Below are 60948 nucleotides of genomic sequence, written 5' to 3' on the forward strand. Positions count from 1 at the left end.
GGAAAATGTAACAATTAAAAAAAAAATTGTACCCCACAACACGTGGCATTAGCTACACACACGTTTAATAATTAATTCCACATTCAGCGTTACAATATTTGGGTAGGAGCTACAAGAAATCCAATTGTTTTCCCAGCCGGGGAAATACAAACAGTTATTTAGACGTGGACTCCAACAAAGCTCAGCCTTTTAGAAACCGTAAGACGCGCACAGAATAAAACAAAACGTCACCTCGATGCCAGCACGATCCAATCTCGTTCTAAGAATACATCCGACATATGAGTCAGCATTTCATATATTCAGAGGCATAGTTCTTTTTTATTTTTTTCATGTTTCCCACAAATGAGTTGCTCATGCCGAGTTCCTTTATGTCATTTCTATGGCAACCCACAAACGCAATTAGTTTTATTTATTTTTTTATTTATTTAACCTATAAAAGATTTGGAGTAAATGGGTGCAGTTTGTTTTGTCTGAATAGAATGTTGATCTAATTAATTGTTTTTTTTATTTTTTATTTTTATTAACAGTTTTACTCAGTTTTCAACTGTGTAGTGCTTTTATTGGCAGAGCTTAATTTCTGGGGAACATCATTAGAACATTTTTTGGACCTTGTAGGTTTTTTTTTTAATTCTCCAGAAATTAAGTTCTGTTTTTTAGGGGGGGCGGGGGGGTCAGATATGGTAAAATTTCCAAACATCCCAAAAAGCTCCACATTCTAACTAATTTACTCCAGTAAACAGTGTTTCCAATAGCCTTCTGCTTGTATGTTTGAAGATCCCAAACTGAATGGAGAAGTGGCAAAGGCGGCGTTGGCAAACGAAGACTGCCCTCACATAGACCAGACTATAACGCCCGATGAGGGCCTATCCTTTACGCAGTCTAACACTCGGGAGAAAGGCGGCCCCTACTTTCTCCTTTCACCCGAGGAATACCCAAGTCCATCTGATGGAGGAATAAGAAAGGGTATGTAGATGAGGTTTCAACTAGACCGACATATACATATCGGTGGTTAGCCCTACCAAAACTACTCCATTAGACCAGGACAATGGGGGCAGATGAACTAAACCGTGTCAAATCTACGGGTTTCCATTCCGACGGGAAGTTCCTGACTCTACGTGTCTTGAATCTTCTTCCCACCATAATGGAAGCTCTTCGGTTTATCACGGATTTGAACATTTCCCCCTCGTTGTCTTTTTTCTTCTATAATTCTGTGCTCGATAGCAAAGTTCCAGAATAACGCTTATAAAGAATCATAGAATGTAAGGAAGCTTTTTATGCATGCTAATGTACAATAATATTGATTTTTTTAGTCTTCCATTGATCCAGTGACCCAAAAAATGTCATCCACAAAGAGATCTTGGAATCACTCACAGCCCCCGTCCACCCGTCGGGATCATAAAGGATTTTCTAGAGGCTACAATAACCACTTAATGCTGTACTGGGATAGCGCTTTTTTATATATATAGTTCTGTAATGTCTGATCTTGTGAACTTTCCAATGCACGTCCTTAAGACTACCGACTGTTACAACGATAATCGCTTAGAATTAAGCTTAAGCCTTTTTTTTTTTTTTTTTTAATTAAAAAAAATTTCAATAGAATTTAACAACTTTAATTATAACATTTAAAAAAATACAAGTTACATAAACTAATTTTGACCTTTTATAGACTAGAATTTTTATAGGAAAAATAGAATTCAGCATTTTATTTTGACGTTCCCTCAGAGCAATTGTTTGAGAATACTTTGTCAAAGAACCCTGTTTCATCTAAGAAAGGTAGCAGGAAGTGTTCCCTCTAAGGTGAGTGGCATAGAATAAAAATAAAAAGAAAACTCATGAAAAATACATTGTGTAGAGCTGATGAGTGAGTCCTTTCTTAATTCTAATTATTAATTAAATTTCTTCATTATTATTATTAACAATACGTTATTGATAATTAATAAACACAATTAATAAATAAAAATTAATACATTAATAAATAAAAATTAATAAATAGAAGTATTTATTGATATATATGCTTCCATGCTGCAGTATTCACCCTAGCACTGCTAGCAAGTTATATATATGTTTTGAAAATATTTAAATATTATTAATTGCCGTTATTTTTTCGATACAACCTCATGAAGCCTCTTTATTCGCTACTAACATATAAGTCCCCTTTAATCACCCCTTAAAATAGGTTTATTTTCCATTTAGCCTTGGCTATGCAAATCCTCCTTACATTTTGGTAGAAGATTTTTTTTGTTCTTCCTATGATGAGCTGCCCCAAGAATTAATGTCTGTGGAAATCAGTATGTGTCGGGTCATCAAATGTATGTTAAAATGTATGTTAAAACATTGTTAATGTGGTTCCAATTGAGTTCCATCGTCTGCGGCTGTGTGAATTTTCTGCATGTCTGGAAGCAGGAAAATGACTGCATGCTACGTTTTCAGCTCAAAACAATCGGGTGGTATCACTATGGCAACAGCAATCATGAATCCGAGCGGTGTTTAGACAACGTGCCAAATGATATTGGAAGCAGACTTTGGGTCCATCGCTACAAACGTATCTGAACCGGCATTAGGATATTTATTTGTTACATTAACCCCTTAAGGACAATGGGCGGTCCCTAAACCCATTGAAAACAATGCATTTTGAGCCCGTACGAGCCTTGCCATTAAGGGGTTAAACCTAAACATATTTAATTCAATTAATCAAATATTCATTGCAAACATTGAGTTTTCTACCCAATTTCAGAATTTCTCTTGTACGCGGTGTATAAGATCTTTAACATCTAGCGATCAAAAATTCAGATTTACATGATATATATAAAACTCCAGCACTAAAAAGAAGCCTATTTCTGTAAAATTAGATCATATAGTTGTTGCTTTCCTAGTAGATTTTGCTAAACAAAAAAAAAAACATAGAAAATAATAATAATAATAGATATTCTTGAAATAAAATGATTATATTCAACCAAATTATTATTGGCAAATATTAAAATGTAAAATAAAAATATATTTTAATAATTATTTAAAAACAAGAATTAAGGGTATACATTTAGTTACATTTTATTCCAATAACATTCCAAAAAGAAAAATAATAAATGTTACAAGAATAAGGCGTCGTACAAGCGACACGTTGGATACATTTGTATCATATGGAACATTTAGGTATCCTTCTTGATGCTCGGTCTATGATGTCTCTGTAGTTTTTCGTAGCCGATCCGGTGGATAACGTTGCCAAGTGATACGACTCTGCATGACTCTGCATGGGAAACCTCGGCTGGCTGAAAAGGCTACTCTGTTGCCTCCATTCTTAGTCCATTCCCTCGTCTGATCCACTGCCGCTCTACGCATTCCATCTTTCCCAACAAAATCGTTGACGAATAGCTATGAGAAATGGAAATTGCCATAGGAACCCCCCCCCGCACTTTAACGCCTTCACGCGGTGGTCTTCAGTCCATCGTCTCGTCCATCTTATCGCATGGATCAGTAACAGAGAACGGCGTATGAAATAAAAAGCTGTAACTAATCGGTTGATATATTCTAGGCGACTGATTTTCGAAGTCGTCGTATCTAACGGTAGCATCTTAACGAGTACGGTGCTATTTAACGGGTGACAAAAAAAAAAAAAAAAGACTCAGTAGAGATGACTTTAAAAAAACTAAAAATGGGCATTATATTATTATTATATATTTATACTGGCGGGCCATATGCTGCATGATCTTGGTGAATAGGAGTAAGGGTAAGCCTCGTTCTTAAAATACAATGTATCGCGGTAGGAGAATGCGGTTATCTCGGCTGATATTGGATCCGCTGGCTGTTCCGAAATGGGTTCGCCATTTTTGGTGGAATCATTGGAAGAAAAAAAAATGGAAGATTCGCTAATTCTCAGGATATATATATATTTTTTGAGCCATAGGAACAATGCAAGAGTCTCCGCAAGCGCAGTAAGATGAAAAGTTTTGTTGCATGGGAGCCTATTAAAAGTAGAAAGCAATATTCAGGTGCGATGATATCCGAGTTCTGGCTGACTGCATGGAAATTTAACAAAAAAAAAGATCTAACAATACTCCATTGGAGAAGAACATGGCTGCCTCTGCATGTATCTTTCTTTATTTTTATTTTTTTCTTTCTTTTCTCTCTTTAACATAAAAAAAAAACTCTGAACGTGGAAGAATGTTAAGTATTAATTGTATTCTTTTTAGGCATGTTTTTACAAAGGGCGTCTTGTCATTGCTAAATATATGCAAACAGAGGCAGTCACGGTGAATGAATGAGAATGCTGGACACGCCAACGACGGGCCACGTTCACCCTGACGGAAACCTGTGAGGACCCTGTGTACATGCACAAGAAACGCTGCTCCGCGCCGGTGTGATGGACAAAGTCAAGTGAGGTTTTTTTTGGGGGGGGGGTTGTGGATACCAGTTCTATAAGAAGATAGAGGCTTTTTTTTACTACGGCCAAAATGTAACAAAACTGTAGAAGATTTTTTTTCTTCTTAAATGACCTTATTTTGTATTCATTTTGGGGTCCGCATGGATTGCATGATGGTAGAAAAAGAAACAAAAACAAAAAAAAGACAAAAAAGGAGAAAAAAAAGACAAAAAAGGAGAAAAAAAAGGAATTGTATGATTTCCTCGAGAACTTTAGATATATATTTTATTTTACATACATTATGTAGCAAAAATGTAAACATTTAAAACTGTATATTTATTTGCTATGGGTGGCTTTTTTTTGTATACAGATTAATAACACTCATCGGTCATATTGACCATGCCTACATATTGTATATCATCGTTACATGGACATCAAGGACTTCTGTGTACGTTTGACGAACTTTTCCGTTAACCCGTTTCTGTTGGCATGCTTGTGAAACAAAAAAGGGGACCTACGTTGGACCCGAGAACAGCCGGTCTAGGATACTTTACCCTCATCGAGGTCCTAATTGTAATTTATCGGTGTATAGCTCCAATATCCTTCATAAATTATTGTTCTTATTAAATACTCAAGATGGATTTAAAAAAAAAAAAAAAAAAAAAAAAAAAAGGAAAAATAATGTGTTAATTTAATGCTGAGACTTGAAGTATTAAAAAAATAAATAATAATAATAATAAATAATAATCAGGAAATAACTTTGTTTAAATGAGAACCAAGAACAGCACTGTATGCAATTTAATAATTCTTGAGAAAAGAATGCATGCATAATGTTATGCAAAAATAATTTAGCATGAAATAAATTTTATATCATGGTTTTCACTGCCTGCTGTATATGGTGCATAAAAAGGTTATCAACGAACAAGAGAAAAAAAATAATATAAAAAAAAAAAAAAGGAAAAATAAATCAAACCTGGAAATGTGAAACGCGTTGGCGTCTATAGGGACAATTACCAATGTCTGGAGGAGTGGATCGGTCTTAAAGGAACGTAGACAACCAGCAGATTGAAAGATGCTTTCTAGCGTAGAATGTCCACCTTTATAGCTCAATGGCCACTAACCGTCGGCCTGGCGGGTAACCCATACCTTATAGTGCCTTGTAAGGTCATTCGTCGCTTGGATGTGGCCCCTAGCTTTCAAAGCCTCTGTAATTGCTCATGAGAAATAAGATTACATATTTTTACCCTGCCTGCATAATCGAATGAATCCGGGAGGCATAATCATTCACTCGCCCTCTCTTCACACTAACCTTGTTTACTGGTAACGATGTAACTATCGAAACGTTACGCTATAAACACGGCTCTTACCTTCTAAGCATTTACGCTTTCTACCAACTATATCGTTGCGATGAGGAAATATCAGTAACCATCCTCTGCCTTTTGATTTAATTCTAGATGATAGAGTGGAATAAAAAAGATAATACAGAATATCGCAATATTGTGAAAAACACACAAAATAATATGTTTTAAACCGGAGGAGAGCCTTTCAATCTCAGAATATCGAGGCACCTCTATTCGTGGTTCATATGTTCGCCTGGAATGCTTAACTGTCATGTGACACAAAGCCATGCACTGATAGGCTTTTGCCATAGACTAAAAAGTTTTTATTATTTTAAGTGTAATGAATGTTCTTTTTTAAGTGGAAATTAAGAAACATTCCCCATAAAAATAGCAAGCTCCGTGTTCTTCTTCTCAAATGCTCTGCAGGCTGCTGCCGTGATTTAAGGCGCTCATGAATTTGCCCCGATCAATAGGGTATTTAATGCCCCGTCGGCATAGATTTATTTTCGCAGCTGTTCTGCCCGGCTATTTTTACAGCGCATTTTGACCTACGTGCCATGAAACTCGTTCTTCAAGTCATGTGTCTAATTACTGCGAATCCTGCTCTGTGCGAAGACCTTCTCCCAAGAGCCCAAAACCATTTACGAAACAAGTTGCACAAAAGTAAAAAAAAAAAATATTTATATTTATATATATATATATATATAAAAACATCACCCCAGACGGAGGATAACTGCCTGGCGAGTTCTGGTTATATATCAAGGAATGAGAATGTATTGTGTTATTAAAAATATTCAAATGCTTTACTTAGAAGGTGGTAGATAAGTGGAACAGCCTCCCAGCGGAAGTGGTAGAGGGTAATACAGTGAGGGTATTAAACATGCATGGGATAGACATACGGCTCCTGAATCTAATACGAGACCAACGACTGATTAAGGTTTGAGTCTTTACAGCAGGAGAAACGGGCGACTCGATGGGGGCCGGATGGGGCCAATCCGCAGGGAAATTCTATATTTCTATGTTGAATAAGCAAAAAAAAGTTATGCTGTGTATACACATTTATTATACTGTCCTGTTTATATTTAACATGGTTATTTTGTTGGTCATGCCGATCGCATCATCGTCTTATTATTGTAATTATTAAGTCATGGAAAATGCTTGGTTGCCGCGTAACACGAAAGCAGCTTCCTAAAGGTTTCTTTAAAGTGCCATCGATTATTTAACGATACATTATACAGGGCCAGCTCAGCCCTTCCCGCAGGAGAAGCTCCCCAGGGTCAATGCTTTATAATGAAGAATGAAGATTTAGGCACATGGAACGTTCAGCTCTAATCCCTGTTTAGTGAATAAGCCCCACTCTCCTTTCTCTACCTGCAGTGATGAGATGGAGCTGCTTTGTAACGCAGTCAGGTAAGCGTCTGAAACAGCTGTCAAAACACGTGAGTAATCTGATTGTGTTAGTGGAACTTTGCCAAATCGTTAATCATATCGTCTGCCTGTATGGGGGGGGGGGGCAGCAACATTTTTAGCAACATGAATGTGTGTAACGTGCAAAGCAGAGTCCTAAGTAACCGCAAACGAGCAACCGAATAATAATGACTAAAAACGCCGTGGTTCTTCTCGGCTGTGAGAGCGCACGGCTCGGGTTTAATCCAATCTCAGGTTGGGGACACGGAATACCGGCTTCTAGGTTTGTATCTTGACCAACGACGTGGCCACCACACGGAGAAACGATCGCATTGAATGCATGGAGCTGGAAATATTATTTTTGGAAACCACGGGAATTTAGTAATAGTTCACATCCAAGAACAGGATTACTGAATAGCGTGATTTACGTATAAAGAGCGAGTCTTGGTGTAGCCACCAATGGAATGTTTCGGATTGCGACGCATAATTAGTCTTTATACGTAACACCCAAGAGTTCCTCGTACTTTGCCAAAAGAGACAAAGTGAGGATAACTGGTCTCCATTCTATTGATACATGGGGGTTAAACACCTCTTCCTACTTCATCTCACTCTCTATAGCGCTCTGATTTTAACATTATCTCTCACAAATCCACACTAACACTTTTGAAGACATCTGCCCAAGCTCCACCATAACGTGTCCAGGTTCCACCATGGACCACATGGACTTATATCACTGATCAGCTATCGTAATGTTGGACTTGAGGACTCGGGGCTCCAATGATATGGTGACTGTATATCCCAACCATATTTTAAACCGTAATCCTTAACAGACACTCGAGAAGTTCAAAAGGTCTAAAGCAATATGTCGGGTTAAGTCTGTTTATTGCATTGTTGGGATGTGATACATGACACCATTGGAATGAGTTGTGGACAGTTCGTTCCCGACGTTCTTCTTTACCCGAGCAGCCCCTGGACATATAATTTCATATAATCTGACCTGAGGTTCTACCAAGAGTCATGGAGTGTCCGGCTCCGCATCCAATCAGCTTGATATCCAGAGACACCGGGAGGCGGATCGCCGTCGGAACCGATACGTCGGTCTCCGATCCGTTACCGCACATCCCGTGCTCATTCCATCCCCACGAATATACCTTTTTCCCTTAAAGAAAGAAAAAAATAGGAAATGTGTTAAAAAGCTGCGAATATCTTGTGTTATCGTTCTTGAGGGTCGTAGGGCGAGTGGGTCAAGCAAGACCCACAGTCATTCCGGCCTGTGGGTGATCGGAGTTGTAATTCGATGGTAGTTATGAGGACTCGGGTTACGTAGGGACCCAAAAAATGTACACAGGTCGACAGATTGGGCCGTTCTTGGGGGGGTTGGAAGCGTGTGTCGAAGCCTGTGTTCCGACCGCCGCCGAACTGCTGTTGGAAGCAAAACTGAAATGACACGAATAGCATCCGACAGGCTGGACGGGAATTCTATTTTTGTAGCCGACTGTATGAATACGGATAATGCTCGCTGATTCCGCGCTCGCCAACGAAGGCTTTCGGAAGGATATTTCCCATAAAAACGGAAAAATACTTGATACTAATTGATACAAATAACATACGGTGCGTTCCGAGACAATAAACCTTCCCTAACCACCTAGAATTACAATTCCAACTTACCGGCAGGCGTTGAAGGACCCGGGTTGATTACCGTTGGCCGTTAATTGGGTTAATTCATTAAACCAGTATTTACAGGAGAGCTGAACCTTTCGCTATCCGTTATGAGCTGGCCCTGCATGATGTATAGTTAATACGGGGAGGTTCCTCCAGGTCATTTTAAGAGGCTCGTTTGGGTCAGCCCTTTATAACTCCCCCAAAACCAGATCTTTAATTACCCCTCATTAAAGTGCAGAGCCGGATTTAAATGAATTTGGATCGATGGCGTCATGGCTACCCTCGCCATGTATGTAAATAATCCCGTTTATTATTAATTTGCCCCCAAATCTTGCACGTTCCTCTTTGATGGGGTTCGAAGTCCGATTTAAATCCCGATGACAGACGGTTACGTCCAAATTGAATGCTCTCCCCGAGAAAGGAAGGAGCACATCGCTGGAAGCCACTCCGGTCTCTGAAAAACGCAGATAACCCTCTTCGCTGAGCGCAGGCTTTTTACGAGAGATCGAATCGTAGCCCAAGCGCTCTCCGTATAACGTGAGTCCAAAGGCTTTCATCGTTACTGCAACAGCCGATAAAGACCATTAACCTATATATTCCATTAAACAAAGGCAAAGCTACAAAAAACGTGTCTTTTTCTCTCCCCGCTAACACCAGCAGCGTTTCAGTGCATTCAGGTAGAAAGATAGAATAGATCGGCCCCCATTCGGCCCCCGTCTAGTCGCCGTTTCTCCTGCTGTAAAGACTCAAACGTTAATCAGTCGTTGGTCTCGTCTTAGATTCAGGAGCCGTATGTCTATCCCATGCATGATTAATACCCTCGCTGTATTACCCTCTACCACTTCTGCTGGGAGGCTGTTCCACTTATGTACTGCCCCCTCAGTAAGCTGGGTATTCTGCATACAAGGTTCATGCTCCACTCCTGATCCTGGCGGATGGGTTGAGCCAAGAGATTCTGGAGCACATGAAGGCCAGCGGGTCTTTTGACAGCAAATCTCATATAAAAAATGACCTCAAAAGGCTTTAAAGGGCAGAGAATGAGGTCAAGATTTTTATGCCGTCGACGGCAACCACTGAGGTTAATAGAACTGAGATCTATTTTTACCCTGGGTGCCTTAAAAAGGGCTCCTGAGCTCTGATGATTTGGGGTAATTAATTATTCCTCTAGGCCGACGAGGAGGCTATACCTCTAACAACCCTCCTGGGGGGGATCCCGTGGCCTCTGTGTCTTTAACATTAAAACTGGAGCGGGTCCATCTAAAATGTCATCAACCCCCGAGATATATTTTAAAGAAGCGGGGCGAATGCCTTTGGTTACAACTTTTGGGCATCAGAAGAAGAAGAATTTGCCCCGGTTAAGTGTCATTAAAAATACATGCAAATTATGCAAATTATGGAACACGGCGCACCTGCCTTCAGCGAAACAGCCACTGATTTTAATGTATTTATTTTCTGATCAGGAAGGGTAATTTGGGTTAGAAACAGGCAGTTTCATTCCACGTTGCAGCTGTCTGATTTGCTCGTCTCTAACTAGCGGCATTGCCGATGCACTCAAAGGATGCTAATTATATGATTATTTAGAGATGATTTTTCATGAGGATTTTTTTTTCTGATAACTTACCCGTTGTTTTTTTTGTAAGAATTAGCATTTTAAAAAAAGGAGCCAAAGCATTCATAAAAGATACAAAAAAAAATGAGATATAAAAAAAATACCAGGTGAACACCATCATCCGAGAAACCTTATTGGCCAAAAAGATGCTAAAAGATCGCTGTACACACATCTAATCACGCTAACACTGCCATAAAGGTAATGGCGGCGTTAAATGCCTTTAAGGAGCTAAAAAGTCTTAGGGTTAGTAAGTACTGACCACTTAAAGGCCTGAGGTCCTATACCCCACCTTCGTAGTCTTGTGTGCCCATAACCTTCTCATATTTTGGGACAGGGCACTACTAAAAAAAAATATAATAATAAGGTTTTGGGGGAAAATAATAAAAAATTGTGCCGAGGCTACATATCAAGAAAAGAAAATGGGGTGACTTTGCTGTTAAGGTCTTCCTCGACTATCCCGATACATTGTGAGAACAGGTTCTATGAGCCGCTACTCCGAAACGTCGGGAGAAAGGGTTAACGCGTCCCGCGGTTTTCCAAGTCAGTAAGCACGTGGCTTATCACTCAGTCAGGCTACAGGGAGCAGCGGAGCGGCATAATTCAATCTGCGGCACCGACCCAAGCGAAAGTATTTTTAGTAATGAATAGGCGAAGGATGCAGAATGGCAGAGCGATGAATGAACAGCCATCTCCTTCACACAGGGGACGGGTTTCACAAAGCCCCATCTTCTAGGTAGAGGTTTCGGAGGGCCGCCGCGTTGTAAATCACGTGGTTGGGAACACACTGAATTTGTCACTTGTATCCCCTCTGGCTTCTCTAGAAATAAACCTTCGCTAAATGCGTTGTCAGTAGGATTTCTCCACCCAACCCGCTGCTTCCTCCAGATGGGACCTGATGCCTTCAGGACCACGTCGGGCATCCGGTCTTCCCACAGCCCTTAGCTTGCAGAACGTCGAGCAAAGGCTATTATTTAATAATAATAAATAAAATTCACACTAAGCTTAGTTACTTTCTAAATTCCATTTGTGTTTAGGATACAATGTTTCTAAACGCATCACTGCCATTCCTTGATACAACTGACCAAAGTTTGACTTTCCATATATCTCCATTTTATATTGGCTTATAATATCATATTTCATTTTTTTATTCAAATTTTCTCTTCTTTTTTCAGCTTTTTTTTTGGAATGCACCAGTTTGTATCAAAATAAATAATAAGTAAATATAAAATAATATCTGATTTATGTATCATGTAAACCAGAGACATTTAAAGGCCAGATTTCAAATATCGGGGTAGAACAAAGTGGGTTTGGTTGAATGGGAGCCCCATCCAATTTCTTCTATACCCTTTCCAGTTATGCCATTGCCTACTCACAATGTTTTATCTGTTTATTTTGTATTATTATTATTATTATTTTGTATTTTTTTATTATTATTTTTTATAATTTTTTTTGTTATTTTTTATTATTATTTTTATTTTTTTATTATTTAAAAAAAAATAAAAAATTAAGGAACGCTTAGGAAGACGTGTCAAATTATCTATACGGAGGTTACAGAGGCAAAGCATAAAAGGGTTAAAGTATTTCTAGAAATCTAAGCTTTCTATCACAAGATCTTTCAGCAGATGTGCGATCGATACCGATTCTCTGGACACTTTGCCATCTGACCTTGAGACTGCGCTGTGATTTCTCGACTGTGCCAGATTCTCATACACTAAATTACATGCGCGGATTTACAGCTGTGACGGGGCTCGGCTGGCTCCTCTCATTCCGCGCGGTTACAATTAAACCTCTGAATGCTTCGTTTTTGAATGTGCTCATTCACGTTTCTTTCCTTAACTGCGCAGCATGCTACAAATATTGATTGCATTATTAGTTTTCCTCTTTTTGGGGGTTTTGCATCAAAAACGCTGGTTTGAACGCAAAACAAAACAAAGGAATAAAGATTTTGGTGAAAAGTAATACTTTCCTTGTTGACGTTATCAGCTTCGATGCTTTGATAACGTTTAATGCTGGGATAATTACGATCATTGCGTATGGATAATATACGCGAAATGCAAAGTTAACCCGGCATCTGGCAGAAACCAGAGTTAGATGGAAAGTATAAAGCTGAATTAAACAGCTGGTCTGACGTCAATGACTTCGACTGAACCAGAATGCGAGATTCCAGAACGCGGACGCTGTGCGGACCACCAGGCAGGGGCCGCTCGGTTATAGAAATGGCTTAGACAATGGGTAACATTAAACTATACATTATGCGGATAGAATTCCTGGGAATTGCGTAGCTACCGAGGGAAAAATATAGTCTTCTAGCCCAAAATGTAACACGCATCCTCTGGCACGATGAGAAAACTAGTAGACGAGCTGTTTTATTACTTGCAGTGTCTGAGGGTCTGCTATTCCCTCCATGACGGTGGATTAAAAAATAAATTGTTTAAAGATCTTGGGTGAACGGGGCAGCTTTGAAGCACGGGGTCTGCATGGACTATAGGCAACTGCTGTTAAGAAAAGGGGGAAACGGCTGGAAATGTGGGACCTCGGACAGTTATAACGCTCTCCATCATGAAACTGTAGACGGCGTTTAAAGAGTAGTGGAGGTCCCCAGTTGAGGCGTTAAAGCCGTCAAGACAAATATTGGTGAAGGACTGGTAACAGAAGTAAGGACTGGCTTGCTTTTTTGTTGTGGATATGTAGATGTCATAGAATGAGAAGATCAGGGCCATGTCTTCCAGAAACCTGGCACCTGCCCAAAGTCCCCGGCATTTAGCTGCCGCTTGGCGCAGGAGGGGCTGTCGGATCAGCAGGGTTATCTCTTTGGCCCTTTCGGATCACCCATTAGGTTCCTTTAGGGAATGAGATATCTCAACAGAAAGTAGATGGCACGGTACGGATCAAATGATACTTTCACGTCCCTAAATATTAACCTTTCGGCAAACCAGAAAGGAGCGGAGAAATGTATGGTGTACCCTCTCCTCCTCTGGCTCTCAAAGTGTTAAGCAGTCCTGAAGGCCAGTAACTCCATATATCGATACATTATGTATTCAATTCCGACTGCTTTCAACGACGGGTCCCATTGCAGTGAATGAAAGTCAGTCTTCGCAATTCCCGTTGCTATGGTATTAATCAATATTAAAGTCTATTACATTCTGAATACTTTTTGAGTTAATCACTGCTCGCCAAAAATCTTCGCATTCTCTTTTCGCGTCCACTTTTTACACTCTATACAAAAAAACAACGACGGCAACATCTCTGCTTTGTAACAGCTTAAAAGAAGCCAATTTCTGGTCTAAAATTTATTTAATTATATAAAAAAAAAGTATTTAAAAAAAAAAATGTTCTTGTCCCCAACACTTGTCTCGATGTCTACTGAATCCACCAACCTGTGAATTCCGAATCTTTACTGCTCTTACTGTTAACTATGTTACAAATGTTCAGTTTAATAAAGACATGGAAAATATGACCAGATATCATTGTGAAAATTGGAGGAACGTACTGATCTAAAACCAAATTCTCTATAAATGATGTTTTTCTTTACATTAAGAGTTAAAATCTTTTATTTAATAACACTGCCCCTTTAAAGCTGTTTCTTTAACGAAGCTCGTTCCCTTTGATGAAGGTGAATTCTCCTTTCTTCGCTCTCCAGGGATGACTGTGTCTCCTCCGTATAGCCCGGTTGATGAATATGTCCCCGGAGAGATAATTGTATTGACATTGAATATATTAGCGTGAAAGTTGTCACATTTTATCGTAGGTGACACCTTCCTGGGACAAACAAAGGACTTTTAATGAAGATACTTTGTAAAAATACATTGTGTCAACAAAGATGGTGACTCAAGAGAACAAATTCAGTATTTTTCTACAAAGAGGTAGAGTAGATGCTTTCACGTACGGAAGGTTTGAGGGTCCTGCGGAAATAAAATTAAGGTCACTTAACCTCAGACCGGAGGACTTTATCAGGGTCTAGGGACTGATCCCCAGAGAAGACGAAGCCCAAGTCTGGGAAAGATTGTGGGGTGGCCTTTTGTGATGCCATGTCATGCAACCACATCGGTCATGGCGCTGGTGACCACTCCTAAAACTGTCCTGACCAAATTGGATCAGTTGGCAATGCCCCACCTGGACCTGGCACATTGGTCGTCCTATTGCCTCCTCTGCTGCCCCCCCCTTAACTGTTTGATTGTCCACAGAGGAGGCAACAAATTGTGTTAAAATGTCACAAACGTCTTGGAAATATTGTGGCAAAGAGTGACAGCTATCAAAGGCAGGATGCTCTTTCTTAAGAGGGGAGAGTATTTTCCTTGTGTGATGTCACCTACAATGTAAGAATTTTATGGAAGAATGGTGTTTAGGGGATTATCCTGTGTCCCGGGGGGGGGGTCACTGGAGTCATCTACCATGGATTGTTGTCTTTATTACCACTAGACTCAAAAGCCACAAGCCGTCTGTGGCTTCCTAAAAGTAAAAGGCTATGGGGATGGGATTTAAGGGACATGTTTCACGGGCGAGGTACTGTGTCAACCGTTTATGGGTGACCTCATATGTGCTACCTGTACCTGTTTATATACAAAAGGAAACTACATAGAACAAGGACACAATGTTTTATTTGTATGCTTTTATCTTGCCTTTAATAAACTAAAGAGCTACAAAATATATTATTATCACTTAGAGAAGGAACGAGTTCAGTGTATACTTTGTATCATTACACAGCTTTATGTTCTGTCCTTTCCTATACAGACTAACCCTATTTAAATATTTCCACCCCGGTGAGAAAGCCATGATGTAGGACACGTCTCTGCTATGGCCCTGCCACGTCTCGCAGCGCTGGATAATCCGGGGGAGACAAAATAAGAGAAGGGAAAAAATTCCCTCGGCCCCAGCAGGATCTTTCATGTATAATTAATGAGGAAATAGATTACCAATAAGAGGCTCTGTGCTTGTCACCTGTACGGGCAGCACGGCGTATATCAGAGCGTCGTCAACACAATAAGAGCGTCATAAAAAAACGAGAGACGTGCTTTATGGCTTCCTCCTTGAAAAAGACAGCTGAGCAGGCGAGGAGGGGACCGGGGGATACGATCAGCCGTCATCGCGTTCCCAAAAGAGAGAGAGAGAGATCTGAGTTCTAGAGCCTCGCGCTCGTCTGTGATCGGGGTCACGGAGACACGGCGTGGACATTCGGTGGCAGTAAATGCCAAAAAGCAAAATCTCTTCTAATCGCAATCCGCAAAACGCAGACGCAAAGCTGGATCTTTTGGGGCTTAGCCCGTTTTTTTTTGGGTCATAATGGTCGGTGATGTCATGATGGTCGGTGATGTCATGGACGGTACAGAATGACAGTACAGAAGAAGAGTTGAGACAGGGGCATGCGACTCCTGTGTCCGCCACTATCCGCTGGGGCCTGACTTCACGGGGAACTGACGGGTGCCGGCCAGAGTCATGTGATCGCTGTGATCACCAATTACAGCTCTTCCATCGCTAGGGTACAAAGTACCTTCTACTGACATTTGATAACGGAGTCGTAGTCTTAATCCTTAACTAATAATGAGCCTTAATGCTCTGTTTTATGCCCCCTGTAGGGCAATTTACCCCCCCCCACACACACACACTCTCTGTAGATTGTCAGCTCTTTTGTGCCAGGCTCTCCCCGCCTTTTGTTTCCATAAATCCAAATTGCCACGTGATGCACTACTTGTTATGTCCTCATTGTACAGCGCTGTGGAATATGATGGCGCTACACATAAATAATAATACTGCAAGTTCTCGATAGAATGAACGGCCGCATAGAGAAGAAACCAATCTAGAACACCGGCTTTCGCCTCTCCCACATCCAGGCCGCACAAGGACGCCGTCGGGTTAAAGATAAATTGTATCAACGCTCCAGAGATGTCAGAAAACAAAGAGGCTTTTAATGACATGGGGAGGAAAAAGAGAAATGAATATGCTTTCAAATGAGCTATTAAAATAGGTCATTTTGCTTTCCTGATGAAGGTGTTGGTGGCCTCTGCTCACCACGGGGCTCAGCCTTCAACCCTTCGGCATCTCCTATGTATTTACAGCTAATCAGGCCGTATATATTGTTACCGGGATTCATGTATAATAAATGGGTTATCCTTAAACCACAACGACGTGCTACATGTTTGAGACAGAGTTAAATTAGAAAGAAGAAGCCAAAAGACTCACCGCATAAGGCTAAATTATGTTCAGATCCACAAGCGATCTACGGGAAAAAAAATAGAATGTATGTAAATGTTTACAGAAATGTAACATTCCGCCAATAAGTTACCATATCATACGACAAAAAATGAAACATCAAAAGAATCACTTCTCTTTCTCCGCGATTCGTCTGCAATATTCTGGCCTCTTAAAGTACTTCCGCAAAAGGGCAGAGCCACCATGGGGACAGCCTCTCCTTTCGTTCCTCCAATCAGGGGAGAGGCTGTGCGCGGATGCTCCGCCCTTTCGCGGAGGTACCTGGATAAGAGAGCTGATATCAGAGAGAAACGGATGAAGATAGAAGACAGAAGAACAAAAAGAGGCAATAGAAGTAGAGCAGCGGAAAAGAAGACAGGGATACGGAAGCGGTAGGCGGAGAAGGTAGGGAGACAGAAAGTGTGAGAGAGAGTGAATGAGAGTGTGAAAGAGAGCAAGATCAGCAACTTCACAAAAGGGGAGGAATAACTTAATGGGGAGAAATATTCATGTGGATCCCGAGAACATGAGGTTAATATAGTTGCTCCCAAATTTGATTTTGATTCAAATAAGTTGATAAGTGAAGTGAAGCTCAACTGAGTTTTGGGGGAAATTACTGGAACAGCCTTATACTGAGACACAGTGGTACAGTCTTATAGTAAGGACTCTGGCCTCCCCCTGTACAGACACATATTGGTACAGCCTTATTATGGTCTCCACCATTATACTTCCAACTTATACCACAGTCAAAGCTGGGAAGCTGTTCCATGTATCCACTGCCTTTTCTGTACCTTTAACATTTCCTAATTTAGAAAACCATTTTACAGATTACCAAAGACTAATGTGTCCTGCGTTAGTTAGGGAACCCGGCCCCCTTTTGCATCCTTCTTTCCATTTTGCAGAGCCTTGCCTCTTTCCCTCACGCAGAGTCTTTGGTTGCCTCACCCCAGCATCCAGGCAATGCAAGTACAACTCCCAGTGAAGTCATGAGCTTTATGCTTTATCTAACCCTTAGAAAAGAGCGCTAATTCCTTCCTGCTGAAGAGCTGTGAGCAGTTTACTTCGTCTCTGCCTCCAATCTCTTGCAAGGAGCCTTGCATTGCTTCCCTTCTCTTCGCAGAGCCTTGCGCTGACTCCCTTCTCCTAGCAGAGCCTTGCACTGCTTCCCTTCTCGTAGAGCCTTGCACTGCTTCCCTTCTCGTAGAGTCTTGCACTGCTTCCCTTCTCGTAGAGCCTTGCACTGCTTCCCTTCTCCTCGCAGAGCCTTCTGCCGCTTCCCTTCTCCTCGCAGAGCATTATGCTTTTCACCCTCCATTAGTGTTAATTTGGAATCACCTGTCTGATTATAGTTACTGAGATAACTGCAGTCTATTCTGACCCCACTGTCACGTGATGAGAGGGGAGTACGTTCCCCGCAGAGCACAACGCTGCGCACGAGACCCCCGACCTCAACAGGGAAATACACGGACGTAGCCGAGAGAACATGGAGTCTTTAATCGGAAGGGATACCTTTTACCGGGCCACCAATAAAAACATGTAGAGTCTCACGAGGTGCGATCTGATGACCCGAGTCTCCTAATTAGTTAATCTCACCCTATAAAGGACGACACGAATACAATGTAACAAAGAGCGTGATAATAAACCCAGCGCACCCAGCCCCACCGCGCCTGCGGCTAACGTCAGACTACACTGTAGCCATCGGGAACAGACAGAGCGTTGGAGAATCAGCTCTGACAATAAGGAAAGAATTCCGTGCGCTCCGTTCGCGGTTCCCGGCACTCCTGCGAGGACATCGCGGCCTCCTTTAATATCAACACTTGTTTCGAGTGCTGCCGTTTTAAAATGCAGAGCGCACAGCCGCGGCGCCCGCTCCCCTCTGGTGGCGGGGGGGCATCGGGAGCCATTTTCAAGCTGCACGGATTGGGGGGAAACAAGGGTTTAAAGGTCGCTTCCATGACAACACAGGAAAAAAAAGGGGGGGGGGTCTAGAGACTGAGAAACGCATGGAGGTCTCCGAGGCTTGAAAGCAACTGCAAAATGGGAACGAGGGGAGGGAGAAGCAGGAATAATGATCCTGGAAGTGGAGCACGGGCAGGGGGCAGAGAGCTGCCGAGCCGAGGGGTCTACTTAACCCTATGAGTGCATGCTCCTTCGGGGTCAGGGGGCTCAAAGCTCTCTTGGATTAAAATAGGCCGGGTGGATTTGGGATGGCCTGGATTCCAAAAGACGTCAGGAGAAGCAGATCAGCTCTTCTGCTGTTTTATCATTAAATGGCAGCTTTTTACTGCGGATATCACATAAGTGTGCAGACATACAGAAAGCGTAGGAGCTGTCAGACAGCCTGTGGTAAGGGCATCCCGGGGGTATAACCAAAGCACGCACCCCACTAACTTAATTAGCCATCTCACTGGCCTGGATCCAAGACAAGAACGAGAACTGATAGATAAGTGGAACAGCCTCCCGGCAGAAGTGGTAGAAGTGAATACAGCGAGGGAATTTAAAGACTTGATGAAGCCGACCTGCCGGGAGGTTTTAGGTTTCTCTGCCCTACAGCGGGCAGAATTTTAAGGTGTGGATCCTTCAAGTGCGCCTCCGAGACACGCAAGGATCATACATTTTGCTCCCCAAGTCACATGTAGACTCTTACGTGCCTTACGTGAGACATTTAAACACGGCAGACTGGAACATGTTACAGATCATGACCGCAACCTGTGATCGGGTCTGAAACAGGGGCATGAGATAAGAGTGAATTGTCGTAGACAGCCTGGGGCGGGACTGTTTATTTATTTATTTTTATTATTTTATTTATTTATTATTTTATTTTTAATTTATTATTATTTTATTTATTTTTTATAGCGCCAACAATTCCCGCGGCGCTTCTTACACTCCGTACATTTAAAGGGTTCTGTCAAAACTAGAGCTGACCGACTAAGGCGAACCGATACATTAAGTAAAGAGGGCTCGGCTCCTAAGCTTACAATCTAGAGGGTCTGTGGGTGTATAAGAGACTGACCTTTAAATTAATACATGAGACCTGGAATACTAGTATGTAGTAAATGAAGCCCCCCCCCCCACATCAGCGGGTAAACATCTCAGCCTTTATCAACTCAACTCTATAAAATCTTCCTATTTTAGCCGCACGCAATAACCAGAAGCGGATTTAAGCATTTTTTTTTTATTTTATATATAAAACAGATTTATTTTATGGCCTGTGGGCTAATGTGACCTTTAGAAAATAAAAAATATATATAAAATTCTATATTTGGAACATGCTTTACAGCTCAAGCCCTGAAGGAAGTCTTCAATAAAACCAAGTCATCTGTAAAGAAACCGCTGGAAATAAATGTAGCGTCCGCGTGAAAACACCTGATTCCTAACAGACATACACTGCAGATGGGGAAAAAACAAACATTTATTTTCAGTGGGAAAACTGAATTAAATCCCGTATGAATTGAAATGGTCAGGAAGAGCGTGTAACATAAGAGGTTTTACTTTACTGAGAGGGTGGTAGATAAGTGGGACAGCCTCCCAGCAGAAGTGGTAGAGGTTAATATAGTGAAGGAGTTTAACCATGATCGGGATAGACATACGGCTCCTGAATCTGAGTTTTCTATTTAAAGCTAGGGCGCGTGTATTTAACCCATGTGTAGACAAACTGTACATTTTCCATAGTTCTGAAGTTTGGGGTCACTGAGCTGTTTTCATGGAAAACAAGAGAATTTCTGGCTGTAACATAATTACAAATTTAAAATTAGCTTTTAAACTTAAACTTGGATTAGCGAACACAACATGCCATTGGAACACAGGAGTGATAAAGGGCCATTGGAACACAGGAGTGATAAAGGGCCATTGGAACACAGGAGTGATGGGAGTGATAAAGGGCCATTGGGACACAGGAGTGATGGGAGTGATAAAGGGCCATTGGAACACAGGAGTGATAAAGGGCCATTGGAACACAGGAGTGATGGGAGTGATAAAGGGCCATTGGAGCACAGGAGTGATGGGAGTGATAAAGGGCCATTGGGACACAGGAGTGATAAAGGGCCATTGGGACACAGGAGTGATGGGAGTGATAAAGGGCCATTGGAACACAGGAGTGATGGGAGTGATAAAGGGCCATTGGAACACAGGAGTGATGGGAGTGATAAAGGCCATTGGAACACAGGAGTGATGGGAGTGATAAAGGGCCTCTGTACGCCTATAAAGTACAACATGCGCAGAGGAATTGTGGGAAATGAAGTGAAATTTGCATAAAATAGTTCTCCTGAAAACAAAATTTAAAATCTGCCGCCTGACGTTTAGTGCCGCTGATTGGCTGCTTCCCGCAGGCAATCAGCAGCAGGAAAGGACTCCTATGGAAATAATTGGGGGCGCTTGCTGCTTGCCAGGTGATTGCCGGGAAGTATATCACATGGCATGATTGGCCAATAGCTGGGGGGACCCCACGGACATTTAAAGGGACTACTCATTAGCATTGAAGCGCATGTGATGGCTGGAGGGTCCCTTTAAAGACAGAAGAACCTATCAGTTATGCTTTTTTCTCTTCTAACATAGTTTGGCAGCCACGGGGTGTATCCTGAAGCCCCCCGCCGGTGATTTATTACAGGGTCTCAGTTTATGAAATGTAACCGTTTAATCGAACCGTATCAACGACGCAGTAATAAGGAGTAAAAAAAAAAAGAAAAATAATAAAAACACTTAATATTCAAAAAATGCAACCCTTTCTTCAGAGTCTGCGCTCACAAACGAGGTTAATGCGATTGTGAAGCTGGGACTGTCGGAGGGGCGGCGTGACTCACGGCTGGCGCTAAAACGCCTTTACAACCCCGTTATTAATCCAAAAATAATACGACTTTATCGCCTCGTGAATCATGTTTCAAAAATAGCGACGGGGAATACCTGTCCATGGAGCAGAATACAGATTACCCGCTCCGCGTCTCGTCCCCGACACTGGGGGGGGGGGGGTATTTTTATCTGGTTAGCATATCTTCTTATTCCTCCCCGCCAACACCCTGGTATTTAAAGTTTTTTTTTTTCATTTTAAGCTGACGGTGGTGACGTCAGCCCGTTACAGCCTGGTAATTAGTATAACGAGACAGCCCTGTGCCTTTATAGGAAATAAGAACGGGGAGGAAAACCTTCTCACGTCAGACGAAGGGATTCCCTCTGATATAACGGACTCCTAACCTAACGAAGAAATAAATCTGTCGGCGATACTCATTAAGTCCACGTATTAGAAGGAGCCGTCGGGTTCCCGTGTGGATCGAGTAATGACGGGGTAAGGGATCTCTAGAGGGGCATTAAGACCGCGACTGTTGCCCCTGGGTGTCCATACCGGCCGTAAAATGACGAAACCTCAAGACGGATCTGTTCCTGGGTCTGTGGAGATTATCACGACGGGATCGGAAACCTTTTAACCAATCAGAGGTGGCGTCTGACGCCCGCATCGAGGCCGCGGGGAATATCCGGGCAGATCCTCGATGTTATCACTCGTATTATTATATAGCGAGAGATACAATGTTTTCTTTATTTAACGGTTTCTCCATCCTAGGCGGTCCTTGGGAAGAAAAATGATCCGAGGGGCCAAACCTTCTCCCTTGCGTGCAGGAATAAGAAAAGCCAAAATATAACGTAACAGAAGAACGGGGGTCCGAGGGTCTCCCTCTACCTGGAAAAAACATCCACTGGTGGAAAAAGAATGAAGGGCGCTACTGATGTCTACGTCTTCCCATTGTCTGTTGGGTAAAGGTGTCGTACGTTGTGCTGCTAAAACATATGAGGGTCTACTGGGCAGATTTGCCCACCCTTTGGCTGAGGGTCCACACACTGATTTGACGACCTTTGCTATGGTTAAGGGGCCGCATGCCATAGATGATGGTTCACGTGCTGATTTGCCCACATGGAAGAGGGTCCATGACGTGATGTGCCCACCACAGATAAGGGTCCACATACTGATTTGCCCACTCTGCCATGGAAGAGGGTCCATGACATGATCTGGCCAACCCGCAGATGAGGGTCCACATACTGGTTTGCCCACCCCAGACGAGTGTTCATGTGCTGCCACAACGCCATGGAAGAGGGTCCATAAGATTTTATGGCCCACCCCATGACAGATGAGGGTCCACATACGGATCTGCCCCCCTTTGCCATAAAGAATAAGCCCAAGCATTAGACTTCTACACCTGCGTTACACAGACACGTCTCTTTAGTTCTGCCGTTTCTCCGCCGGTATCGGATGCTGTTCCGATCGGGAATTTATTGCATTAAACGCGATTCAGCGATCGTCCGCGTGGAAATCCAGCGTTTCTTCTTCTCCCTCCCTTAAGATTCTGTACATTCCGGTCCTGAACATACAGACTCCGAGCTGCAACCTCCTGCGGTTCCAGCTGCAATGCTGCAGAACACGACATCATACATGTTTCCTTAGCAACAGGAGGTAAATGATGCCATCAGATGGGTTCATTAACGGAGGGTACGGGCCATTAACGGTTAATTCTAGAACCACTGCGTCGGAGGGACTGGAAACTCAATACAATGGGAATCTTCTGGTTTCTTCGGGGGGGGGCATTTTCAAATGTTCGGAATCCACGGATTTCATTCCTGTCTCCCGAGGAACATCGGAGAACGTCTTCTCGCTGCGGAGGGGACGCCTTACGTGGAACGAAGTGGCAAAAGAAAATGGAAATGAACCTCGAAGCCCCCCGAGAGATAGATTGGTGATTCTCGGGCATTGTGGGATTTTCCTGGACGTGTTTAAACGGGGTATTTCTTAAGATTGGAAGCATTTAACCCCTTGAGGACAACAGGTTGTCCTTGAACCCATTAATGACAATGCATTGTGAGCCTTTACATGCACAGGCTTTGTCATTAAGGGGTTAAAGGGAAAGAGATTGTTTAAAAAAGTGGCAAACGGCAAACGATACAATGTGCCGGCTGATATTTGCTATTATGTATCTATTTTGATACATTTGATATTCATTGATTTATTATTGATCTGTAAATCTTAAATAAAATGAAGAATAAATACAAGAGATTCTGGTCCTTATTTATAGTTTAAGGGGGGGGGGGGTTCTGGTGCAAAAGTGACATTTTCACCATGGCAACCAGAGGAATGTTCCTGGTAAGTGGGCTATTTTCAGAATTACCCTTTTTCATACATAAACCATATTGTTCTTAAAATCCAGTTTCTTCTTCATTTTTGTTAGGGCAGAAAGGCGCTCGGGCAAAGGCGATGTGCAACCCACCCAACAGTGAGTGATGGGGGGGGGGTCATTAAAGTGATGCTACGCCTTATGGGGGGGGTTACAATATGGAAAGTGGGCAGGTTGATCGAATTCTCGCGTAGAAGGAAAATAGCAATTAAAAGGGACGCTCCAGCTGTTAAGTTACCTTGGGGAGAAGCTGCAGCTCCAGAGCATTTGCGTGTAGGGAGACAGGCCATATCTTCCGCACGACACATAGGGTGGGGAGAATGGGACCACTTTCCAGTTTTAAAGTTATTTGATAGTAATAGCGCTACGGAATCTGCTAGCGCTCTATATATAAATGTAATCTCTTTAAAGACGGACAGTGCATGGGCTACAGGTAAGTACCGGGAGAGAAAAGGGATCTCAGTATATATATATATAGCTGGGAGAAGAGAGAGGGGATGAGACACTTAAATATTTAAAGAAGTTTATTCAAAGGAGGAGAAGCGTTAGAACAAGAGGCTGTGATCTCAAACTAGAGGGTCAGAGGCTTAGATGGAACGTAAAGATGTTTCTTTTACTGAGAGGGTGGTAGATAAGAGGAACAGCTTCCCAGCAGAAGTGGTAGCGGGTAATACATTGAGGGTATTAAACATGCATGGGACAGAGATACGGCTCCTGAATCTAAGACGAGACCAACGACTGATTAAGGAAAAACAGGCAGTAGATGCGGCCGAATGGGTCTGATCTGTCACCGAATTCTATGTTTCTAGTCTTTCAAAAGTTCCGCACGGAGAAAACATCTCCTTATTCACCGGCTCTGTCCTACAAAAAACTAAATCCTGTGACCATCATCATATTTACGGGCAGACAGCGAGACTATATGGAGACAGGAGAGGGGTAAAGTGAGGAGTCAGCAGAGAAGTCTCCGGAATACGGATCACTTACAGTCCCTCGCCAGGAACTTCAAACCTGGAAAGGGAAGCTTCGGTCTAAGTGACCGCCGCAAGTCATACCGGCGCATTCATCTTCCGCGACGCATATTTGGAGGGCGAATGTTAACGCTTTTTGTGACGGAGGGATGTGGTTGAGACATTTTCTGTATTACTGAATTTGATTCAAATTCTTATTTTTTTTTAAAATTATTATCTGCCTAAAGCAGAGGGTCAGGCGACGAACATCAAAAAGCAAGAGAATTTCAAACGCTCGAGATATCTTTTCAATTCGGTTGTGAATCATTTAGGACTGGAAGACTATTTCTTTTTTTTTCTTTTTTTTTACAAAATATTTCATTTTTTTCAGACTTTGGCTACGAGGATTAGAAGTTCACCACATAACGTTCCAAATTATAATAAAAAAAAAATAATAATAATAAAAATAATAATAATAATAATATGTAAATTATATATAGGCTTTTTAAAAAAAATCAATAAAACGCTTAAATATAGGAGGTTTTTTGTTTTTTTTTAACTGCATCCGAATTTTGCAAGTTTTGGTCGTTTCAAAAAACTAAATATTATGGATATCCCAACCGGATTATATATTTTCCACATCATTCATACGTTGGCTTGGTTGTTTTGAGCCAGACCACAATATAGTAATCATATTAGATTGATTTATCTCTTTGCTCCGGAGTAAATTTTAAATAAAACTAAGAATAAAGAGGCACTGGTTGTAATTGACAGCATATGGGGGGGGGGGGGACTTTCAAACTTTAAAAAGTGGTGTTATCACCATAGCAACCAGAAGAGAGTTTTTATTTTAAAAAATAAATGGAAAGGCCGAGGGAGCCGAGCTCCTAATATATGACCTAATCTTCCTATAATTAGCCACACAGGCATCGGTTTTCATTAATAAACGCGGCCGTGACTATGTTCCCGGACAATATGTCGGTAATTGATAGTGTTTTTTTTAAATCCCCCCCCCCCCAGAATATTGATTCTTCTCTTCGCGCAGTTAACGACCAGAAAAATTCTCGCTATTGATTTGCTAAAGCTGGTCGGCCATTTTTAAAGGGACACTGAATGTCAAAATGATGTCAAAGACAAGATCACGATGCATTCGGAAGGCAAACTTGTTCTGATTTCATACACTGTTGCAGCATTCCTGCCCTTAAGGTGGATTCATTTGGCTGCCCCGTAATAACAGAGGGTAACGTGGGGCGGATGGAGGTCTAAGGACACCCCTGATGGGGTATAAGAGGATGCTTTGAAGCTGCCACCTATGACATCATCTAATGATGTCTGTAATTATTTATGAAGTCATGCGCTGTGCATTTTGTGTTACGACACTGGATTAAATAGATAAAGCCCTTTTTTACGTGGTTGGGGTTCCGAGCTCCGGGTTACCTTACAGCAAACTATTCACATAAGAATGTTCCTGTTTTTCAGAAGTTTTGGGACGATCTAAGCCCTAAAAATGTTACTAGAGAGACGTCCCCCAAAGCAGCGAGACGCAGGGCCGGGGAGGTTCGCCTTTGGGTCTTGCCCACCACCGCAATGCATGTTATCTCCGCCAATATAACGCGGACGCCATGATGTTTCGATGCTCGTTAGTGGATTGGATGTGAGGTTTTAACCCTTTAGAAATGATGGAAGCCGGGAGGAAATACATTGTGTTTTACCCTTTATATATAATAAGACCCCCGTGCGGCCGGTTTTTGTGCACGGCGACCATACTCGGCATTCATTTTAACCTCTCTGAATGTCAAGCGTGAAACTATCGCACGCGGGGTATCGCATCACAGCCGGTGTCGCAGCAGGGAGACTCGCCAGTGGATTATCAGTAAGAATGTGAGCCACACGGATCCCCTGGAGACGAGCCGCTTGCTGGCTCAATGAATTTTGATATGACTTGTTAATATATGTCAAGATCAAAGCACCTGAAGAACAGAAGAGATGAATGCTGTGCTATATAGCATGAGAGACGTGAACAGCAATGTGTTTAAGATCAGGAGAGTTAAAGGAGCAGCGCCTAACGTCAGGAGAATTAAAGGTATCATGCCCAATGGGAGAAGACCTAAAGGAGCAGCATCTGATGACAGGAGAGCTAGAGGAGCAGCACGTAATGTCAGGAGAGATAAAGGAGCAGCATTTAAAGTTAGGAGAGTTAAAAGAGCAGCACATAATGTTAGGAGAGCTAAAGGAGCAGTCTAACATCAAGAGGGTTAAAGGAGCAGTGTCTGATGGCAGGAGAGCTAAAGGAGCAGCACATAATGTCAGAAGAGCTAAAGGAGCAGCGTCTGATGTCAGGAAAGTTAAAGGAGTAGCATTTAAAGTTAGGAGAGTTAAAAGAGCAGCACGTAATATTAGGAGAGCTAAAGGAGCAGTCTAACATCAAGAGGGTTAAAGGAGCCACGTCTGATGACAGGAGACTTAAAGGAGCAGCATGCAATGACAGTAGAGTTAAGGGTGCAGCATGTAACATGGGGAGAGCTTGAGGAGCGGCCCCTAATGTGAAGAGAGTTAACTTAAGGAGAGTCACTGCACGGTATATCGTGCCATCGGCGGGAGAATCATATACATGCTATATACTCCCAGGAAGTAAAGATCTCGATCTGTCACGTGTCACGTTCCGGGGCTCTTTACATGAATTCCCGCCGTGGCCTTGTGTGTTTGAGGACAGCTTCTTCTCTCAGCAGGCCGGGTATCGTTATAAAGCTAGTATTTACAGGCTGGGGAAGAGGTCAGAATAGTCTGCGGTGCGGGGAGTTCCGCGGTGTCACTTTAATCTGGCGTCTGTGGGAAGACGCGTCTGTCCTGCACCCGCTGTATAACCGGAGATTGGGTTACACAGACGCTTCGACCGTATGAACATGCGTGTGGGCCATGGCGGTACCTCCCGGGCCAGCGGAAGAAATCTCTGCGGATCGTGCAATATTCTGCGGCATCTTCGGACTAGAAGAGTATATAGTCTGCTACTTTAGCCTAAAAACAAGGATTTGTTAAGTAGGAATAAAAACTACTCAAACTTCCCAAATCCTAGCTATGGGTAGCGCTTCAGCGGTTCTATGACAACAAACAAAAGATGGATGATGGGAGTTGTAGTCTTAGAGATGTAAAATGCCCAGTTTGGTGCTAACAGAAGGAAAGGGTCTTTTTTTATGCCCTGATGAATGATGAAGGAAGAAGTGATCCTTCCCACTTTTTCAATAGTTTTTTTTATTATTTTTTTTATTTATTATATTTCCATTTTCATTCATTTTTAGCGCCAGCAAAACTGGAGATATGTTACTTAACCCCATGTGTGCCAAAAAGAGGAACAAAGCATTGATTTACATTTTCCTCAACAATATTACACATGGACTGCGTGGAAAGAAACACTGGAATATGCACAAAGGCGTGATATAAAAGTATACACATTGCTGTTCAAAAGTTTGTTTTTGAATGAAAAAGTCAATTTTGCCCATTAAAAAAACATGAAATGGATCAGAAATCCAGCGCAGACGGGGTTAATGTTGTAAATGACTATTGTAGCTGGAAACGGCTCATTTTTTATGAAATCTCTTCATAGGCATACAGAGGCCCTTTATCACTCCCATCACTCCTGTGTTCCGATGGCCCTTTATCAATCCCATCACTCCTGTGTTCCAATGGCCCTTTATCACTCCCATCACTCCTGTGTTCCGATGGCCCTTTATCACTCCCATCGCTCCTGTGTTCCAATGGCCCTTTATCACTCCCATCACTCCTGTGTTCCAATGGCCCTTTATCACTCCCATCACTCCTGTGTTCCAATGGCCCTTTATCACTCCCATCACTCCTGTGTCCCAATGGCCCTTTATCACTCCCATCACTCCTGTGTCCCAATGGCCCTTTATCACTCCCATCACTCCTGTGTTCCAATGGCCCTTTATCACTCCCATCACTCCTGTGTTCCAATGGCCCTTTATCACTCCCATCACTCCTGTGTCCCAATGGCCCTTTATCACTCCCATCACTCCTGTGTTCCAATGGCCCTTTATCACTCCCATCACTCCTGTGTTCCAATGGCCCTTTATCACTCCCATCACTCCTGTGTTCCAATGGCCCTTTATCACTCCCATCACTCCTGTGTCCCAATGGCCCTTTATCACTCCCATCACTCCTGTGTTCCAATGGCCCTTTATCACTCCCATCACTCCTGTGTTCCAATGGCCCTTTATCACTCCCATCACTCCTGTGTTCCAATGGCCCTTTATCACTCACATCACTCCTGTGTCCCAATGGCCCTTTATCACTCCCATCACTCCTGTGTTCCAATGGCTCTTTATCACTCCCATCACTCCTGTGTTCCAATGGCAAGTTGTCCAAAAGGCTAATTGATGGTTAGAAACCCTTTTGTGATTATGTTACAGCCAGAAATGTTCTTGTTTTCATGAAAACAGCTGAGGGGCCCCTAAACCTCTGAGCCGTAGAAAATTGCAGAAAATTGTCCAAACCAGCTATGAGAAGTCTCTGCTGCGATAGGATTACAAGGTATGCAGAGACACGGGAAAAGCAAACTAAAATGTGTTTTTGCATGTTTTTTAAATTATTTCTTAAATACACCGCCCCCCTCCCCCCGCAAAGCTTGTTTTGTGTTTAAATATTGCTTATCCTGCTTTCATACGTCGCTCTATGGCCATCACTGAAACTACCCTGAGTGAGGGCAGGAGGGATGCCTCTGGTCCCTGTGACAGGGCCAGGCTAGCTGGCTCATGTGTCATATGAAGTTTAGCCGGGTCACGGAGCACTTTTGTGTCCGGTTCCGTATACTGTGACCCGGTAATATAGTATATTGTGTATTATGTGTAACCGGCCCAGAGACTGATGTGGCTTCAGCCCCAGCCTTCAAGGAGACGATCCTATAATCTGGCTGGGGCTCTTAATCAGCCAGCACAGCCCTGTCTGCCCAGACGGCCCCCGCACTACAGGGGGGATAACACAGGTGGGGGAACCCATTGTATCCCTTAATCCCCTCACCTGATACATCCCCTGTATACTGATGGGATGTGAGTGATGGGATTGGGGGTTGGGTTCGGTACACATTGCATTAAGATTGTATATAAGTTCTGTGTGTTTGTAATAAAGAGAGTTCTTCTTGGTTTACTACGAATGGTGGTCTGGATGATCCGTGGATAGCTGAGTGCGATCCGTATGAGGGACTGACTGGTGATTCCTCAGCCCTCAAACAGGGGTACCCAGCCTTGGGTACGGTGACCCTGTAACAGTCCCCCTTTCCAAATCCACCGCGCCGCCATGCGTCAATTGCAAGTAACGTCTCAAGCGGCGCTGCCACCTCCTGGTGGAACTTTGTAACTGCACCCGTCGGCATTATATTGGGAGATAAAATGTTTTCCTCGTTTCGTAACTCTCTATTTCTTTTGCAGCCGTTTCTCTCCCTTTTACTAAACCATGACTTTATTTTTTAGGAGGTTGTTCGGTCGGCGGCTATGGTACACGATACCGTCTGCCTCATACCCCGCGCGTCTTTTTAATTCATCGCGTGCTTTTAAAAGTGTTTCCTCTTCAGATACAGAGGCTGCTAGAAAGCAGTTCACAAAGTCAGGTCACAGGAGACGCGCTGTCTAACCGAGGAAGACGCTTAGACTTTTCCAATCAATAACACGGTAAAGAAAAATAACTATTATCGTTTACAAAACAAATAATAATATGCGGTGGATAATGTAACAAAGTTGGAAGAAGAATACCGATAAAAACCAAAAGTTACGTAACAAATATAGAACCCCGCCGGCAGATCGGCCCCCATTCGGCCCCTGTCTAGTCTCCCATTTCTCCTGCTGTAAAGACTCAAACCTCAATCAGTCGTTGGTCTCGTCTTAGATTCAGGAGCCGTATATATTTAGCCATGAGATTGCTCCTCACCTGGGATGCTCCCGCCAGGCATGGTATAGAGGCGACCGGCTCCATGTAGTCCTCCTGAGTCTGATCATCCTCGTCTTTCACGCTGATCTTCCTGCCAAGCTGACCGTAGCTGGATCTCCCCCAGGAATAAACATTTCCAGTCTCTACAAATCAAAGAGATTTACGGTATATTTTATAAACCCTTTCATATCATTATTTGTAATGTTACAATCAGACAGTTTACATAAGATTTGCAAACCGGTGGGATTTAATCCTTAAACTACAGCGTCACGTCACAGCGACGGTTAATATGATGTCATCCCCGTCACATGAATTAAAGTAAGTACTAATCAGGATACAAAGTAACGAGCAGACCAGATACTCTGGCTGTTCTTCAACCCTACAAGTTACAAATTAGCAGAATTTGTAACTATTGCCCCAAACCAAAAGTCCGCTATCACTTGGGTCCAAAACAAAAATCCAAAGACAATTAAAGGAATGATATGTAACCTTCACTTTGCCACATAAAACAAGTAGGCAATAAGTATGCGGTGGATTCGAATTAAAGTGTAATTTTATTTTTTTTATTATTATTTAGGTTCATAAAACTGCAGCACAATGGCTTTTGGTCCGTACAGCCTGCTCCTTCACCATGAAATACTGATAACAATGTGCTAGCTGGAGAAATAAAACCAGCTCCCTCTGGTGATCAAATATTACATCGACACGCAATACCAAAAGTTTGGGGTCAGCTGTTTTCATGGGGAACAAGGACATTTCTGTTTGTAACATAATTACAAAAGGGTTTTCTAACCAGCCTTTTAAACTTAAACTTGGATCAGCGAACACAACGTGCCATTGGAACACAGGAGTGATGGGAGTGATAAAGGGCCATTGGAACACAGGAGTGATGGGAGTGATAAAGGGCCATTGGAACACAGGAGTGATGGGAGTGATAAAGGGCCATTGGAACACAGGAGTGATGGGAGTGATAAAGGGCCATTGGAGCACAGGAGTGATGGGAGTGATAAAGGGCCATTGGAACACAGGAGTGATGAGAGTGATAAAGGGCCATTGGAACACAGGAGTGATGGGAGTGATAAAGGGCCATTGGAACACAGGAGTGATGAGAGTGATAAAGGGCCATTGGAGCACAGGAGTGATGGGAGTGATAAAGGGCCATTGGGACACAGGAGTGATGGGAGTGATGGGAGTGATAAAGGGCCATTGGAACACAGGAGTGATGGGAGTGATAAAGGGCCATTGGAACACAGGAGTGATGGGAGTGATGGGAGTGATAAAGGGCCATTGGAGCACAGGAGTGATGGGAGTGATAAAGGGCCATTGGAACACAGGAGTGATGAGAGTGATAAAGGGCCATTGGAACACAGGAGTGATGGGAGTGATAAAGGGCCATTGGAACACAGGAGTGATGAGAGTGATAAAGGGCCATTGGAGCACAGGAGTGATGAGAGTGATAAAGGGCCATTGGAACACAGGAGTGATGGGAGTGATAAAGGGCCTCTGTACACCTATGCAGAGATTTCATTAAAAATCAGCCGTTTCTAGCTACAATAGTCATTTACAGCATTAACCCCGTCTGCGCTGGATTTCTGATCCATTTCATGTTATTTTAATGGACAAAATTTCCTTTTCTTTCAAAAACAAGTTTCTAATTGACTCCAAATTGTTGCTAGTTTAAATTAGACACAAATATTAACGAATAAATAGTGACGCAGATGGGACTGTATATGTTTGTTAAGATTTTGTTGATTCGTCTGTTTTCTAGTTGCAGGAATGGCAGATAAGAACAGTTTTTCTTGGCAGAGTGAAAGGGGTTTACATTTAAAAAAAATAAGAAATTTATCTAAAGGAAGCAGTTATTTTTAGGTTTTACAATTGTCAATATTAAAAAAATTATGGTAATAATAATAATAATATTTAAATTATTAAATTACTGCCTTCCTCCTACACATGACCAAAGAAACGTGTATATATATTTCACGTTATGAAGACCAAAGGGACAGCTTGAGAGACGACGGCACGCGGGAACCAGACGGGATTAATTCACTTGAAAAGAACTATGTTGGGCCCTAAACGTGAATCATTACTCAAAAAATAAATTATTCAAATCGCAAAAGTATTAAGCGAAATGGGTTTCTAAATACTGCAGCAAAACATTTATAGAAGCGGATTAATTATTAAAACTCTTCTGATAAATTAATCCACCATTGGATTGAATAATTTCAAAGTCCGGGGGTTTTCGAGATCGGGAAAAAAGGAAGTGCGTGACAGGAACCAAAAATAAGGATTTAACCCTTTGAGAGCCATGGCAATAGGGTACAATGCCTTGCTCTGCTCTTTGCACTCAAATGGGTAAGCATGAAGCAATCCTATATAATATTAGCTACATAAAAGTTTTATATAATGCACTTTACAAAACTACTTATATAAAATACACCTTTTTGCTGGAAAAAAACCTGTTTTAGAACTTTAGAAATAGGTTACATTTTGATGTCCAAACCCTGTCCAGGAGTAGTCCTTAGCAAGTGAAAATTCATCAAAATGCATTAATTTTACTCAGGAATCATGTGACACTAGAAGAGAGCATGGATTGGTTGAAGGGCTTGGATAGCCATCAAAAAATGCATAATATTTCTGGTTCGTCTTTGAAAAATTAAAATAATGCCAGATTTGCTGACATTTTTTTGTTTATGTCTAATATGCTAATTCCTATGGAATCATTAGGCTTTTTACACGTTAAAATTAAAATGTGTGATAATTAATATTTTAAGATCTTCAGTGTGAATTTATAGCTTCCTAAGGGAATAATTCCTTCTGTGTTTAAGAGCTCGCAATCTATAAACTACCTGTCTGCACGACCATGTGAGTCCAGCCGCTCCATGCAGAATGGATCTTTTCCCTCGAGAAACGGTGGGATTCTACCCTCTGAGGCTGAAGAACGAAGGTTTCTTTTTGTAATAGCTGCCCATGCTTGTTGCTGCCCCAAACGTACAATTCTCCAGATTCTAAAAAGAAAGAGAATCATAAAATATATTATTATTTTGTAAAAGCAGAATTTTAAGGACTTTGGTAGAAAATAATATTTTAGCACCTAAACGTATATATAAAAATAATATTTGGAGGTTGTTATATTATCATAATGCCATTTACTGTTTCAATAGTTTAAAGAAAATCTGCATATTTTTTTGGGTTGCTATGCATAATTTTACACAAAAAGTAAAACCTATAAAAAAAATATAATAAAAAAGAATGTGCAATAAGGTTGTTAAAAGCTTAAATACTATACTGCGCTACTACTATTGTTCCTCTTAATTGTTAAATTTTTAATTCTAGGAGTTCTTGGAGGTTTACACTAATTTTATAACATTGGTTATATGAAAATTGGGAAAAGAATAATAATAATAATGACAATAACAATATATGGAATCCATATATTAATACATGTTTCACTGTACAGAAAAAATACTAAAATCTTCTTAAATGTACAGAGCCATCTCATCTATGGGTTGAAATATTTCTTTTTGAGTGTGTCAAAGCTAGTTTTTGACACAGAATCATCTGATAACTTGAACATGCCAGATTTCTCCTACAATAAAAATACATCAAAGGTGGATTTAAAAAATATATATAATGTCCACTCTTGTTTACCTAAATACATACTGCAACTCACCTGTTAGCAGCACAGAGTGGTATGACCCAGCAATAACTCTCTTGCCTCTGACACCTTCCAACCCTAAAAATAAATATATTTATATATTACGTATGAATTAAATTTCCCTTTAAATCACCAATATATGCAAGACAGAATTCAACTAATCAACTACTCACACTTAACATCATTGTTGCATTTCATACAGAATTAAACTGAACGAGGCTTTACTCCAAATAGAATATGGAAACTCGTTTTCACAATTTTAGGATATCTCAAAAAACACTTAAACCACTTAAATAAAATCCAATAAATCGAAATAAATTAACAAACTGTAAAGTTGTAAAAACAAAAAAGGAACTAAATGTACGGATAATTTCTCCTCCCTAAAAACATCTGATTCATCCGAAGTTGTCACGTCTGAATCCGCTGGCCGACGTTACGTCACAATCAACATCCGACGCGCTTTTTGATCTTTGCTAAATAATTTCTTGTCTCTCTTGAGCTTCTAAGTTTGTTTCCAAATAACAGATTTTATTGATACAAAGTAACAGAAAAAAAAGAATATAGGAATCCCGCGCTTCCTCTATAATCTACCTGGGAGGCGGCAAGGCTCCTTGGCGGTGAGGAAAGAGGAGACGGGTTTACCGCGCGCGAATCTCTGTGCGTGAGAAGCCAGCCCTTGACCCCACTGCAAGGTCTGTCCGTTCTCTGCATAGGAAACACAAAACTGCGTATGTTGGACAATATTTGCAATTAAATAAAAGAATAAATAATATAAAATAATAATAATAATAATATGTATTAATGATCCAGGTTTAACTACTTGACTTTATTATGCGCCACGTATAATTATTGGCATTTATAAATATAAAATATTTGCTTTAAAAAGGTATTTTCCCTACTTCCTCTGCGGGACAGCTGAACATCAGTTTATGTTTAGGTAAAATGTACAGAATTTTTTATTGCAGAGAGAGTAAGAGGGAGAGTGAATATCTGTGGCCAAAGGAACGAGAAGAAACGTACACGATTCACTTTAAGTAAACAGTTACATTTTTTGGCATTCTTTTCTCAATGAAAACCTCCGCTCGAGGGCAACTGAGATGTTCGCTGACCTGTAAGCGCGAGGCTGTGTCGGAGGCCAGCGGCAATATCTGCTCCCTTTTCCTGAAGACCCTAAAAACAATAGACATTTTTTAAAACACATAAATAGCATAAAAAGGCTTCTGCTGAGAGAGCTCAAGCAACGATGCACAAGCGGTCGTGCCTTTACAGGATCGGAAAGCTAATCATCTGGAACGATATCATTTAGCCATCAAGTACCTACCTGGACCGGAGTAGGAACTGAACACATCGCCGCCTCTGGTATCCCCAACTGCCCAAAAGCATTGGATCCACACGACAGGACTTGACCGCTTTCTAGAAACAAAATCAGTGCCTTGTGAGAAAATTGACCCACATATAATAGACGGGACCGGATGTATCTGCGTTCTCAAGTTCTAAAACAAAGCCCTAAGCAGCCAATGGGAAGAAAGAAATCCTACAGAGCACCCAATGAGTCCGTCTACGGTCCGAAGCTCAGGAGATCCTGCAGGTGATCTAACTACCAGCCCGGGACGTACACTGCTGTTCAAATGTTTGGGGTCATTTAGAAATGTGCTTGTTTTTGAAAGAAAAACTAATTTTGTCCATTAAAATAACATGAAATGGATCAGAAATCCAGCGCAGAGGGGGTTGATGTTGTAAACGGCAATTGTAGCTGGAAACGGCTGATTTTGAATGGAATCTCTTTATAGGTGTACAGAGGCCCTTTATCACTCCCATCACTCCTGTGTTCCAATGGCCCTTTATCACTCCCATCACTCCTGTGTTCCAATGGCCCTTTATCACTCCCATCACTCCTGTGTTCCAATGGCCCTTTATCACTCCCTTCACTCCTGTGTTCCAATGGCCCTTTATCACTCCCATCACTCCTGTGTTCCAATGGCCCTTTATCACTCCCATCACTCCTGTGTTCCAATGGCACGCTGCATTCGCTGATCCAAGTTTAAGTTTAAAAGGCTAATTGATGGTTAGAAAACCTTTTTGTAATTATGTTACAGCCAGAAATTTCCTTGTTTTCCATGAAAACAGCTCAATGACCCCAAACTTCTGAATCGTAGCGCATGTCTGGCCAACCTCACTCAGCTTTATCTAATCCTTATACAAGCAGAATGTGAGTCTTGCCATTAAATTAATACATTCTCAAATAAATATTACATGTCTGCATTCATGCCATACATTCACATATGTGTATGTCTTCTCATGGACGGGTGGGATAATACAAAGAGTGGGTAGGGGATGGTAAGCATGGAAAGCATTGGGGAGAGGGTGAAATGGGCAACGTTATGACCCGCAGAATGAAGAACTGACGGAATGACGTGGCCAAAATAACAGAGCTTTATCATGAGATACGTGTACTCGGGAACACGCTATCCACACGGTTTACCAGTTAAGATGATCGTGAAGTCCCATCCGCAAGCCACCTTGGCCACACGCAAGCTTCTGATCGCGGAGCACGGGGTGAAACAAGACACATCGTCGGTATGATTTAATCCCAGCTGTCCATCCTTATTTTGACCACAAACATACAATTCCCCAGCACCTACGGCGTTAAAAAAAAAAGTTACAAAAAACACACTTTTCCATATTTTTCCCAAACTGATTACAGAAGGACCACAATCGGATTTAAATTTAACACTGTAAGTGCCAGCGAGGTGGCCGACATCAGGAAGGACCTTTAGACAAATAGCGAGTCTTTTTAGGGCAGATGAAATCCTCCTGCCCCTTGTTACTACGATGGTTTGGAACACAAGTAACTGATACATGTTCTCTTCGGTTATTAATGATGTGACCCCTGAGGAAGGCACAGCTTGCAGTGATTGCCTTATAATCCACTAGCATCCAAAACCCGCAGCAGAGCGCTGGAAGCACCCAGCGTCTGCTCATGAATGAAAAGTAACCGCTGCTGATGAATTAGGACGAGTGGTCGTACCGGTGATAGCGGCAGAATGTCCTCCCCCTCCAGTGATGTGACTTATGTCTTGTTCCCGGTCTGGAAAATCTTTAAGCGGCTTGGGTGACAGTTCATCATCTCTGCTTCCAAGTCCGAGCTGTCCGTAACTGTTAGCTCCCTGGAACAGAGCAACTAGAGATGATCATCTCAAACGTACCCGCTAAACTGATCACCTACATCTCCTGATCGCCCACCACGACGACCCCCCCAAAACTCTACGTATCAATCCCATACTTCTCATAAGTAAAAAGTATTATCCAACATCCGGTTATTTCTTTTATTGTTCTTAAAATAATTATTTTTCGTTCATTTTTATAAGCCATTTTCAGATGAAAATAAAATGATAACCGTGCTGATTTGCACAAATTAATGCCAAGTGCACAAAGCCTCCCCCTCCAGCAGTGATGAGGTTAATTTAATACTATAATAGTGAGTTATGCAGGGGGGAAAAAGGTGAATGATAGAAAATTGAGTGAGCAAAAAAAAATTAATAAAATGATATTTAAAGATGATTAAATAAGGACAGCAAAAGCAATGAGTATGGACGGGAAAACAGACATTGTAAAGACCTACCTGGTGGGTATTATATATATATTCATTTTTAAGTGTAAAAGCTGGAATTGCTATGTCTGGAACCGCAGAGAAATCCTCTGCTTGCAGGAACGAGAGAACACGATCACTGCAAGAGTGTCTGCGCTTACATCACTGGGACCGGATCCAAGCTCAGGATACTGCAGCAAAAGCGCTATGCATAAAAAAAAAAAAAACCACACGCGGGGGTCTACAGTCCCTGCGCCGGACCCCGGCTTAGCCAAACCCTGCTCTGCTAACAGCACTTTCCTCTGCATCAATAGGGTAATGGCATTAAGGGGTTAAAGCATTTCATTTACCGAGCCAAAGACGGATTATTCTGCAGCCTGACCCAAAAGGGTTACATTTATTTGGAAATAAGTAAAGATGATGTATCTCAGCAGAACGTGTGACTTATTACTTTATCTATAATGCATGTTTAGAATATTGGCGCTTTATGTTAGAATTCTATAGAATATGTGTATTCAGGCTTAAAGGAGAATGTCTGCTCTTGTAATGCGTTAGATTTGTGCATTCGGATTCGTACACATTTTAACAAAAATTGTACATTTTGTTAATTTTTATAAACGTCCCAAAACAAGGAGGAACCCCAACAAAACAAACATATCAGCTCCGTTAACCGGCAGTCCAGGAGCGCCTCTGCGCTTTTACAGACATGTAAATCACACGTGACCTCCAGTGGTTGCATATTAGGATCTAGGGAAGCAAAAGCTGTGGCCCCCCCGCAGGGGAGCGCTGCTGGGGCCCCTGCCACTACCCAGGGAAACGCCGCTGGGGCCCCTGCCATTACCCAGGGACGCGCCACTGGGGCCCCTGCCACTACCCAGGGACGCGCCGCTGGGGCCCCTGCCACTACCCAGGGAAACGCCGCTGGGGCCCCTGCCATTACCCAGGGACGCGCCGCTGGGGCCCCTGCCACTACCCAGGGACGTGTCGCTGGGGCCCCTGCCACTACCCAGGGACGCGCCGCTGGGGCCCCTGCCTCTACCCAGGGACGTGTCGCTGGGGCCCCTGCCACTACCCAGGGACGCGCCGCTGGGGCCCCTGCCACTACCCAGGGACGCGCCGCTTTGGCCCCTGCCTCTACCCAGGGACGCGCCGCCCTTTATATAGAGAAGCACAGCTGTGGCCCCAGCCTTGGTATGTGGTTCCAGCTAACCAGTGGTTCCACCGGCACACACCTATCTCCAGTATGACAGAACCCCATTACAATCTGCAGCATGGAGGGGTCCCCGGGTCTGTATGCAGGGGCTGCAGTTGCCATGGAAGCCGACAGGGGGGTAAATACTGAATGAAACACATACCCAGGCGCACAGCAGCAGCCTCTGCCCCGGCTCAGCCCCGCAGCTCATTGAGAAAAGCAGCTGCTGAGACGAACGTGCGTTCCACGCTCCGCTCTTCCGCTTCCGGGTATGACGTCATCTCCCTTACCACCGGCAGAGCGCTTTCTCCTGTGACTGGGAGTGTGTGGGGAGCCGAGCCGTGACATTTACCCGCAAACACGGGGGACATGGAGATCGTGCGGGGGCTTCAGAGCTTCCTGACATTCCCGTGTCACAGCCTCATGTACCGCGGGTATTATTACCCGGCGGCCGCCATCACTCATATAACTAGCAGGTGTGTGCCAGCCCCACAGGCACCTGTGCTAAAGCAGGGAAATCACTTATTTCAGAGACGTTGTTTCAATGTCTCTTTTGGGATGATGTTATTATTATGAATAATAACTTTTGTTTTATTTATATATATATATATATATATATACTATGTACTATATGGCGCCAACAATTTCCGCAGCACTTCTTACAGTCCCTACATTCAAAGGGCCTGACAGTCCTAAACTGAAACGCCCCGATACATTAGGTACAGAGGGCCGCACTCCCAACAACAAGTCCCTCATTATAAGTAGGATCGCTAAAATTATTATTCATTTTATTTTTATTTTTGGAATACAAAACAAGACAATAGACGGGCATCAAAGCAAATTAACAACGTGGCGGTTATATAACTTATGAAATAATAAAACTTTCTCGCCCTCTTATTTTTTGTGAGTTTACTTGGTTCCTAACTTGGGACCAGGTGATTGAATCTCGCACCCCCTGCTTCCTAGCTGTTACCAGCTCTGTGGCTAGTAGGATATGGAGAGTTTTTCTCAATAGTTGGGGTCTATCCGTTGTTTACTCTTATTACGTGACCGCAATATATAACGCCTCGGACCCTGCTCCTTCGCGCATCTCCAACACATACTTGATTTCTGGGGGTTAATTACCTTTAATGTCCTTGGGATCAGGTACCATCTATGGATTATTTTGATAAAGATCTCTTGGAGATTTAAATGATGAATGTATTTCCTAATAATATTCCACGGTTCTATCCAGTTATCTCTCTGCTATAATTATCGATAATCCGCTCCAGATCATCAATCTATATAATCGGTAAATCTGGTGAAAATAATCTTTTATTTTATTTTTTTTATTTTATTTAAATGAATTCATGTAGGGCATGGAGTACTGGTATTTGTCCACTAGATGGCATTGTGTGTATGGTGAAAGCCATACAAAAAGTGGCATAAGCTTTTCTGGGCCTCAGAGGTCTCTCCTTCAGATGGAATCTCTGATTTCTCTTTATGGAACATTATATGTTTTTCAGTGTTGTCGCAATACAATGTATCAACTTCCGATCCAATTTTTATGAGCTAATAAACCTAGACTTACTTAGAGTCTTTGTAAAATCTCCTATTGAAAAGATAACTTGAAATCAAGTCCACTCAAGGCAAGTGCATGGAGCTAAAATCATTGTGGGGGGACGGCCATGTTTTTGGTGTAACCGTAAAGTATACATTTGTTTACTGTATAGTTTGCATCTCTAAATAAATATTTTGGTAATGATGGTAACCCTATATTAAATTAAATGAGAGGCTTTATTCTGAATTAATGCTTAATATGGATTTTTTTTCCAGGGACACATTTTGATGTTGAGAATTCAGGAAAAGATCCAGAATATGGAAAAATGGCTATTAAAGGTAGACATTAATTTATTGAATTTGTTATATAAAATGTTTTTCACCCAATACAGCCGTTTTAAATGTATTCGATACATTCCAAGTCTCATTTGCTGTGGAGATGGTATATTCCAGTGTGTCTCCAAACTCCTGATTGGCTGTTTCCTGAACAGCCTTTTTAACCCTTTTAATTGGTAGAGGAGATTGAAGAGGGTTTATGCGAGTTCCCAAAATGCCCAACGCACAGGCACAGGTTCTATTGCCAATATTTCCAAAACCGCTATTATTCCACATATTTTAGTTTCATGTGTTGGGGGGGAAAAAAGAGCAAACAGAGCAAATTTATAAATGTAAATTTTTATAAATAGATCTACATTTGCGCAGCTTTGCAAAAAGTTACAACTGGTTATAACATCAGACACCAAAAACAAATACAAAATGCAGGCACGGTGTGAAAATGCAGTTAGTTTAACTTTTTTTTACAGGGTTAAATACCCAGAATACAGAGACAGAAAGAGTTAATCAACATACAAAGAGCTGGGATTTCAATCATTTATATTATTATTATTGTTTAGTCCTCATGAATAACACATTATATATTATATGTTATATATAATATATTATTATATTATTTTAGTGACTGTAAAATGGGAAAACAATTAAGGAAAAATGAAATTTCCTCCCATGCTCTGTTTTTATCTAAAATTTTAAACAAAATGGCTAAATTAACAGCAGCGGCTTAAAACATCAGAGATGAATTTGAATGATTTGGTCACCTTTTACCTTTTTATCAATGTATTTCACAACAATTCTATCCAGGGCCCGATTTCCATTCCGGGGGCCCCTAGGTATTTATTCTATGCAGCTGGCCCAATACCCGGGAGATCTAGCCCCCTATATAAATATATATATAAAAATATATATATATATATATATACCGTATTTGCTCGATTATAAGACGACCCTGATTATAAGACGACCCCCCAAAATCTGAATATTAACTTAGGAAAAAAAGAAAAAGCCTGAATATAAGACGACCCTAAAGGAAAAAAGTTTTACCAGTAAATGTTAATTCATGTAAACTATTTTTTTTAATAAAAGCTATGATTGAGAAAAATATTTTTTTTGTTTTTATTTCTTGTATTTTCCAACCTGTCCCCCAGTTACGCACATCTGCCCCCAGGCTTGCCACTCCAATATGGCACTGTGGCCCATGATATGCCTTTTAACCCTCTATATGCCACTGTGCCCCATGGTATGCCTTTTGACCCCCTATGTGCCACTCTGCCTCCAGAAATGCCTTATACCCCTATATCCCATTCTGGCATTTAGGGGGTTAAAATGCATATTATGGGGCAGAGTGGCATATAGGGAGGTATAAGGCATTTCAGGAGGCAGAGTGGCATTAAGGGAGTTAAAAGGCATTGTATAGAGCACTCTGCCTCCAGAAATGCCTTATACCCCTATATGCCACTCTGGTAAGTGTGTGTATGATGGGGGGGGGGGGTGAGACAGGAGGATCCAGGTCCCCTGCAGCGGTGCGGGGGATCTGGATCTTAGTCTCCTAATCAGACTCTATTTGAGGTCTGATTAGAAGACGACCCCGATTAGAAGACGAGGGGTATTTTTCAGAGCATTTGCTCTGAAAAAAACCTCGTCTTATAATCGAGCAAATACGGTATATATATATATATATATATATATATAATCACCACCTAGTCTTGTATAGAAGTAGGCAAATATATACATATTTAGTTTAGTGATACTGGAATTTGGGGAATTATCTGAAGTATTTCTGTCGGTTTGCAGCAGGCGGTGGCACAAGGTGCACGTGGCTGGGATGACCGTTAATCCCCTTATTATATTACTGTGGATCTTATTAGCCGTCCGTCTCTGTGTAAAGAAGCCTCGCAAGTCTCTGGGATCCCTGGTGGGGGGGAGGGAATCAGCGCACAGACAAAGCCTGAGTGCAGGAATGAGGTTACATTGCAAAATAATCTGGCAGGGAGGGGGTTAAACAAAGTGCCCCCGTTCATCACATGATTGCCATACGCTGATGCCTCATCGGAAGGGGTGCTTGGGGCATTGCCCCAGAAGGCTCAAGCACGCCCCTCACCTCGCGGTACCTGGGGCAGACGCCCCTCCTGCCTCATGGAAGGAACAGCCCCGCTACTGTAGCCATGAACTAGCTGGGGGGGGCAAGAGCTTTTAAAGATCAGTGCCTTAACCGGCATGCAGGAGAAAGCTTTCTGGTGGGGGGTATTAGCAGCAAAGGACCACATGAAGGGGGAGGGGGGGCATTTAAAATGGAGGTGTTGGATTTTAGAACAGGCTCAATGCTAAAGTTACTGCATCTGCACCGACACGGGACCCTCGAGAACGTTGTTCCAGTTCACAGGGTAAAACTAAGATGCTTTCAATTGTCAAGCTGGTAGCCTTCGACCCCCTCTTCCGGCAGGCTGATCCGAGTCTTAAACCCCGAGCTGCCTGCTCATTTTACTCAGGGCGTCGCTGACGATGTCCAGCTCGTGCCGTAGCTCGTCCACGACGGCCGTGATGCTCCTGGTGTCTTTGAGGATCTGCACGCTTTGCGCATACGGGTTATACTTCAGTCCAAAGGGACGTTTGATGGTTTTTGCAAATTCCCTGTCGAAGGAAAGAGACAAAAGCGATAACCGAAGGCTGTGCCACGCGTCAACTACACCAGAGAGAACTACACCATTCGGGGAGATTCACCCAAACTTCCAAAGAATGATAGTTTTTACAAATTATGAAAGCTTTAATAGATTTTAGGGGGAATGATGAGCCCTCTTAAAGGAAACATTCGCTACTATGTTGTGTTTACGGAATGATGAAGGACCCGCCGTTACCTCATCTTCTCTTTAGCCTCCTCGAAACTTTCCGAGACAAAGTAGACTTCTTGGAAGGTGGTGATGATGCATTCCTGGCTGCAGGTCACGGTGGGATCGAAAGGCTTTATTTTGGCCTGACCGGACAATGAATGCTATAAAAAAAAGAGAAAAAAAACATCACACACAAAAAAAACAGTTACAAACCCCAAAACGGGTCATCCGTCGTCAGAATCCCCAAAAATGTAAGTGCCGGAGAATGTGCTTTCTGGGAAATCTTGCTTTAACTCCTAAATGATCAATTATTTTGGATAGAGAAAGCCTATTATCTTTTTTTTTTTATACGGCTCCACCAATTCCCGCGTTTCTTACAGTCCGTAAGACGAACCGATACATTAGGGAAAGAGGCCTCGGCTCGCTGGCTTACAATCTAATGTTGCTGGTGTGGATGACATCACCAGCCACGCAAGGTGCCACCAATGAGCGCAGAGAATTAGGGTCCTTTGGACCCCTTTACACGGAGTAAGCTTGGACACCATAGAGCGCTCAAGGGGGTCCATCTCATTGGCTCTTAAAGGAATGTATTTTGTGTCTAAACCTCCGTAGGACCCGAATTTGTGGGATTCCGAAATCCGTAAAGAACATTCTAGATGTTTCTGCCCATCTTAAGCCAAGTAGAGACTTACCTTGAGCTCACTTATGGAGGACAGCAGCCCTGCGCCGTACACCTTGAGCTTTCCTTCTTGTTTGCACAGACCAAACTCGACCGTGAAAAAGTAACACTGCGAGACAGAAGAGGAGCCCGTTACCCAGGGTTTTAATATAAAGTCCATTGACATTTTTGTATTAAAAGCTAAAACTGTGGCTGTCGGTAGTTGTCACTCATCCTGATAAAACAGCGGAACGCGTCGGGATGGAGAAGAAGACGCCCCTCTTACCGTGGCGAGTTTCTGAATGGCTTCATCAGACGCGCCCAGAGATGCGAATCCGATTTCCTGCGAGAACTGGGCGAAACTGGGTTCTGCTAGGAGGGGTACGTGGCCCAGGAGCTCGTGGCAAGTGTCCCTGCAAATGGCAGATGAAAGAAACTGAGTCCGGCTTTCCCTACGACAGATCTTACGCTAATAACGGTACAAATAAAGAAAATAAACCTGAAATGAAGGAGCGCACTAACGAAACAAACCGTCTAAGAAGAATGATTCAACTTGTAATAGAATCCAACTGTTACCGACGGCAACAGAACGTCCTACAAGTAGCCAGCCCCTGTTTCATTAGCCGAAGGGTATTCTCCAAATGGTGAGTTTGGGGGGCATCTAAAACACATAATTTCACGGTTCTTGCAACCAAGAAGGAATCTTCTTGGCCGTTGAGATGGCGTTAGCAGGTTTTGGGATTCTTTTGCCTTTTTTCTGGGTCAATTAATATTCCATCGTTTTTAAGTTTTGGGGTTAAAATGTGTCATCTCAGCTCTCCAGCAAATTTATTTTTTGGTGAATAAACCCATTACTGTTCCCAAAAATGCCACAGATTTCCAAGGATACTCGGCTAATCTCTGGCCTGGATTCACAAACCTGACCAGACTGAATTCCTCGGTATCATTGACCTATGTGCAATGGAAACATTCAGCTATTTTTTGTTAGGAACATTTGCAATCAGTTCCAGTTGACGCATGTTTAAACTCCCCCTCTGCATTAGCCTCTACCACTTCTGCTGGGGGGCTGTGCCTATTATCTACCACCCTCTCGGTAAAGTTAAATGAAAATGGGAGTGAAGCCTCGAGAGAACCTGATGGACATGTATTTACTGATCTGCTTACAGCCTTATTTGTAGAACGAGTGATATAAACGTCACTTACGGTTCAGGAGTATATAGCGGGTCGGAGCTGTGTCGGATATACTGGGTGCAGTGGAAAACCCGGAATGCTAATCCTGCCAAGAAATCTCTCGGAGACAGATATCCAGCCACCGGACGAATGGTAAATCCAGTGCGTTCTGGAGAAGAGAAAGACGCCATATGTGAAGATGATGAAGATTACTGCGGGGCTACAGGTCAAGGTAGTGTTTGCCGTACAGCTACGTCGCATGTCCGCTCCTCTCCAGAATGTGCTGCTCCAAGACGCCACCTAGTGTGCGTCCTCGGAAATCCCTTTTTGCCGAGGAGTCCCCCGTATCAGTCCTTCTTACCTTTAAGGAATTTGGAGATGTCTTCCAGCTGAGGAATATTGTCTTCTCGGTAGCCGCAGTACTTGGACAGCAGAGGCAGGTTCTTCAGATATTCCCGGCAGGCGTGGGTGGGATAGAGCTTATTGAGCTCTCGAAACACCGTGCCCCACGTCTTCACTTCTTCTTCGGTAAATTCGATGCGTGGGATTGGGTCACCGCTGTGAAAGAAAGATGGCGAGGATCATCTTGCGCCTGGTTATCTGCCATTAACTACCCCCTCTGGGGCTACAGCACGAGGATCCGAAAGTTGGTGCTCGTAGAGCCCGTGGCGGTTTAAGAATGTACTTCTTATGAAAAGTTGGTAATTTAACTGTTTAAAATCTACGAGAGGCGTAATCCTGTCCCACCGCCAACTTGTATGACATCGTAAAACCTCTCTGGGGTGGTAGATAAGTGGAACAGCCCCCAGCAGAAGAGGGTAATACAGTGAGGGTATTAAACATGCGTGGGATAGACATCCGGCTCCTGAATCTAAGACAAGACCAACGACTGATTAATGTTTGAGTCTTTACAGCAGGAGAAATGGGCAGACTAGACGGGGGCCGGATGGGGCCGATCTGCTGTCAAATACTTTGTTTCTATGTTTAAGTAGGGTAGGTGGAATACTCACTGTCTGTAGTTCATAGCGATATCCGCAAAGTATTTTCGTCTCTTCCGATAGACGTTGTCTTTGAAACCCTAAAAGGGAAAGTTTTTGGTTTTTATTTAAGCTCCACCCCCGCCGGCTTTCATCGGAGACACAAATGTGAGCGTTTTTTACTCGACTTACAGGGTGGTCGGCGTCCAGGTCAGAGCCGTACATCAAAACTCTATTGGCGCATCTGTCCAGGTCTGAGATCTTCTTGGGGAACCACGGGACGCACTCCATGTCTGACCAGAGATAAGCGACATAAATAAATGTGTTTTGTGGAATTAATTTTCTTCATTTTTCTGGATTTTCTTGGTTAAAGACACAGAATGCCGCTTGTTTCCCTTACCCTCCTCGGCAACGCTGAAGTTCTCGGGTGGGTTCATCGTTATCACGTTTACGTGAGGTTTCAACAACTGGAAGATCTCGCTCAGCTGTTCTCTGTTGCTGTCGCAGTCCACGAAGATCTCGAACTCCGAGTTCCTCCTTTTCGATTTCCGAGACTCAATGTGGATGAGTTTTACATGCTTTTCCTGCGAAACGGTAGAAGATTACATTTATTTCAGAATAATATCATAAATGCGTTTTTTGCAAGACCCTGATAATCCACGACATACCCATATTCCTGTGTTTTGGTTAAAAAATAAATAAATATAATATATATATATATATATATATATATATATATATAAATAAAACTAAATATATAAATAAATAAGTGTAACAATAACACTAAATATATAAATAAATATAAAGCTAAATATATAAAAAAAAAAATATATATATATAAATAAATATATAAAATCTTTTTTTTTTTTACCTGAAAAAGTTTCAGTGCTTTGACGAGTCCGCCAACTTCATTTTTTAATGAAAACACAAAGGACGACCGACTTCTTTCGGGCAAGTTCTCATTGTTTTCCTTATTGTCGTCAATCTTCATATAATTCGATTTTATTATCTACAAAAAAAATAAATTGTCGTTACTTTTTCTTACAATAGCGGCTCAGCGGCTGAGCTGGAAATCGCCAGACTGACCCTGTTACCCCTCAGCACTCGTTACCCCGCTGATACATCGTAACCATCCACATTCAGGCAATCGTTACATTTTTACTAGAAAACAACAAATTCGCGGAGATTAATTCAACAGATTTTTCTTTTCTTTCTGCCAATAAATCTAAAAAAAAAACCAACACATTTTCGAGGGTGACAGAGATTCCCTGTAGACGGCGACCACTCGGAGACGGCGAATGCTTTCAAGTTCTGTTTTAAACCAGATCATCCATCTTAGGGGCTAAAATGAATTAAACAATTTCCACCGCTACAAAACTAATGACATTACGGAGTTATTTATCTCCAATTACTGACGTCAAAAGGAAGAAAATCGCTCTCGTTTCCCCAAAAACATAAAATCAATGATTATACAATCAAAATTTTGTGGAGAAACCTCAGAAAATGATGAGAGGACCCAAGTGGTTTCCACACATGTTTAAATTCCACTCGCTGGAAATTTCTGCCGGGAGGCTGTTCCACGTATCTACCACCCTCCCAGTAAAGTAAAACCTATTTACATTACAACCTAATGTACATTATATCGTCGGCCACTTCTCAATCCTCCTGTGGCGCTGTTCTTTATGGAGATGTTTCCATGATCTCCTCCATGATTCTATATATAAAAAATTAGTTTTTACTCTTAAAAAAAAAACAAAAAAACCTAAAACTACCGGTTCTCCCCAACTAAATTGTACAAAGTTGGCCACCCGGTTCCTTTTTGGAGCAGATTAAGGACGTTGTCGCCTTTGCCGATACGCTCTGAAGACACCAATGGCGTTGATGATTTTGAATGACAGCGTACAAAAAAACTAGGATCCTCTAAAAAAAAAAAAAAAAATCTTTATAAAAATATCTTTTCAGACACCCAGCAGGGAACGGTCGGAATGAATTTGTTACGTGGAGCCTCTAATACTTATTTCCATAGTCACTAACCAATCAAAAAAAAAGGTGTGCAAAGGGTTAATATTTAATCATAGGAAGATTTAAAAAAAGTATTTGTTACAAATCCCCCCCCCCTCTAATAATCATCTTAATATATTCCCCTGTATAAAAAAAATAAAAATACCATGTTTCACTCCCGATTCATTCTGAAATGTTAAAAATCGGCAGCAATCCTGGAAAAAAAATCTAAAGTATTTCTTTTCAACAAATTTATCGTTTATCTGATTTGTAAGATTTTTTTTTGATTTTTTTTTTTTTGCTGAGCGCATAGCATTCTGCGTTTATTTTTCCGAATGTACCTGACTTTTCATATTCATATCAGATGCGGAATATCTCTCTCTTTCTGTATTTTTTAATTTTTTTTTATTCAAAATTCTATATTTCAAAACAATATTTTGTTTTTCACCAACTATTGGTAAAAAATAAAAAAAATAAAACTGAAAAAATGTTTGAAAAAAATAAAATATATAATAATATTAAAGCTGAGGTGCGTGAATAATATTTCCGCGCAGATATTAATATTAATGACTACATCGCCAATTTTAATTTTTTAGTGTTTATTTTTAATTTTATTTAATCTTTACATAAAAATATTTAAAAAAAAGACACAAACGAAGAAATCTCTCGCACGGTTTGGGGAAGTTTCCTACCTCATTGTTGATCTGGTTTTCCTCGAAGCTTGTGTTCATGGAGTCGAAGGACTTCACTCTCCGGGGTCTGCCGGTTCTGTTGGAGTACATGCCGCTCCGGGTCGGTTCTGTATTAAGCGGGTCGGACACACAATCCCCTCGCCGATCTGATGCAGAGACTGATGCTTGGGATCGTCCTCCCGTCCGCTCGGGTTATTTATACCGGAACGGGGCGGGGAGAACTCGCATAATCTCTCCAAAAGCAAATGGAAAAAACAAAAGGAGACGTCAGCGGCGCTCGTGGCATTAACAAGGAGTCATTAAGACCGAGGAACTCCAGGAAATTCTCTCATCTCGTCCAATGGGGAGGGGGGATACTTCTTTACCAAAATGAATAAATCTGAAGCCAGAAAACGGGGGGGGGGCTGAACGATCGCTATGGCAATAGACAAATTAATCAAATAACGCATTATATGTACGTCGTGTAAATTATAAATATAGATGGAGTGCGACATACACAAGGATGCACATTTTGGGGGGGGTTGTGATTTATTGTTGAATATAGCGCCATCATATTCCACCGCGCTGTACAATGGGTAAACAGGACATAACAGATCATAACATCACGTGATAATTTTCACTTGGCGCTGCTCAGAAGAGCTGACAATCTATTGCTGTTATTCTTTTGGATGCACAGATGAGTTTTGGTCTTTTGGGTCTGGGAGTATTGTTAGAAAAAGAGGACAGAGCATAGAAACTAGAGGGTCAGAAGCTGAGGTGGAGTGGAAGAAAGTTTTACTTTACTGAGAGGGCGGTAGATACGTTGAACAGCTTCCCAGCAGAAGTGGTAGAGGGTTAATACAGTGAGGAGATTAAACATGCATGGGATGGACATACGGCTCCTGAATCTAAGACGAGACTGACGACTGGTTAAGGTGCGACTAGATGGGGGCCGGATGGGGGCCGATCTGCCAACAGGTTCTGTGTTTCATAAAGACGGCTCTGAAGTTGGTGAAAAGCATTGGTTTTCTTACACCCCCCCCCCCACACCTGTAGGGATTGTTTTAGGATTGAGGACCGGCTGTTGGGAACATTGGCATGAATTACCCCCTATTTCCACCTCACAGAGGGGCAGTTAGACCCTTAAGACCTTATGAAATACCTTTAAATGACCACAAAGTAAAAAAAAAAGAGAGAATTTTAGATTACATCTCAAGAAGAGACCTCTGAGGTCTTGCAAGCCTATGAGGCTGTGCATCTTAATGAATGATTAGTTGTACAATATAGAAATAGCAATTTTTGTGATAAAGACCCCATAACGAGTGGATAGTGGGGAAATATTCCTGGATATATATATATATATATTAATTATGTTTATTTATATACATTTTCAGACCCTGATCGCAGAAATTGCCTTTTTATTAACTTTGGAAATCGCAGAACTGGACATTTTTTTGCATTTAGTTATTCTGAAGCATTTAATAATCGTCCTTTTTACTGCGTGGCTGGATGGCGAGCCTTGGGCGGCGGAGATAACGTGAGATTAATGATGATTGATGCGATCTGATGCATTTACTCCCATTATATTATTTCATTATTATACAAAACCTACATTATTTCATCGATTAAATTATTTAATAATCCATGTAATATTTTATTTAACTGCGTTTGGTCATTTTTTGCACTGCGCTATAGTTTAACCCTTTAATAACATCATTCATTCCTTACCAATTAGATTTAAGGGATGTGATCTAAGAGTCTGCAGACTCGGCCTGGCTACCCTATCTTTATTTCTTCTTTTTAACTAAAAACATTAACATTTGCTGGTAAATCAGCCCCATACGGGTCGTCTAGGTCTCGGTTTCTCCTGCTGTAAAGACTCAAACCTTAATCAGTCATTGATCTCGTCTTAGATTCAGGAGCCGTATGTCTATCCCATGCATGTTTAATACCCTTACTGTATTACCCTCTACCACTTCTGCTGGGAGTCTCTTCCACTTATCTACCACTCTCTCAGTAAAGTAAAAAAAAAAACAGCTGGTAACACTATAGGATTAATTAGCTGTTCACACCTCATACAGGTAACGTGTTTTGCTGATGGCCCTTCCTCAGTTCCACGCATTGTCGATCTTGATATATAATTAGCAAAAATCACTTGAAACGTGCCCAGTTTGAGTTTACACTCGAGTGAAGGCCCATAATGCTTTCCCTGTTAATGTTTGAGTGAATGAGTGCAATTAAAGTCCGTGTAAATGATTTCCCGGTGACAGGAGTCGGACTTCCTGCCTCGCGTATGTTCATTATTCTTTACAATCCGAAGACGTGGTCAAACAACCCAAGAACATCAAAACGTTTCCACTGACATATTGTAACCATTCCTGGAAACTGATACTGTAACTTCCGGCCGATTCGTGACATCAGACAGAAGCGCACGTCTCCCTGTCAAACAACCTGTTCCTCTCCCCTGTTCCTCTCCCCTGGTCCTCTCCCCTGGTCCTCTCCCCTGGTCCTCTCCCCTGGTCCTCTCCCCTGTTCTTCTCCCTTGGTCCTCTCCCCTGGTCCTCTCCCCTGGTCCTCTCCCCTGGTCCTCTCCCCTCGTCCTCTCCCCTGTTCCTCTCCCCTGTTCCTCTCCCCTGTTCCTCTCCCCTGGTCCTCTCCCCTGGTCCTCTCCCCTGGTCCTCTCCCCTGGTCCTCTCCCCTGGTCCTCTCCCCTGGTCCTCTCCCCTGGTCCTCTCCCCTGTTCCTACGTAGTCTGTTAATGCCAGAGAGACAGGATTAACGCATTTAGCTGATTCTAATATCCAGAATCAGATTATCAGGTATTTTCTTTTAAGGTGTTATTTTCTTGAGTATTACTGGCCAACCAGAATGTGCTTTACATCATCAGTGATGTCATTCATACCCACCAATGATGACGGTTTCATAGCCTCTGAAGTTAGGATGAGTGTTTCTGTATAAATCCCACGGGTACGGAGAGATAAAGGATATGTCAGAACAGGGGTCAGACTTCTTGGCGTTCCATTTAATTAAAGAGACACTACGGTGTCCCATGTAGCGCCCCGAACACTGCCTATGAAAGTACTTTGTAAGGACTTAACTTTAGGAGAAGCTATAGCTCCAGAGCTGCAGCAGAATGACCCTTCTGTGGTGTGATGTCGCGTACCACTGGTTGATTGGCACTGCGACCAATGGGATTGCTTTCCACGCATGCACACGGGGGTCTCATTAGACCCCCCTCCAGAGCTGGAGCCTCCCGGCCCTCATATACATTAAAGTGCTTTTGGTGGTTGGAGGGTCCCTATAAGAAAGCCTTTTGAGTCCTGGGTTCACATAATAAACAGAAGGGGGGGCTGGGATCATTTAGGAGAAGTTGCCTGCGGTGAAGCAGCTGCGGGGCTGAGAGGCGAGGAGCTGTCCGGGGAGAAGGTGCTGAAATCCGCTCTGAATAGACGTCAAAACGACAAAAAGAATGAACGCTGGAACATAAAGCGGAAACTTTCCATACAGGACGGGGGGCGAAGCCAAACAAAAGTATTCACCTACAAACCTGTCATACAGCCTACCAACAGATCGGCCCCCGTCCGGCCCCCGTCTAGTCTGCCCGTTTCTCCTGCTGTAAAGATTCAAACCTTAATCAGTCGTTGGTCTTGTCTTAGATTCAGGAGCCGGATGTCTATCCCATGCATGTTTAAATACCCTCGCTGTATTACCCTCTACCACTTCTGCTGGGAGGCTGTTCCACTTATCTGCCACCCTCTCGGTAACATAAAACTTCACCGTAAATATTAACCAATCACGGGGCAAAAACTTTATGTATCATGAAGCCGGTTAAGGTAAATTCTTCTTGTTTTAATCCGTATCGTTCTTCTCTCCTCGGCCATGGCTTTAATATTCTTTATTTGGGTTTATTGTCGCCATTTTTAATAGGCTTTTAAAGGGACCCTACAAAAAACATTTGTTTAACTCTTTGCGGTTCTGGGGAGGCTTTAAAAGGAGTCGCCACATCAGAGCTTTTACCAAAAATTCATTAACTAGAACTGCACAGAACTGGTGGGTTTTATTTGTCGGTCGGGGTAATTGTTTTAGGTTTTCTTGGAATTATTATTCTGCTAGCGACGTCTTCGGATGGAGAAGCCGATGTGAGATCGACGCAGCTGAGCAAATATTCCTGCGGGATTTCTCACAAACGCCACGGGAGATTCACAGAAACGAAATATTTGTGATTTCATGTAATTTCTCCAAAACTCGGCTACCGACGTGACCAACCCCCCCCCCAGCGTAGTCCAATGACTCCTTTCTACGATTGGCTGCTTGGAGCCGTCAATCAGTGCCTTGGAAGCTCCTACCATGCATGCACACAGGGGCCCCCATTTGGCCCCCATCTAGTTGCCTGTTTCTCCTGCTGTAAAGACTCAAATCGTAATCAGTCGTTGGTCTCGTCTTAGATTCAGGAGCCGTATGTCTATCCCATGCATGTTTAAATCCCCTCGCTGTATTACCCTCTACCACTTCTGCTGGGAGGCTGTTCCACTTATCTACCACCCTCCCAGTGGCGTAAAGCTCCCTTAATGTATGTCTTTGTTACATTTTTTTAGTTGATTAAAGATCTGATCTGATGAGGGGTAATTAATTTTTTTTTCTAAGTTGAACGGCAGCGTAAATTCAGGGACCCTCAGCACAATCCGCAGTAAAGCAGCGGGGGTCTCGCCGATGTCACCGCGGTCTGTCACATCCTCAGGAGCCGTTGGTTTGCCGGCTGAGCACACGCGTGTTTACGTTGCTTTATCTGTTTAAATAAGACTTCACGGATCAGTGCCCCGGTATAATAGACTTTCAGAGCGGAGGGGCCACAGTTTATTTGCGCTCTTATTAAAAAGCTAAATAAACAGATTTGGGACAGCGGGGGAGGGGGGTATTCCTGGGGGGTTTTTTTTTCTTCAGAACAGACGTCATGATCTTTTTTCCCCAACGAGGAAATAATGTTTCTGATTCATTTCACAAATAAACACATTCCGGGGCTTTCTGAATTCGCCAACCCTTCAATGCCCCATCGGAACAGTACTGTAAGGACTCATTAATGGTGGCAGCTAAATGGTTAAAATAATGGAAGCCATGCTGTAATATAGCAGCGAGAGAAGGACCAATCATGATGCTCAGATATCCTTAACTTAAAGAGAATATGAAGGAGTCGCTCCAGACCATGTGACCCTGAGCCTGGGGTAAAAACCCTGAGATTCTGCCAATTCACGTGAAAAAAAACCACAACAAATGTAACAGTTTTTTCTTTATTGCAATTTCATAACATTTACTTGAGACATTTACCCCACACACCCACCCACGCACAAATACACACGCACACAGACATACACACACCCACACATACACCCATGCACAAATACACCCACCCACACACATACATACACACACACGCACACAACTACATACACACACCCACTCGCACACATACATACACACACCCACCCGCACACAGACATACACACACACAACTACATACACACACCCACCCACACATACATACACACACACACCCACACGCACACGCACACACATACATATACACACACACAGACATACACACACCCACACATACACCCACGCACAAATACACCCACCCACACACATACATCCACACATACATACACACACGCACACAGACATACACACACCCACACATACACCCACGCACAAATACACCCACCCACACACACACATCCACACATACATACACACACATACATACACACACGCACACAGACATACACACACCCACACATACACCCACGCACAAATGCACCCACCCACACATACATACACACACACACACACATAAATACACCCACATACACACACACCCACACATACATACATACATACACACACACACACGCACACAGACATACACACACCCACACATACACCCACGCACAAATACACCCACCCACACACACACCCACGCACAAATACACACACATACACACACACCCACACGCACACAGACATACACACACCCACACATACACCCACGCACACCCACACATACATACATACACACACACATAAATACACACACACACACACATATTATATCACGTTTACCATGTATGAGAACCCGCTCAAACCTTTTATTAGGCTCCGGGGGGGGGGGGGCGCCGACGTTGGTTCTTGACAGTCCTGTGAAGGTCATTCTTATAAGAAACTCATTTTCAGGGCTGAGAATTTGCGGAGCTTCGGTTTAGTGTTTGTGAGACTTCTGTGCGAGGAATCAGAACGTAAATCCCTTCGCAGACAGGATTACATCTAATTCCAAATCTGCTGAGTGTTACCTGCATCTCCGGCTCCGGAGCCAAGGGCAGGAGAGCAGGAATAAGGTTACTGGAGTCCACGTGATGTGTAGACCCTAAAATGGTCAATTATCAACTACATAGAAACCCAGGACCTGCGGCCAGATTGGCCCCCATCGGCCCTCGTCTAGTCGTCCGTTTCTCCTGCTGTAAAGACTCAAACCTTAATCAGTCATTGGTCTCGTCTTAGATTCAGGAGCCGTATGTCTATCCCATGCATGTTTAATCCCCTCACTGTATTACCCTCTACCACTTCTGCCGGGAGGCTGTTCCATATATCTAGGTTCTTGATAGTGGAGTGGACTTGATGGGCCGGATGATTCTTATCTGCTGTCAAATTCAATGTTTCTGTGTAGGCAAACCCATGTTCTCCTTCTGCATTAGACTACGGTTCCCATCATTCTATTCCTTTTCCCCTCCAACTACCCATCTGGGCAGATCATTTGAGAATTCAGGGCTGATCATGGTCCGGGCGCCATCTGCCAGGATTTTACTTCTCCTGTTCTGTATAGTTCTGTTATTTTTCTCGAAGACGTGAGGCCAAGTCCACCGGTTTGGGAGATCGATTAACGGGATTTCTTCTTCCATATACATTTTATTTCAAGAATGCAATTCTGTCCAAGCTTTTTCTTAGCGGTCCTGAGACCTCAGTGACACATTGTCTCTTTATAGTCAGAACGCCAGCAGTCTCTGCTCCTGATCATATATATATATATATATATATATATATATATATATATATATATATATACACAGTTTATTCTTTTATATATATATATATATATATATATATATATATTCTTTGCTAAACTTAGAGAAAGTTGCTTGCGGAGACCTGGTGAAAAGTGGGTGTTTCTAGTTATTTTGGGGTCCCCCGGCCCGCCGGTTATTTGAGTTCACCGCTCGATCCACAATAACCACACAAATGCTACAATAACAGGCAGATTAGATCAATGTCACATCAGGAAACCCGAGAAACCATGAGTGATTCCTAATTAACTGTGATCTGCAACAGCGATTTATTTAAACTTCTGAAACCGGGTCTTCAAAGAAGGCAGACGTGCCGACTGCTCCCGAGGTCTCAGCCACGCGTGTTCTGAAATACACGTATCGTGCACATGTATCAATCCGTCCGGTCTCTGTCTCTCCACCTTTTATCTGTCTCTATAGATACTGTTTCTAATTTATCTATCACGATAGATGCTGTTTCTAATTTTTTTCCCCAATAAAAAAAATTAAATATATATAGATTTGAAACAATGTTGCAACGTTATGAAACAATAGCAATGTTTACAAACAAATGCCATTTTTGGAATACGCTTCTCTGAAGAGCCTTAAAAGGATTTATTCTGCTTAGAATAAATATGAGAAAAATACATTTATATATATATTTTTTTTAAATCAAGAATGTTAACATTTGTTCTTTATACTGAAGTGATTAGGAATAGGAGGAATTGGAGAAATGTTAGAGATTGGAGAATGTTTCATTCGTTCAGGGACTCGAACCCTGAAGGTCGTGAAGTACAAGGTTTAGAGATTTCTGGATAAGACAAATTAACTCGGCTGATTTTGTCTTCCATGGAAAAGAATCTATAGATTCTATAAATGTAACGGATTCTGCTTTGGAATCATAACTGTCATAAGGAGCAATTTCTACTATATTTCTATATTTAATTAAAATGTACATTTAATACAGGCAGCATCTATCATCTATCCATTTATCTATCTATCTATCTATCTATCTATCTATCTATCCATCTATTTATCTATATATGTATGTATCTATTATCTATCATCTATCCATTTATATATCTATCTATCCATCTATTTATCTATCTATTATCTATCTATCTATTTATTTAATGTGTATCTATCTAATCTAGCCATCATCTATCCATCATCTATCTTTTATCTATCTATCTATACACTGTATGTGTGTATATATATATATATATATATATATATATATATATACTGTGTATACTGTACGTATATGTATATATATATATTTGTTTATTGTGTGTCTGTGTATATATACATATATATATCATTTGCAGTAAAGAATTGTTTCACAGTGCAAACATTATCCTATGGTGCTGTTCATACTAGTGTGGATGGCAGCTGAGCATGCTGGGAGTTGAAGATGAGCCACTGCCATTTCTAGGTTTACCGAGTCATTCATTGGGTTTGTTACCGGATAATTATTACCCCGAGGGTGCAGTTGGGTCCAGCTTGGGGTTTGGTGAATAGAGTAATATATTATTGTGTGTACTTTAGGTAATGAGATTGCGGATTAAATCCGGACACGTACGGGATTTAAGTGTAAAATAAGATCGGGGTTTGGATGTAAGAATGTATGTTTACACTGACAGGGTGAGGTGGCCATAATGGGGCAAGACGAGCAGCTGCCCCAAGCACCCAATGCCCCTCGCCTCCTTAACCTTCCGTCCGCTTCTAGAAAGAGATGTAATATCAGTCCATGGATCAGCCGCTGACCTCACCTCCAGGTGCCAAGATCTTTGTTTTACATAGTGAATACGTGGAACAGCCTCCCAGGAGAGAAATGAACTAAGTGAGGGAACTTAGACCTGAATGGGGTAAGACGAGACGAAGTAAGGTCTAAATCACCTTCTATTTCTTTGAGAGGCTTCGTCAGGTTGCTAGAATCTGGAATCTCTATCCAGAATCGGCTTTTCTAGAAGAGAATTCTGTTTGGAAGTTGAGATGTGAGCGGCACGATTCCTCGTAACGCCTCGTTGAGTCCGCTGAGTCCGCTGAGTGCGTCATCACTACTTCCACGTAAGGACTGTTCGAGCGGATAATGGACACAATGTCCCGGCTGCACGTGTCGCGTGTATCTGTGTTCGGGTGAGAGGTGCGTAAATAGATGAAGAATTGTTTGATTTGTGTGTCCTCTACAAACGTCTTTCAGATCCACTCAACCAATGAAAGAAACATTAGAGGTAATACCGAGAGCTGTGAGGGCCGAGGCGGAGGGCCGTGTTTGCAGAGCGTAGGTGGTGGAGAGCGAGACGCGGTGTATAAATGACGAGACGGTCCATGGGACGCCAGGCAGGGGATTAACTCAACAAAAGAAATAGATACTTTGTATCCAACCCTGATTGGCCGATCTCATTGTATTCATTACAAAGGGCAGCTTTATAAACACCGATGGGAAAACATGGAGATAGATCAATAAATCTGGGACAGTTGGTTTGTACTCATCCCGGCTCCGTTAACCCCCGTCTCATGGGTCCACATTTACTGTGGATTATTATTTTATCTTAATTCCCTTGACCGCTGTCTCTTTCCATTCATGGGGGGGTTCAGCAGAATTTCCCCACTCCTTTCCTCACATGTCTGCTAAATGCCGCGCAGGGGATGCGTTCGCTCTAACATGTCTCCTGCCACGCGATGTACTCACTGTCAGTCAGCTCCAGCGCTGGCCCGGCGGGCAATCTGGACAGGGATCTAACAAGTCGCCCCATTCCCCGGCACAGAAATCAACCCCACTCGTTACAACAGAAGAGGTTATCCTGCCATTCGTTTGTTTCGAAACATGGGACCGTAGAGGGGGCGGGGAGCTGCAGCTCTGGAGCTGCAGTTTCTTCATAAGGTTAGGATCGCCTGTGTCGGAACATCCAAAGTCAGCAAAGTACTGCGTGTCGCAGGATATTTGACCAGTTAGTACCCTTAGTATGATTATTAGCGGGATGAGGGGTCTCGGATACATTGTTACACGCGGGATGTGCTTCATATGCAGCCTCATCCTACGGGTTCCGCATATTAATGAGCGAGAGAATTTTTTAACTAAATTCATAAATAAGCTTCTAGTTAGAAAAAAAAGCAGTAAATGTTGCATAAATGTTAATAAATGAAGTGCATTTTTACATCAAGAGAAAGAAAAACGAGCGTGCGCTATAGAGCGCTTTGTACGCGGTAATGAGATGGGTGAACACGGCTCGGGAACACGCTACTTTACATACAAGAGCTCTCCGTCCGGACAAAGGAGCTTCCGCTCGGCCCTTTGATCTGCGTCTTTATTCAGAGATGTTAAAGCTGCAGTTCCATCCGTTCTGCTGATTTTACATTTTTTGGAGCTAAAGCAGCATCCGAAACAGCATTCTTACTGATGATACTCGTTACTACTCAATATTACTCAGTACTACTCAATAACCCCCCAGCGCTGTATACAGTAATATAACCCCCAGCGCTGTATACAGTAATATAACCCCCAGCGCTGTATACAGTAATATAACCCCCAGCGCTAAATACAGTAATATAACCCCCAGCGCTGTATACAGTAATATAACCCCCCCAGCGCTGTATACAGTAATATAACCCCCCAGCGCTGTATACAGTAATATAACCCCCCCAGCACTGTATACAGTAATATAACCCCCAGCACTGTATACAGTAATATAACCCCCCAGCGCTGTATACAGTAATATAACCCCCAGCGCTGTATACAGTAATATAACCCCCAGCGCTGTATACAGTAATATAACCCCCAGCGCTAAATACAGTAATATAACCCCCAGCGCTGTATACAGTAATATAACCCCCAGCGCTGTATACAGTAATATAACCCCCCAGCGCTGTATACAGTAATATAACCCCCCAGCGCTGTATACAGTAATATACCCCCCAGCGCTGTATACAGTAATATAACCCCCAGCGCTGTATACAGTAATATAACCCCCCAGTGCTGTATACAGTAATATAACCCCCCAGCGCTGTATACAGTAATATAACCCCCCAGCGCTGTATACAGTAATATACCCCCCAGCGCTGTATACAGTAATATAACCCCCAGCACTGTATACAGTAATATAACCCCCCAGCACTGTAATACAGTAATATAACCCCCAGCGCTGTATACAGTAATATAACCCCCAGCGCTGTATACAGTAATATAACCCCCAGCGCTGTATACAGTAATATAACCCCCAGCGCTGTATACAGTAATATAACCCCCAGCGCTGTATACAGTAATATAACCCCCCAGTGCTGTATACAGTAATATAACCCCAGCGCTGTATACAGTAATATAACCCCCAGCACTGTATACAGTAATATAACCCCCCAGCACTGTATACAGTAATATAACCCCCGGTGCTGTATACAGTAATATAACCCCCAGCGCTGTATACAGTAATATAACCCCCCTGGCGCTGTATACAGTAATATAACCCCCCAGCGCTGTATACAGTAATATAACCCCCAGCGCTGTATACAGTAATATAACCCCCCAGCGCTGTATACAGTAATATAACCTTCAGCGCTGTATACAGTAATATAACCCCCAGCGCTGTATACAGTAATATAACCCCCAGCGCTGTATACAGTAATATAACCCCCAGCACTGTATACAGTA

At 42.4% G+C, this 60948-nt stretch overlaps 2 protein-coding genes across 3 annotated transcripts; both read right to left on the reverse strand.

The window, feature by feature from the left end:
* Positions 1 to 8087: 8087 nt before the first annotated feature.
* Positions 8088 to 39403, reverse strand: LOC149275707 (secretion-regulating guanine nucleotide exchange factor-like). The gene is made up of 11 exons (XM_089504408.1): positions 39323 to 39403; positions 37280 to 37418; positions 36734 to 36889; positions 35573 to 35664; positions 35361 to 35421; positions 34843 to 34956; positions 34267 to 34329; positions 33443 to 33601; positions 30594 to 30736; positions 16553 to 16589; positions 8088 to 8263 (listed from the first exon to the last, which is right to left on the reverse strand). Exons 1-11 carry the CDS (start codon positions 39401 to 39403, stop codon positions 8088 to 8090), a joined length of 1221 nt encoding a protein of 406 aa, XP_089360534.1.
* Positions 39404 to 43360: 3957 nt separating this feature from the next.
* On the reverse strand, positions 43361 to 49320 carry LOC149275708 (tryptophan 5-hydroxylase 1-like). Of its 2 annotated transcripts, none has more exons than XM_089504391.1 (11): positions 49231 to 49320; positions 47409 to 47546; positions 46938 to 47121; positions 46730 to 46830; positions 46571 to 46638; positions 45922 to 46118; positions 45594 to 45729; positions 44677 to 44803; positions 44425 to 44520; positions 43760 to 43893; positions 43361 to 43535 (listed from the first exon to the last, which is right to left on the reverse strand). In XM_089504391.1, exons 1-11 carry the CDS (start codon positions 49318 to 49320, stop codon positions 43361 to 43363), a joined length of 1446 nt encoding a protein of 481 aa, XP_089360517.1. The 2 variants fall into 2 exon arrangements, with proteins under 2 accessions (XP_089360517.1, XP_089360516.1); XM_089504390.1 differs by having other exon boundaries at positions 47409 to 47577; positions 49211 to 49320.
* Between the last annotated feature and the right edge of the window lie 11628 nt (positions 49321 to 60948).

The sequence above is a fragment of the Sceloporus occidentalis genome, unplaced genomic scaffold (assembly GCF_023333645.1).
Source record: "Sceloporus occidentalis isolate IW3139 unplaced genomic scaffold, rSceOcc1.0.p SCAF_270, whole genome shotgun sequence".
In the NCBI taxonomy this organism is placed as follows: Eukaryota; Metazoa; Chordata; class Lepidosauria; order Squamata; family Phrynosomatidae; genus Sceloporus; species Sceloporus occidentalis.

Coding starts and splice junctions, on each gene's coding strand:
- LOC149275708 (XM_089504391.1), bottom strand. CDS start 49,320: ATGTACTCCAACAGAACCGGCAGACCCCGGAGAGTGAAGTCCTTCGAC. Junction 47,122..47,408: donor AAGCACTGAAACTTTTTCAG/GTAAAAAAAAAA, acceptor ACCGTTTCGCAG/GAAAAGCATGTAAAACTCAT. Junction 46,639..46,729: donor ACCTGGACGCCGACCACCCT/GTAAGTCGAGTA, acceptor TTTCCCTTTTAG/GGTTTCAAAGACAACGTCTA.
- LOC149275707 (XM_089504408.1), bottom strand. CDS start 39,403: ATGTCCCCCGTGTTTGCGGGTAAATGTCACGGCTCGGCTCCCCACACA. Junction 37,419..39,322: donor GAGAAAGCGCTCTGCCGGTG/GTAAGGGAGATG, acceptor GCTCTGTTCCAG/GGAGCTAACAGTTACGGACA. Junction 34,330..34,842: donor GGAGCCTTGCCGCCTCCCAG/GTAGATTATAGA, acceptor ATTTATTTTTAG/GGTTGGAAGGTGTCAGAGGC.